Genomic DNA, 72,089 nt, shown 5'->3' with positions numbered 1-72,089 from the left:
TTTCCTGTCAGGACAAAACACTATTCATGGAACACTACAGCACTGACAAAGGCCTTCTGGGAAAGAAATGAACTAGTAAGTAACCATCATTTAGCAGTTATAAAAGAAAAGGAATGAAGGAAATCAGTGAATATAGTCTTCTTCTTCCCAGTGACAGAGAGAACCCACTGTGCCGGGGTTACATATATGGACATCAGCAAATGGAACACTTAGAAATGATGTCAATTAAACAACAAATGGGCCTAAGAGCCAAAATTCTTTGTCCAAACAATGTGACTCTTTTGGAGCCCTTATGATTTGTGTTTCCAACAGATTACTTTTATTTGATAGTCATAAAAATATAAAATTATTTGTTTTATAGGACTGGATTTTGTAGATTACAAAGCATGTGATCATCTTCCCCAAATATTAAGAAAAATTTAGGAATGTCTAAAAATTGTATAACAACATTGGGATCCCAAGGCCAAAGTGATTATTAGAGTATGTTAGCTCATCTGTTGTCTGTAAGGTTAGGTATATATCATCATAAATTTCCTTTCTCAGTATCCTGATGTTGGTTGTGCTATCAATGATTGGTATGTTGAATAAATGCCCCTATTAATTTTAGATTCTCCAGTGTTTTCCTTTTTTAATATAGATGATCAACTTTTGTTTTCTATTGCATAATTAGTTAACTTTATTCAGCAATTACCTGATTTTGGAGCAATAACACAGGTGGTAAGATGGCTTGAAAATGACATTTGTCTTAGTCTCTAATGGCAATCAGGGGCTATTTATTGTTTTACCTCAACAAGTAACTTTTTCCTGTGTAAGGAAGATCAGATCATCTCTGTATGGCAAGGAACTCCTGCTCTGAATCTAGTCAAGGCTGATCTAATTCCAATATGTGTCTACTGGTACAAGACCTGAAATTTTGGTTCCCTGCCTCAGATTTAAGGCTGACATAGTAACACACCTTGTATATACTGGCAAAGCACTTCATGTGTGATTACTGGATTGGCTCTATATGTCTTCTGTCTACAAACTTTTCTGCTCTGAGATATTGCTAGAAATATATTAGATCCCTCTTTTAATCCTATATTTTCTCTACTATAAATTATGTAACTCTTCCTTTTATCATCTTTTATTCATATATGTTAGACAACTGATATATATGAAGTAGTTTATACAACATTCATATATCTTCATTACATTTCCTTCTCTTTTGATTTCATTCTTAAATTTCATATATTTGTTCTCCATTTACATTATTTTTCTCTTTCATTTTCCCCTAACCTCTCCCACTTCCCCTGAACTCTCAAACTCATGACCCTTTTTCTTTAATTATTATTGTTACACCTATACATATTACATATATGTATCTAAACAAACTGATATAAATACAACTTTTAGAGTCCATTTAGCATCGATTTTGTGTGTATGTTCTTACAAATAACCATTTGGTATTGGATAGTGACTTAAGGGTCTCATCTCTGAAGAGTAGTCAGAGATGATTCTCCCTCTCTTGGCAGTTAATAAATGCCTGTAGCCTTCCTTTGTTAGTACACTTATTTAACTCCATCTTTTGAACACATATTTGGTGGAGTTATGTGCTATGCAGATGTCAGAGGACTAATTGGAGAGTTGTTTCTTGATGACCATCAGTGGTTCAGGGACTTGAACATTGGTCCTCACGATTGGCAGCAAGTACCTTCACCTAGTGAGCCAACTTACTTGTTGCTGTAAATCTCTCCAACCTAATTATGCCCCAGCAATGAAAACACAACACAGTTAATATGAATACATGCTGTGAACCAAGATTGGTTCTACTGCTACAGTACCATTTTCCACATCTATGAGACCCTTTAGATGTGGTACATTTACACAATGGAGTACTACTCAGCTATTAAAAACAATGGATTTATGAAATTCTTGGACAAATAGATGTATCTGGAGGATATCATCCTTAGTGAGGCAACCTAATCACAAAAGAAGTCATTAGATATGCACTCACTGATAAGTGGATATTAGCCCAGAAACATAGAACACCCAAGATACAATTTGCAAAACACAAGAAAATCAGGAAGAAGGAAGACCAATGGGTAGATACTTTATTCCTCCTTAGAATAGGGAACAAAATACCCATGAAAGGAGTTACAGAGACAAAGTTTGGAGCTAAGACAAAAGAATGGAGTATCCAGAGACTACCCAACCTGGGGATCCATCCCATAATCAGCCACCAAACACAGACACTATTGCATATGCCATCAAGATTTTGCTGAAAGGACCCTGATATAGCTGTCTCATATGAGGCTATGCCAGTGCCTGGCAAATACAGAAGTGGATGCTCAAAGTCATCTATAAGATGGAACACAGGATCCCCAATGGAGAAGCTAGAGAATCCACCCAAGGAGCTGAAGGGGTCTGCAACTCTATAGGTGGAACAACTATATGAACTAACCAGTAGCCCCAGAGCTCGTACCTCTAGCTGCATATGTAGCAGAAGATGACCTACTCGGCCATCACTGAGAAGAGAGGCCCCTAGGTCTTGCAAACTTTATATGTCCCAGTACAGGGGAAACACCAGGACCAAGAAGCGGGAGTGGGTGGGTAGGGGAGCAGGGCGGTGGGAGGGTACAGGGAACTTTGGGGATAGCATTTCAAATGTATATAAAGAAAATGTCTAATAAAAAAAAAAAAAAAAAAAAAAAAAAACAAAGAACTTGTGGTTTCTCCAGGCCATGTGCTTCTACTCTGCTTTTCTTCTTTTTCCTCCTCCTCTGTGTCCTCTCCCTCTTCTATTTTCTCCTTCTTTCTCCCAGCTTCCCATTCCACCTTCTCTTTTATCTGCCCAATCATTGGCTCTCCTTTATTTTACAAATTAAGGTGGGAAGCAGGTTTATAGGAAATCACCTGAGTGCTGACTCATTCCTTGTTTGTAGCCACTCACAGGAGAACAGAATAAACACCAAATATAATTAGCCCCAGTGCTGTCCACAACACTCACTGGTCCACATTCATTTCTTAATGGCAAGAACATTACTAAATGCCTCAAAGTAATGTGTTAAAAATACTTTACTTAATATTTACACATGTATATTATATGTTTTAATAAACTTCATCCACTATTATCTACTCATCAATTCCCCCCTCTTCCTATCACCTCCCTGTCTTAATTTGCATATACATATACACATACACATATACAAATATGTGTGCATGCACATCCGTGTGTGTGTGTGTGTGTGTATGTGTGTAAAATCAAGTGTGTCCATTAACTGGTGTCTATATGCGAATTAATATGGGACAATCTGACAATCTACAGGAGCATGCATAGCCACTTAGGGCCAGCATTCCTGAAAAAAACTCTTCTTCCTGTTTAACTATCAAATACCAACAGCTCCTCAGCCATGATAGGATGTTATGAACCTTCCTTTGCTATGTTTTGGGATTTTGGTTGGCTTTGTGTGATGCAAGTCTTATGTGTCAGTCTTAGTCACTGCTCAAAGTATAACTTTTAACTCTAGACCTAGAGAACTAATTTGAATGTGACTGTGTTGTTTTGAATTTGGGAATCACACGAGGGGGGATATTTTTTTTTCTGGAAGAGTATGCTTACATGGAAAATGAGTCAAGAGACCTCATTAGAAGCATGCTTCCAAATATTGAAGATTTGGTTGGAAACAACTACTCTTTTGTTTGTGTGTCAACCACAGAAGCAGAGCTCATAATATAAATTATTCAGCCATTGGAAGTATTTTTAAATATTGCATCCAGAAAGAGAAGCTCGTGAAAGAAAAAAAGATTAATACTAGGGTCTTAAAATTACTCAATAATAAATCTGCAAAGATTTCTTGTTTATTAGACAACGAGAATCCTTTCTGATTTAATATAAAATTGCCTACATTTAGAAAAGAATTATTACTAGTGTTTTCAATAGGAAAAATACCTCAATATATAACATTTTAAATAATTATTATTTTTCCACAGCATGAGGTTCTTTATTCATTTGTTTAAGTCCTTGACATCAAGTTCATGACACAAGCTGAGCACGTTGCCTGTCATAGCTGTGGGTGACAGGAAGGAGGCGCAACAGGAGTAGAAAGGGAAGGGGAAAATGGAACGGTCATTTTTTTCCCTCTTTCTTTCTCCCTCTTCATCACACTTTTGTTTAGGCCTCGGTGGCTAGAACTGAAATATCCAAATGATTCTAGATTACAGAGGAAATGAGTGAAATGGCCAAAAGACCTTGATGCGAATTCTTTCTTCTATGAATACAAAATAATTCTATCTATCTATCTATCTATCTATCTATCTATCTATCTATCTATCTACCTATCTACCTACCTATCTATCTATTTTAGAAATGATGGTAGAAGACTGAGAAAGTGAATCAAAAGGAGAAAGGCATCAAATGATCTTAAAATAAATAGGCCTGTTTGGGTTCATTGCTCCAACTTTTCAGTCCTGAGTAGCTGGAAGGTAAAGTAGAGCTGAGCTATACACTTCTGGGAGGCCATGAGAGAGGGAGGAGACATGAGGCAATAACGAGTATGTCCTTTAAATCCATACCTGGAAAGATCAATTTCTCCATCTAGGCTCTATCTCATCATTCATTATGTCATAAATTTATCAGTGGTTTGCATCCTCATGATCCAGCCAATCAGCTCAACTACTAGAGAACTGGCCTTCACCATCTACATATTCTGGGGAGAAGTCAGTGCAGATATCATATCAGAACTATAAACATCAAGCAGTAAAGTGAAGTGGAAGTTTCTGGTAATGTCATGTGATGCAGACTCACGTGGTGTTTTGCTGAGGTAAGACCCATGGGAGGACACATGATGTTTTGAGAGAGTATAAATAGGACTTAGTACAGTGACATTGGTCTTGTGTTTTCTCCTTTTCACTTCATTGATATAGGCATGGCAGAGAACTCCTCCTGGCGCTTGGGCTGATCCTAGTCTCTTCACTGACCCCTGCTGCTTTGTCAGAGACCTGGTGGTTTCTACCGGATTCTATCCTGACACTACTGAACTGGACTGCTAGTATCCTGACAAACAGAGATTGGAAGTGCCCCCAAAGAACTACTTCTAAACAGGTCCACCTTCCCTTGTCCTATTTACCATCTTCTCTGCCTTACCTTTGGACAGTGGGCTAGAAGCCACATCAGCATAAAGACCTGAGTTTGGACCCAACTACCCATATAAAAACTAAGCATAGTGGTGTGTGTCCATAATCCTAACAGTGAGGGAGTAGAGAAAGGAAGATCTTTGGAACTCTTCCAAAGCAATATGGCTAATTAGTGAGCTCTGGGTTCAGTGAGAGATCTCTTTCCAAATAATAAGATGAATGGAGATAAAGGAAGAAACTCAACTCTGACTTCCAGTCTCTCACACACACATTTTCATGTGCATATGTGCTTACACAGACACACACAGATACACAGACACAGAGTTACCTAACAAAGTACCAAAGTCACTGGACGATATTTCAGTATTGATTAATTGAGCATTGTAACCAGGCATCATTTGGGGAAGCCATTTGCTGTTCTACATGATAGCACTTAAAACACTCTTTGAGACAGGATAACACTGATATCTCAGGTCTGTACAGTGAGCAATCTGTGTGAATTGTATTGAGTGCCAAGGGAATTTGGTATTGTCCCTCTAATGGAAATGCATTTCCCTAAACCTTAGGAAGCAGGTAGTGGAAGTAGTACTGACTGAGAGGTGATACATTTAGCCAAAATATGAAAATGCTATCAGTCAGTTGAATGTTCAAGTGATTGGATAATAAAGATTCTGAACCTGTCTCCAAAGTGTACAGATGCAGAGGAAGATGCCCTCTCACAGCAGAGTTCCATGTGCTTCAGTTATTTGATTTGAAGCATAACTCGAGCTTGGTCTTCAGATTAATATTACAAATGATGGCATTTTATTAGAGTTAAGTGTATCATAAATATCTGTTTGAGTTTGTTTAGACACAATGGCAATATCTTGAGATGAAATGATTGAACCAAATAACATTTCAAGAATGGTTATGGCCTTATTTATTTCTCCTAATAGTGGTTATAATTTAGCAAATGCACTTTGAAAGTTATATAAATGTACTATTCCATTAGAGATGACAACTGACCACTTGAAAAAATTCATAAAGGTCTGCATTCTTGCTAGTTTTGAGGGTTGTTATTTTCACCAGCCTAGGGAAATTTCTTTGATGATTTCACTTGAAGTGATAGGTACACCAAACAGGTTAGGGGAATTAGACTTTCTGAAACATTTAAACAGTACCTTGAAGGGTCATGTATTTTGACAGATGCTATTATAATTTGTCTTTTCAGTGACACCAGCTGATTGAGATGGAAACATATTATGGAACTCTTGCATAAATCTCAATCAGTTACAACTTTCTTTTTTTTAATATTTTTTTAATTACGTATTTTCCTCAATTACATTTCCAATGCTATCCCAAAAGTCCCCCATACCCTCCCCCTCACCATTTCCCTACCCACCCATTCCCATTTTTTGGCCCTGGCGTTCCCCTGCAGTTACAACTTTCTTAGTTTACACTGTGTGTTATGAAACCTGCTTTGTGTCTGTTTCATTGTGCTTCAGTATACTGAGTGAGTATGATAATAAATAAAAGCTTTGAATAATTTATAGGAAGAATATTAGTGATTTTTCTTTCAAGTTTCATACCTCTAATGGACAATCAGATCAAGTGTATCAGTCTATGGAATATGAGTTTAAGTAGAGCTGAAGTAGCCATTTATAAAGAACTGACATTTCTACAATCAGTAAGGGCAAGGACATCTTCTGACTCCATTTAAAACATACATCGTTCAGCATTGAGCAATGAGAAAGTACAATGAAAAATCCAAGAATCTGATCCTCTAAGTATTGAATAATTTGTATCTGTGGGTTCTATTCCTTAAATACTACCAATGCATTAACTGTACTATAAGAATTAGACAGAGTTGACTTCACCCAAGGATGTTTCAGTAAAAGACCTGTCACAAAGGAATCTGAGTTTGATCCACTGAAACACAGGATCCCAAGTGTAGCTAGCAAAACCTTGAGGCTGGAAGTACCTGGTAGTGTGTACTTGGTAATCTGTGCTTGGTAATTGGTACTTGGTAGTCTGTACTTGGTAATTTGCCTTAGACAATGGAAAGGGAACTTGTGGGAAGACAACCTTTACACTTACTTTATATTTCACTCCTGTCTCTATGCCTTTATCAAAGCCTCAACATGTCAGTGCCATCCTCTCTGGAGCTTCACAATGATTTATAAGGTAAGTGATTGCCTATTATCAGGTATCTTCAAGTTTAATGTAACAGTGTACTTCCCAACTACAAAATTTAAAACAGCATCCCACCATTTAGGGTTTTCACATGTGCTCTGTTCATATTCTAATTATTTTTGTTGTCCTGGTAGTAGTGGAGCCTTCAGAAATATGTTTATGTTTATTCCTTCTTCTTTAAGACACACTTTAGTTCCTTATCCTCTTACAGAATTTTAATATTTTAGGTTAACAATTTCAAGCTTGTTTTAAAAACCACTTTTCCCCTTTTCACTCTTTTTTTTTTAAAGATTTATTTAGTATTATATATAAGTGCACTGTAGCTGTCTTCAGACACACCAGAAGAGGGAGTCAGATCTTATTACAAAGGGTTGTAAGCCATGTGGTTGCTGGGATTTGAACTCAGGCCTTTGGAAGAGCAGTCAGTGCTCTTAACTGCTGAGCAATCTCTCTAACACTTTCAAACTATTTTTTAAAGATTTATTTATTTATTATATGTAAGTACACTTTAGCTGTCCTCAGACACACCAGAAGAGGGCGTCGGATCACATTTCGGGTGGTTGTGAGCCACCATGTGGTTGCTGGGATTTGAACTCTGGACCTTCAGAAGAGCAGTCGGGTGCTCTTACCCACTGAGCCATCTCAAATTTGGCTGTCTTCTACATGTTTGGTAATTAACAGAAAACCAATGCTATGCTAAGTTGCATAGAAACTGTCTGAAGAATCAAAAGCTTTCCCTCATTAACCCTCATCTTATCAAAATTCCAAGTACAAAAGACAATTTTTTTAAATTCTATTATTCTATATGGGAAAAAGTTGAATCTATGTTTTATATTCAACCTAAAATATTTTATTGGATATCAAGCCCATCCATATTTCATTTATAATCATATTATGGTTTAAAAAAATGTATTCTTTACCAAGTGCACAGGATAAATGTGTGTGTGTGTGTGTGTGTGTGTGTGTGTGTGTGTGTGTGTGTGTGAGAGAGAGAGACAGAGACAGAGACAGAGACAGAGACAGAGACAGAGACAGAGACAGAGATAGAGACAGAGACAGAAAGAGAGAAAGAGAGAGGTGTCCTAGTGCAATATGCCTGTGCACACACATGTACACACACACACACAAACACACACACACACACAGACAGAGAGAGACAGACAGAGAGAGAGAGAGAGAGAGAGAGAGAGAGAGAGAGAGAGAGAGAGAGGCACGTCTAGACAGTGTTTCACTCTGTAGTGCTGGAACTTACTATATAGAACAGGCTGGCTTCAAAATCACAGAAATCCCTTTGTCTCTGTCTCCCTGATTTGGAGTTAGTCTTGCACCCTCTCACACAGTGCTTCAAGCTGCTCTCTTAAGCATAAGGAAAATGTAATTAGTGTTAAATTATTAGATCAGAGAATCAACTAGAGCTTGCAAGAATGAGAACAAAACAGACAGAAGCTAAACATTCACCAATTACTTTTCAAGACACTGTTGATCCATCAACATAGGCTTTATACTGCATTGCTAAAATAAAGAAACTTCCAACATGAGCCATGCCCATACACCTAATATTGTACTTGTATTAAAACTTGAGTAATCAGTCAAACCATCATCTTATCAGCCACAGGTCCACTCCTCTGTGAAAATGGAGCGGGAACTTTTATGTTTATTGTCTATAGATATTCTTCACTTCAAAGAATAAGATATTATGAGGCTGAAGTGGTTAAGAACAGTTACGCTTCTTGAAGAGGACCTAAGTTCAGTTTCCAACTCCCACACACAACTTATAATCATCCTTTAGCCCATTTGCAGGGAATCGGGAAGCCTCTGGAGGGCTCCAGGGGAGCCCACGGTGCACACACATACACCCAGAGAAAACACTTTTATATATCAAATAAAACTCATAACCAAATCCTAAAATTAAAAGAAAAAAATGTGAGACACCGTGATTATGTTGAGCTAGTTCTTGCTGTGAAGGAAACATATTTCAACTGTTTATATGTTTCTCTCGAAAATAAACACATGTTAGCGAGTGTTTTTCATATATTTTTATATGCCCCTGATATGTGGACATTGAGATTACAGGACAGAATCACACATTTATATACATCTGCAAATATATTTAGCTGTGTCTTCCAAGTTTCATCTCTAGCCCAGAATGGTATTTAACAATATTTTTCTGTACATCCTATTACATTCTTTCATCTCCACTTCAGTATTGAACAGGCTAACCCAACACATGGAAATTTGACTTACCACGGGATTCTGTGTCCCATAACTCATTCTTCACTGACTCCTCCCTGAAACTCCCTGTTGGTGGACTGATTACTGCCTACTCCAGAAAGTCACAGATAGTCTGTGTGATGAAAAAGCCCTTGATAGTTTTGCCCAAATGCTACAATGTTTTATCAGTTATTAATTTCCCTGTGGAATGAGGTCCAGTACATATTTTTGGAAAGGTTTGTCACAAGGAAAGTACCAGTCAGCTACTATTGCAGCTAAACATGAATAGATAGATTTCAAGATTGTCATGTGAGAAACAAATGGCACATATATTGTAAGAAATCTGTCTAGGAGGCAGGCCTGTTAGCTGCCTTCATCCTGGGAGCTGCCTCCCCTTGATATTTCATATCCCATGTGTTCCACCATCCTCTTCTGTCATATTTATACTTGGATTGAAAGGCTATTGCTTCAGCCTGAGTCAAATCCAACTGCCTAATTTAATTTTTCATCATTAAGTTTCTGCCAATAGTTTGGCCACTGTAGAAATACATATAGAAGTTCCTCATACAACTAAAAGTAAAACAGCCATATTATTTTACTATGCCATTTCTGGATTTATATCCCATAGAAGAGTCAAATTTCACTAAGCATACATGCATGTGTGTTTACTTCACAGCACTATAGAAACTGCCAGGTAATGAAATCAGCCCCTACATGTGTTTTAATTCCCTCTAGGTAGAGCAGATTGAGGTGCGGTATATTCACTTTCACTAATAACCATTTTTTATTTAAATTCCTAAAATAGTTATTTATAGGAAATTGTGAAAATAAAGTTCGAAAATGTGTGTATGTGTGTATATGAATGTATGAATGTGCAAATATATAATATGAGTATTATATGTATGAGAGACAGAGAGAAAGGGGGAGAGAGAGGCAGAGAAAGAGAGAGGAGGGGGAGGGAAAATAAAGTCAATTATATCCTAATGTTTTGACCCTTTATCTCATTTCCTATAATTAAGTTTCATTTGGGTTGTTTTGGTTCATTAGCCTAATTTTTAATGATTAAAACAAAGGACAAAGAAACAAAATAGTTTGTAAAGTTTCTGAATCTTTGTTACCTTCCCGTTACTGGTTAGAGTCCCCTAGAGGTTAAGAACTGCTTATTGATTTTTCCCCTTATTTTAGTGTTCTGAATTATTTTTAAAAATTATTAAGAATAAGTACACACATAAACACACATACATAATTTATTTCATTATATTCTTGTCAAAAAATTTAATTAAATGAATATCCAAAAACATTAAACAGACTTACCCATTTCCATCATTTGAGAGGAAAACAGGTAAGTCCAGATAGATCAATACTATGAGCTATAATGCATGGCATATAGCAGACACAGAGATAAGGCATTTTTTAAGCCTAAGAAGAGCTATCTAAATACTCTGGGGCACACATAGGGCATTACTGAATTAGTTCTCATCTTCCTTTCAAAATCAACAATTTGCAAGCAGACTTATTGTTCTTTATGGTCTTAGTTTCCGAAGTTCATACTAAAGCCAAACACATTTTTTCTTAAGTATTACTGAGTATAAAATTTAACTTTCATATGCTTATTTAAACTCTATATACTCTCTATTGACATTAAAATATTTCTGTGCATCATTATGGCAGCCTTAAAAACCTTTGCAACTTACTGTTGCAGACTATTTAAAATCTTTTGATTCTTTAAACCCAGGCTGATATTTGAAGTAGATTCAGCCAGTATTTTATTTCATAACTCATGAAAAGTAAAGCTAATGCTGCATGCTAAATGATGGGTAGATTTTCTTATTCTGAGAAATCAGTACCTTGAAGTCTTTTCATTTTATGTGGTCAACAAAGATTTCTGAAGGTGATTCAGGACATGTGCCTGAGGCAGAACTGATCTTGTTATAGGTGTGAGATTATCTTACTTTAAAACTCCAATCCTGCCATTAAATCATTGACAAGGCTTTCATTCGAAATCTAGCCTTGAAATGCACAGCACAACAGAGGGACAATTAAAGATAGTCATAGTCTATTATCACTGCCATTGGTTCCGTTAATGAGTTCTGTGACTTGTTTCAGAATCAAAACGCTACTCCTGAGAAAGCTTATCAACCTTAGTAAGTGAGTCATTATCACTTTGCCCTTAAATAGCTAGTGTTCTGCGCCTTTGAGTTTGGGGAGCAGTACTGAAAGAAAGTCTTTATAAGAGAGCCATTAGTCTTGTGCAGTCTTGGATTTGACAGTTTGTGAGGTGACACAGGCCATTACTCTACCAACATCATTTCCAATTCCTTAGGCTTAGGCATCTCCTCCAGTACCCCTGGGGAAATTGTTCAGCTTTTCTCTTTTCTTCCTCTTCCTCTTCCTCTTCCTCTTCCTCTTCCTCTTCCTCTTCCTCTTCCTCTTCCTCTTCCTCTTTCTCTTTCTCTTTCTCTTTCTCTTTCTCTTTCTCTTTCTCTTTCTCTTTCTCTTTCTCTTTCTCTTTCTCTTTCTCTTGCTCTTCCTCGTCCTCTTCCTCCACATCATTCTCTCTCTCTCTCTCTCTCTCTCTCTCTCTCTCTCTCTCTCTCTCTCTCTCTCTCTCTCTCTCTCTCTCTCTCTCTTTTCCCTGCTCTTCTTTCTTATTTAGTCCCTTCATTTTTCCCTTCTTCCTTTTGCTCGTTACAAATTTTAAAAATAAAATTATAACAGTCATCTGGATGTCTCATGCTACCTGCCTACTTTTATAGCCTATACCATAATACTCCCTGGGGCCTTCACTCTCTTGGGGGGTTAGGTGAATCTCTTCTGACTAAACCCAGAACTGGCAGTCCTGTGATGTTTATGTGTTGGAGGCCTCGCATCAGCTGGCTTTTGCTTCCCGGTTGGTGGTCCAGTGTTTGAGAGATCTCAGGGGTTCAGGTTAATTGAGACTGCTGGTCCTCCTACAGGGTGGCCCTTGTCCTCAGCTTCCTCCAGCTTTTCCCTAATTCACAACAGGAAGAGGGGTCTCTTCCAGAGACCCTGAGTTCAATTTCCAACAGCCACATGGTGGCTTACAGCCATCTGTAATGGGATTTGATGCCCTCTCCTGGCGTATCTAAAGAGAGCAATGGTGTATTCATATACATAAAATTAATAAATAAATCTTTAGGCTTGGAGAGATGGCTTAGAGGTTAAGAGCATCAACTTCTCATCCAGAGATTCTGAGTTCAATTCCCAGCAACCACATTGTGCCTCACAACAATTGTGATGGGATCCAATACCCTCTTTTGGTGTGTCTTCCAGCTACAGTATACTCTTATAAATAAAATAAATAAATCTTAAAAAAAAAACCTAAAACACCAAACAGTTATAAACGGGCTGGAGAGATGGCTCCCCGGTTAAGAGCACTGAGTGTTCTTCCAAAGGTCCTGAGTTCAAGTCCCAGCAAAAACATGGTGGCAAATTACCATCTGTAATATTTTCATTCTTTTTTTCGCTTTTCATGCCTAATATTCAATTCAAGTTATTTTTACAGACAATTTTAAGTACCCTTACAAGAGCCTTGTGGGAAAAAGTAATGGCTAATTCTTCTCAAGCTTCCCCTGAGTTTTGATGGTAATCAGTATGGGTTTATGGGTTAATGAGTGTTAATATGCCTCAAAAGTCAGGTATCCAGAACTCTACCCAACATAATTTCATGGTTAGAGATTTTAACTTTCTATGAGTCATTCAGAAACTTGAAAAAAGTGGTTCATGAACCAATGAAGGATCTTGGATATTTGAATTGCATTTGTATAGTTGGTATATATGATATTTGCGCAGTTTTCTCTTGGAAATTTTGCTGAATTTATTATTTGTCCTAAAAGCTCTCTATTTGGCTTTTATATCTTAGATTCTTGTCTTATGGCTCAAAAATTAGTGATTTTTTTTTCTCTAAGCCCTTCTGGTGATAATGAGACATATTTAAGTTCTAAGATGAAAACCAAAAGAAAAAAATGTCAGATCATCATTGGATATACAGTGGCCCAACACTGCACTCAAGTTTAAAAGTTATTTCTTTGTTGGGAAATGAAAGCCTTATCTCTAGATGAAGAGCAACAGGCAATTAGTTATTGGTGAGATTGGGAATCTCATACTTAGTTAAAGATAAGCCCTTTAATTTGCATTTCCCTGATGATTAAGGATGTTGAACATTTTTTCAGGTGCTTCTCTGCCATTCGGTATTCCTCAGGTGAGAATTCTTTGTTCAGTTCTGAGCCCCATTTTTTAATGGGGTTATTTGACTTTCTGGAGTCCACCTTATTGAGTTCTTTATACAACCCTGAGATTCCACCTCACACCAGTCAGAATGGCTAAGATCAAAAATTCAGGTGACAGCAGATGCTGGCGAGGATGTGGAGAAAGAGGAACACTTCTCCATTGTTGGTGGGATTGCAAGCTTGTACAACCACTCTGGAAATCAGTCTGGCGGTTCCTCAGAAAATTGGACATAGTACTACCGGAGGATCCAGCAATACCTCTTCTGGGCATATATCCAGAAGATGTCCCAACCGGTAAGAAGGACACATGCTCCACTATGTTCATAGCAGCCCTATTTATAATAGCCAGAAGCTGGAAAGAACCCAGATGTCCCTCAACAGAGGAATGGATACAGAAATTATGGTACATTTACACAATGGAGTACTACTCAGCTATTAAAAAGAATGAATTTATGAAATTCCTAGCCAAATGGATGGACCTGGAGGGCATCATCTTGAGTGAGGTAACACAATCACAAAGGAACTCACACAATATGTATTCACTGATAAGTGGATATTAGCCCAAAACTTAGGATACCCAAGATATAAGATACAATTTGCTAAACGCATGAAACTCAAGAAGAATGAAGACCAAAATGTGGACACTGTGCAACTTCTTAGAATTGGGAACAAAACACCCAGGGAAGGAGCTACAGAGACAAAGTTTGGAGCTGTGATGAAAGGATGGACCATCTAGAGACTGCCGTATCCAGGGATCCATCCAATAATCAGCTTCTAAACGCTGACACCATTGCATACACTAGCAAGATTTTGCTGAAAGGACCCAAAGATAGCTGTTTCTTGTGAGACTATGCAGGGGCCTAGCAAACACAGGAGTGGATGCTCACAGTCAGCTATTGGATGGATCACAGGGCTCCCAATGGAGAAGCTAGAGAAAGTACCCAAGGAGCTAAAGGGATCTGCAACCCTATAGTTGGAACAACATGATGAACTAACCAGTACCCCGGAGCTCTTGTCTCTAGCTGCATATGTATCGAAAGATGGCCTAGTCGGCCATCACTGGAAAGAGAGGCCCATTGGACTTGCAAACTTTATATGCCCCAATATAGGGGAATGCCAGGGCCAAAAGAATGGGAATGGGAGGGTAGGGAAGTGGGGGGCGGTATGGGGGACTTTTGGGATAGCATTGGAAATGTAATTGAGGAAAATATGTAATAAAAAAAACAGTGGGAAAAAAAAAGATAAGCCCTTTAAATGAGTTTTGAATACCATGTGGCCATATCTGAAATCATATGTGTATGCATGCAATACATAAAGAAAGAATTTGAGGTAACATTGCTTTTTAATTGTTTCTATTATACAAAAATAGAGGCAAGAGAGCTGAGCATAAGGAATATTTGGGTATGGTAGATATATGTATTTTCTTGATTGTCATGATCCTAGGCTCAGCCTTATATGGAAATTTATCAATTCTATAGATGATATGTGTTTTTTAATGTGAAGAGAAAAGTAGGAGAAAATGTTAATATATTATGATTTTCTGATTAATATTCATTATTTTATCACAAACAAATGAAGACCTTATAAATATCTCTCTTTTGTGAACTTACACCGAAATGAAAATACCTGGTAACTGAGTCAGAATGAACACTTTCTGGCCATCTTGAAATTCTTCCCTGCAAAGTGTGTTTAAGTACTTGTAATGTCTGCAATGTTATTATTTCTTGTTCAGTGTTTGTTAACTCTCTGAAGAGTATTTAGAAGAATTAAATCTGAGAGTTTAAATTTGGTACTTGTTACATACTTTTTTTTTTTTTTTTTTGCCTTGAATCCTTTAATTATGTCAGTTCAGTTGAATTAACTTGAGCCAGTGTGCCTGAGTTATCCTGGTCATCTGCAAGGCTGGAGGAGGAGGAACACAAGTTCAAGAGAGTGTTTAGAAAAACAAACAAACAAACAAACAAACAAACAAAATGTGGGCTCCCCTCTATTTTCTTCTATTACATTCAAATGGAATTTGCCAAAATGTTTTGTGTCCTTCTGCAAATACTGCTATTTGATGTAAACTGTTTTGAAACGTGATTCAGAATGTTTCAAATTAAATTGATTCTGATTTTATATTGGTTACATCAACATGAAATACATTGTTTGGGGAAAAAAGTTATCTATTTTATAATGTGTGAATATACTTTAAATTCATCAGATCTTATGGAACTTATTTTTTAAATTAAACTAATACTTCTCATCATATAAGTGGCCAATGCATTATTTTCCTTGGATTGTCTTTATTGTATCATTTTATCTTTGAACAAGGACACTACTAGGAATAATGACAACCAACTGAACTGAATTTTCTCTAAGCCCCCTTTCAAAGTTGAGCGCTATGGTTCAACAAGCTCCTAAAATAATCTGAATTGTTTCTCACAGTAAATTATGCTTTTTCATATTTTGGAAAGTTTTACTGTCATTTGAGAAAACACATATCATTTATTTGATGTTCAAAATAATCAAAGGAGCATCCTCAAAGATTTTTTTTGTAATGATTTAGAACTTGGTTGAACATGTTATCTGATGTTATCTATATAAGATATTCAATTTAGCATAAATTACAGTAGTCCATTCTTTAGCTAATGATTCATATTAGCCATTACACTTTACTTCTATTTCAAAGAGGAAAAAATCTTTAACCTATCACTATGTTAAATCATTTTTTAAACCTTATTTCTAAAAATCCTAACTTAAAAAAAAAAAAAAAAAAAAAAAAAAAAAAAAAAAACATTGACGCCTAGTGACTGGTAGCAGTATAATTTATAATACTGGTCTTTCTGTGAAATTCATTCCCAATTTGTCTGCTTCTGACTCTGCTCTTCAGGCCTGTGCAATAAATTATCGTTGATGTTCAGTACATCAATCAATTTGATGTTGTTACTGAGAAAATATAGTCGGGGAAAACTGATAAGACTCTAAGTTTTAATATATTGATAATAAAAGCCATTATAATCAGAAATTTTTGAGACATGCATTTGGGAATAAATATCTATTTTTTTTCTTGAGAAGCACAATTAAATTCATGGAAAATTTGATAACCCATTTACTGAAGCATTATATAAAATAGAAGTAATATTTTAATACTATAACTCGTATTTACATTTGAAGAAGACACAAAATACATAAAATATATTATATGAAGCTCTCTTAATTGAGTAATTTTTTCAACCTTATTTTCCATGCATACTATATTTTTTAGTTTTCCTTTTCCATGTGTAGTGTTTGTATGTGTGCATATGTGCTTGTGAATTTGCAAGTGTGTGTGTGTGTGTGTGTGTGTGCTAGCTCTTCTGTGTCTCTCTATATATGACATGATAGTTATGGTATATTTCAAATATCCTACATGATTTGATGTACAACTTGACTGATAATGTGTAAGAACAAACAGTATATATGTTAAATTTTAAGAAATATGTGATCTCTGTGGCTCTTTTTCAGTGGTGAAGACCTAATAAAAATGCATGTTAATGAAGCCTCTAGCCCTAAGTCTTTGAAGTAAAAATGAAAAGCTTTATCATTAGTATCAAAGAGCATTTAATGTGTTGTAGGGTGAATACATTATTGAGTTTTCATTATTATTAGGTGGTCATAATTAAGCCGGTTCTGGTTGTCTTGGTCACTGTTGCATTGCTGTGAAGAGGCACCATGACTAAGGCAACTCAAATAAATGAAAGCATTTGAACTAGAGAGCTTGCTTATACTTTCAGAGGCTTAGTCTATTCTTAAAACTAAACATTGACCTCTGTGTGGGGGGCACATTTGAAATCTCAAATTTTACCTCCAATGTCACACTTATTTCAACAAGGCCATACCTACTCAAACAAGGCCATAATTATATGACCTATGGGGGCATTCTTATTCAGACCACCATATTTCACTACCTGCAACCACTACAGGGTAGCTTTGTAGCCATATTACAATGCAAAATACATTTAGTAAAAGTTCTTATAATCTATAGCAGTGGCAATACTGTTTTTAAAAAGTCCAAAGTTCAGAGTCTATTCTGATTCTCATGTTAACCCCTTAATCTCAACATCTTGTAAAAATCAAAACAAAAAGCAGATCATATACTTCCAACATACAATGGCATGGAATATACATTACTATTCCAAAAATAGGAAAAGGGGCATAATGAAAAATATACTGAATGAAAGCAAATAAAAATGCAGCAAAAACCCCAAATCTGCATTTCTATGTCTGATGTCAATTCACTCTTCAGATCTCCAGCTCCTTTCAGCTTCATTGACAGCAATGTAGTTCTCTCTTTTGGGCTGGTTCCATACCTGGCCTGTAGTTCTCTTTGACAGGTATCCCACAGGTCTGGCATCTACCACATCTTAGGGTCTCCAACACAATCCAGGTTTCCCCCTCAGAGCTTCAGTCTTTCTGCGTATCCATGCAGGATCACCCTTGACACACACCTAACCTCAGAGGATTTCCTTAGTCACGGAGAGAGATTCCTCAACTCCTTTCTTCTATTCTTGACTCTAGAAAGCAGTTGTGCTTAACCTGTGGCTTTTGAACCCTTTTGAAGTTGCATATTTTATGGTTGTGGATCACCAGAACAAGAAGAACTATATTAGAGAATCACAGCATTAGGAAGGTTGAGAGCCTCTACAAAATGCTAGAACAGTGTGCCTGAAGCTGCCAACTTCTGCTATTTGAAGGGGCTGGAACTTGACCCCTTATTCACTTATATTTGTAAGAGCTTTTTGTTGTTGATGTTTTCTGTCAATATCTACGGTCTGTTTTTTCTCTAATATCGTTTCCACAAATTGAAGGCTGAGCTGGGTAGGACTTGCTCTAAGGTAGCCACGCCCTTTATTTCATCTGGCATCAGCCATTTGTTTAAACTTTTAGCTTCTTAAGCACCAGACTTGGTTCTATTTTGTTCCTGATGCTCCTTTTCACTACAAACTGTACATTTTGTATTTAGCTTTATATAGCTTTCTCTCCTCCACTATAGGTCTGTATAAGAATGTCTACTAAAAAAACCCATGACAATCACTACTAGGCTGTCTTACATCTCCTCTGCCAATGCCATCAATCAAAAACATGTCAATTTAGCCTCAGGCTGCCATTTAGGAAGAGGGCAAAAGTAGCCATGTTCTCTGTCTTGAGGCTACTTACTAATATTCTCCCCCCACCCGAAACCTCCTGAGCTGGGTACTGCTAGTTCATACCCAGAAACACTCTCTTCTGTGGTTCTACTAGTATGGTCCATTAAGCCCCATTTAAAGTGATAAACTACTTTCAAATTCCAGGGCCTCAAAGTTGATATTACAACAGCAGGTACTATGGCCACATCTGTCACAAGACTACTCCATTCCAGGTTTCAACTTCCGTTTTAATCGCTGACCTATTGATTTGAAGACACACAATGATCAAGACAACTCTTTTTTTTTTTTATTACATATTTTCCTCAATTACATTTCCAATGCTATCCCAAAAGTCCCCCATACCGCCCCCCACTTCCCTACCCTCCCATTCCCATTCTTTTGGCCCTGGCATTCCCCTATATTGGGGCATATAAAGTTTGCAAGTCCAATGGGCCTCTCTTTCCAGTGATGGCCGACTAGGCCATCTTTCGATACATATGCAGCTAGAGACAAGAGCTCCGGGGTACTGGTTAGTTCATCATGTTGTTCCAATTATAGGGCTGCAGATCCCTTTAGCTCCTTGGGTACTTTCTCTAGCTTCTCCATTGGGAGCCCTGTGATACATCCATTAGCTGACTGTGAGCATCCACTCCTGTGTTTGCTAGGCCCCTGCATAGTCTCACAAGAGACAGCTATCTTTGGGTCCTTTCAGCAAAATCTTGCTAGTGTATGCAATGGTGTCAGCGTTTAGAAGCTGATTATGGGATGGATCCCTGGATAAGGCAGTCTCTAGATGGTCCATCCTTTCATCACAGCTCCAAACTTTGTCTCTGTAACTCCTTCCCTGGGTGTTTTGTTCCCAATTCTAAGAAGGGGCACAGTGTCCACATTTTGGTCTTCATTCTTCTTGAGTTTCATGCGTTTAGCAAATTGTATCTTATATCTTGGGTATCCTAAGTTTTGGGCTAATATCCACTTATCAGTGAATACATATTGTGTGAGTTCCTTTGTGATTGTGTTACCTCACTCAAGATGATGCCCTCCAGGTCCATCCATTTGGCTAGGAATTTCATAAATTCATTCTTTTTAATAGCTGAGTAGTACTCCATTGTGTAAATGTACCATAATTTCTGTATCCATTCCTCTGTTGAGGGACATCTGGGTTCTTTCCAGCTTCTGGCTATTATAAATAGGGCTGCTATGAACATAGTGGAGCATGTGTCCTTCTTACCGGTTGGGACATCTTCTGGATATATGCCCAGAAGAGGTATTGCTGGATCCTCCGGTAGTACTATGTCCAGTTTTCTGAGGAACCGCCAGACTGATTTCCAGAGTGGTTGTACAAGCTTGCAATCCCACCAACAATGGAGGAGTGTTCCTCTTTCTCCACATCCCCGCCAGCATCTGCTGTCACCTGAATTTTTGATCTTAGCCATTCTGACTGGTGTGAGGTGGAATCTCAGGGTTGTTTTGACAACTCTTATAAAAGTACGATTCAACTGGGCTCTTTCTTACAACTTCGGAGGCTTAGTCCATTAACATCACGGCAGAAAACATGGTGCCAAAGCAATAGCAGAGAGCTACATCTGATCCTTATTCAGAAGGAGAGAGAGAGAGAGAGAGAGAGAGAGAGAGAGAGAGAGAGAGAGAGAGAGAGATCTTGGTAAGGGCCTTTAAAACTTCAAAGCCCAATGCCAATGAAACACTACTTCCAACAAAGCCTCACGTTAAAAGCTCAATGCCTATATGATACTATGGGGGCCTTTCTCATTCAAACCACATATATGTTTATGTATATGTGTGTGTGTGTGTGTGTGTGTGTGTGTGTGTGTATATGCATATTTATATAATATTATTTTTCATTTCAACAACAAAAACAATGCAGTAATCCTGCTATTTAAATTCTTCAACAAATAAAAATACCTAATACTTATAGACAACTAACCTGTACAATTTCCTCATTTGATCCCTAGTACTTCAAAAACAAATGTACGTGTGTGTGTTTGTATGAGAGTGTATGCGTATTTACGAGAGAGAGAGAGAGAGTGTGTGTGTGCACAAATGATTGTTGTGTAAATGTATTTGAGTGTGAATATGTATGTGTGTGTGTGTGTGTGTGAACTGTTATTTTTTTCTCTAACTCTTGTCTTGTATTTGTGTCATTATTAAATTAAATATTATCATATATATATATATATATATATATATATACATAAATGATTCTCATAACAGCTTATTGATTTTTCATTTATATCATATCCTACTTACCTGGTAATAAGGAGAACTTCTGAATTTTTTTGTAATTTGGTACACAAAAATGCTAAGTTGCTTTGTATAACAATTGTTTATAAATATATACATTCACTTCCTAGCTAAGAATAAAGTGCATTTCAAGTCTATTTATGTCTTGGAAGAAATGACTATAATATATCAATATGTGGTGAATCGAAGCTCTATGAAGATCAATCCTAAAAACTGACTTTGAAAAGAAATCTTGATATGTGAAGATAAATGATGTCTTTAAGATAAAGTACATGCTAAGTCCAAGGCAATGCACATAATGCATTATTAAATACTCCTTGAGTTCAGTTCTTCTACTTTGTCTTTGTGTTATTTGGTTTTTTGTTTCTAGAGAAAGAAATTAAAAAATGAGAGAGAGAAAGAAATTAACTTTGTAACTCCAACAAACTTGGAATTGTCAGTCTTGCTCCAGCTTCTACAATGGTAGAATTTAGGTGTATGTTTCTCCCTGACTCTAATTTATTATATGCCATATACTACATTGAGGTATAAACATTTTGTTAAACATGTATACACATGTGTGTGGTGCTGGGGGATGAAATGCATGGCATGCTTTGTAAATGAACTACATCCCAAGCCATATTGACCTTTATTATTTGAATTTACAGGCATCAATAATTAATTAAATCCTGTATTATTGGAAGCTTTAGAATTGATGTGAAATAGCACAAAGATGTAATGACTTCACCCAAATATTGAACATGTCAACTTATAAACTAATAATTTACAACCATGGAAACAATATCCTTAGTCACAGTAAAGCTGATTTATTTATATATAAAATGGATTTAATACCTATCCTCAAGTATAGCTTATATAAACACTTACATGAACACACACATAAATTTTAGGGAGGGAGATCATATAAATAAAATCAAAATACATTTTACATTTAAAAACTAATAAAAATGAGAAAACAAAAAAATCTACATACTTTGTATTGGATCATAATTGCAGATGCAATGCAAAGGGTTACTTTTTTTTTCTAAGAAATAAATGTATTTGAAATGTACTATAATTTGAGCTAGGAGGTGAATATTTATTCAAAAGCAATTGTCCTATAGAGACAACATTCAAAGCTTGGAATTCAATAAATAAATAATATTGAAGAATATTTTTGTCAAAATGTCATTAAATAATATAATATCAATTAAAAATGATATTAGGGTTTGTACATAGCCTTATTTTTGTTATGCTAGGTTCAGTTGATACCTCAGGAAGCCTGGTCTTTTCTGAAGGAAAAAATACGAGCAGTGGGTTGGGGGGTGAAGGGGGAGGCGGAGAGGAAGTTGAGGAGGAACTGTGAGGAGTAAATTAAGAAAGGGTGCAGTCGGGATTTATGGTATAAAAGAATGAATTAGAGATATGCATGATACAGGACATCAGTGAAGAGAAAAGCATAAGAGTTCACGCATACATACTCAAATACATACAACAGACATTCATTCTCACACTTGCCTACACATCCGTGATTCACTCATGTAAACACACTCTCTGCCCTCACCCCTTTTTGTTAGTACTTATTCTCAAGTACAGCATAAGCTCTTACCACAATTTCTCTGGTAAATAAGTTAATGTCTTTTGACAAAATGCTATAGTATTGTTTAATATTAACTCTTGTCTATAATGATATTTTCTTCCCAACCTGGGTTCTAGGAAATAAGATGTGACTACATATAAAACACTTAAAGGATAGAACTCAGAGAATGACATTACTAAGATACTAGATTTGAGAGAATGGCTAAGTGAACACTGGCAGAGACTGGCTGGAAGAAATGCTCAGGAGTTAAAAACCCCTTGTGCTCTTGAGGAGGCTCTGGGTTCAGCTGTCAGAACCAGGGTTGGCAGTGCACATCCATCTGTAGATAGCAGAATTATTAGATTCCAGGGCCCCTTCACTCCATGCACATCACCCAAACTCCCTGAGTGTATATATATGTAGTCAAAACTAAAGCCTTTAAAATGAATGGACTGGTAGGGAGTATTTCTTTGTTGTCGACTGATGTGAGCATCAAAGTTGGCACTTGAATACTTAAATAATGAAAACAAAGTCTATTATGCACAGCTAACTAATAGTAACAAAATAGCACTTTGGATGTGAACTTCTACACATAATTCTGTACAATTATTACTAACTGAGCTAATGTAGACTTAGAAATTTGTTGAATTAAAAAAAAAACCTGATAAAGATAACAAGAGTAGACAGCCAATATGGACAGGGGAAAGACCAAAAAATTCCTAACCCCACACAAAGAACTACAGATGACTAAGGAATACTGATAGCTGGAGAAATAGTCTTCCAGGAAAAGCACAACAATTAGCTATCCAATACCAAAAGATCAGCCCTGAAAGCATATATACAAGTAACACTATACACACTGAGCAAGTTGTATGAAGTATATACATATACTTGAATGCATCTAACTACAATTTTGGAAAAATGGAGACCATGGATTTGAAAAAGAGTTGGGAGTGGAGAGTAAAGAGAGAAGAATGGGAAGGAGAAAATGATGGTATTGAATTATTATATCAAAATTGTGTATAGTATATTATGTCAAAAATAAAAGAGATAATCAGAACAAGAAGCAAGACATGGGAATTGTTTGCATGTATTAAAAATTAAAGTCTGTTAGTAATTGCTGATATACTTAACTTTGAAATAATTTTGTTAGAACATATAATATGGACACACAGGCTGTATGTACCCAACTGGGGTTGAAAGTAGTAGGTCAGAAGCCTCCATTCCTTTCTATAACTTTCTCCTTTCTTCTCCACTCAGCCTGGCTCTTCAGTATTAATGTCAACAACTCTCTCCCTTCATGATTTCAATATGGCTGTTCTCAGCTTTTTCTGTTGTATTTGTCTAGATTAAAATAATGAGACATGATCAAGAAATTGAATGGGATCTGAGAGGGGATCGGATGTAAATACTTGCTGACTTACCACTAGGTTGAATAAGGGTCTGAATTCAACAATTAAATCTATCCCAAAAGTGGATGAAGGGTAAACTTACATTCTAAGTAGGGAACAGCCATTCTGGAATCAGAAAGTGGTGATAGGAATATTTTTCAGAGCACCATCTAGTAACAAGACCATCTCATGAAAACCACATTTCTAATGAAGTAATGCGAAACCTATAATGTCAGAAAAAAAAATGCAGCCTAATTCCCTGCTCAAAGTATTCAAAGGACTAGCCTTTCACTCTGTAAGAAATTGATCCATGGAGAGCCATACACAAGACACTGCCTTAAACATTTTATAATAGGTTTATATATAGATATAAGGCTTTTATAATTTTTATTCTAACTCTACTTAAAAATCTCATCTAATCAAGCAGTTTTTAAACAACCTTTTTTTCCCCCCATAGGAAGTTGAAAACAATGTCTTGGTTAGAAAGACTAGAAGCATGATGACCTCATGGTCATCTGAAGTGACAATAGCTACTTTTGAGAGTGACCTCTATTCGATTTTTATGAAACACCTACATAAATATCAATAGATATTAATCTATTTTTAAAAACATATGACAATAGCAAGATGCCCGAGCCTTTATGTAACTGCTATCCTGTCCTTACTTTGTTCAGCAGTTTTTTCAGTACCTCTCTTTATAACTGAAAAGGTCTCTAAAATGTCTCCTTTTTTTAATGGCAGAATACCAATTTCACGCTAAATGCATGAGAGCCCTCATTCCACGGGAGCACATATCTATTAATCTTTCCGGTTTTTCTTCTTTCTTTTTAAACAGTAGTTTCATTTCACGTTGGATTTTTCTTTAGCTGCTTCACCATTTTATTTAGTAATTATATAAGTGTTGGTTGTATTCATAATTATACTTGATAGGGTATTTCTCTGCCTGCTTAGTGAGACTGCTAACACAGCAACTTCCTAATCAAAGAAAGTGAAAATGGGGAGAAAATCTGCCTCCTAAAACCATTTCTTTGATAATGTTGCTGAGCTTGCGTATCTCTGCATCTTGTTCTAGTGATTGTCCTCTCGGTCTTCAGTCTGTACATGTCCACAAGCTGATGGTAACCTAAGAAAACTGGAAGATATACGTATGAAAATAATGATCTCTCTGTTGCTTTTTGAATTTCTCTTGCTCTAGCTGCATTTTCTCGATTCTGTTCTGCTCTGAACATACATACTTTCAGAGTTACCAATAGACAGGATAGTTAGAGCCTTAGTCCTTATTCAGCGAAATGAGATCCATGTAGCCTGTCCATCCTCCCATCTTTTCCCCATTTCCCTAGGAGCGCATTTCCATTGCATTCTTTACTCCTCTACAATTACTAATTTCTAGAAGCACCTTCTTCTTGCCTCTTTGATTGGGGAGAGAAATCACATGAAATTCCAAGAAACAATGTGGATTCTGCTAAGAAAGCCAGCACACAACTTTCCTAATCTCGTTTCTTTATCCATGGTTCCTTAGGGCAGTTACATGTATTTGCCTTTTAAACATATCTGAGCTACTGCTTCTACATAGGACTGAAGTATCCACTCTTTGGTCTTCCTTCCTCATGAGCTTCATGTGGTCTGTGAGTTTTATCATGAGTATTCCACGCTGAGCTACCAAGACCTTGAAAATGACAAAGAATTGTTAAAAGAAAAAAAAAACTGTATCATGGTTCATTTTTATGAATAAAGTTTCATTGGAGTAGAATCCAAACCGCTAGTAATGAGGGCTTTTATACAGTGTTTGAGTATTTGTGCCAGGAATCATACAGCCATTCAAACAAATGATATTTACTATGTAGCTTTTACAGAAACTCTTTCATAACTCAATTTCATCATTTGTGAGCATATTGAGTTTATTCACATATTTTACATTACATACTCAAATACGGTTATAACATATAAAAATTCTCTGAATTTTAAATGCAGATTCCATGGGTAAAATTTTATTATGTAGAATTAGAATAAAAATATGCGTTTTCTGTGACCTGTGAAATATAGGAAACATAGTAATATTTTAATGAACAAAGTCTTTCCATAAGTAGAAACTTTATGGACATTTATTACTGATGGTTAGCAACATTAAATATACAAATAATCACAGTAATAAAAGTAATTCAAAAACCAGCAGTAACATAGATTCAACAGGATGGGACAAAATGTCACTTTAGATTGAACTCATAACCAAATGAAAGGCTAGCTAACATTGCATTTAAAATTTAGTAAATTAATAAAATCTATATAAAAATATAAGTTAAATTATATTCATATTTTAATAAAAATACCTAACATCAGTGACTTTTATATTATTTATTTGTTTTGCTTTGAAAAAGGACTCTTTCTATAATCAAGATAGTCTAGAAATAATGTTAACCCCCCTGCCTCAACTTTCTGAGAATTGAGATTTTGGTAGTGAGCAACCACATAGCCTCAAGAAACTTTTACCAAAACAAAATATTTCATTCTGATCTTACAACAGGAAAATACATGTAAGAAAATCAGGACCATTTTCAATAACAGTTTATTAAATATTTTGACTGGCCTTTAAGTCTTGTAAACTCTCAGATGTATCCAAGAATACCCTCCAGTGCTACGTTGCAACACAGAATTTGAACAGAAGGATCGGAACATAGACTGAAGGGAATATGTTAATTTATCCTCACCTGAATACTTGAAAAACAGTAAGACAAATAGATTTGCATGCTTCCTTTGAATATTCCATTTATGTCAACTACATGGCTCTGTGCTAAACTTGTTTTCATTCTTCAATAAATTTTTAAAGTACAGATTTAACTCAAAAATTGTATTAAATAAGAACTGACAAAGTATTTATAAAAACTACGTTCTTAATATTGAATGAATATATTTTCACTCATCATAAAATTAATTATAACTAAGTATGAATATGCACATTTTCTTCTGGCTGTTTGTCTAAATATTTAATATCTATGCTTTTTTCTTTTTTCATTTCTTCCCCTTTTAATAAAAATAGATTCTTTTCCCATACACTTTATTCTAATTACAGTTTCCCCTCCCTGTAGTCCTTCCAGTTTCTCCACACTTTCCCTCCCATCCTGATCCACTCCTTTTCTGTCTTTCATTACAAAAGAACAGGATTCTAAGAGATAACAACAAAACATGACAAAAAAACACAGTAAAATACAAAGAACAATGGGCAATAAACTTAAAAACAGTTACTAAAAGCAAAATACATTTCTTATTCTACAATGCTAAGATCTAAAAGTATTTCTTCCATATCCCTCATGCTTCTCTATAATAATTCCTTTCTATGTATGTGTATGCCTATATAGGATAGGGTAAGGGGACAGACACACTTTAGGATGTCTGTAGATGCACCCCATACATGCAGTACACAAGGAGGCCAAGAGAGGACATTAAATGCCAGGCACTTCTTTACAGGCAGTTGTGGGCCAGTTGAACCAAATGCTGGGAACTAAAATCTGAGTCCTCTGTAAGAACAGAATGTTCTCAACTCCTAGCCATATCTGTAGCTTCTGGATATTCTTTGAAGGTGGGTCCCTGCCCTTTCCCAATTTCAATAACTTATCTTGATTTTTTTAGTTCAGAGTTTTCTCTAACTTTCAAAGGACATGTTCCAAAGAGTACTCTATTTTAGCATCTGCTCTAAGACTCTGATATTCAACCACTTTCTACTCTTGTATAAGAAATCTAGAAATTGCCGGGCGTGGTGGCGCACGCCTTTAGTCCCAGCACTCAGGAGGCAGAGGCAGGCAGATTTCTGAGTTTGAGGTCAGCCTGGTCTACAAAGTGAGTTCCAGGACAGCCAGGGCTATACAGAGAAACCCTGTCTCAAAAAAACCAAAAAAAAAAAAAAAAAAAAAAAAGAAAAGAAAAGAAATCTAGAAATTTTACTGAGCTTATCCAGATAATCTCAGTGCCACAGATAAGAGACTACCCACATTTGGAAACATTTGTTTTTCTCACACGGCAGTATTAATATGTCCCACATGGTGTGGTTATCCTTAAAGGAACATTATTTTCTTGGTTGGTGTGATTTCCAAGCTGTGGAAAAGAGAATGGATATTTTTCATCCACAACCTCCTTCTTCTTATCTTGATTAATTATGTGATACATGGCTATTTATGGTCACCTCATCCTCAGTAGGGGAGTAACTTGTCACCTGTACTTGTGCCTTCATTCTTTCTCAGGGAATAGAGGTTAAGATACCATTCCTAATTTTGAAAGATTTTTCCCTTCTATTTCTTTTGGAGGTTAGATGAGTTTAGAGACAGGGTTTCTCTGTGTAGACCTGGATGTCTTGAAGCTTGCTTTGTAGACAAGACTGGCCTAGATCTCACAGAGATCCACTTTTCTCTCCCAAGACAAGTGCCTCTTGAATGCCTCCATCTAATTCCTCCCGTCAGGACTCAGGGAGCCTTTGGGAAAAGAAGGTAGAACCAACGCAAGAGTCAGAAGGTAGGGAGAACAACAAGGACATAAGAACCTCTAAACCAACAGGATCAATACACACATAAAGCTAAAGATGCACAAAGCCAGTATGAGTCTCTACCAATGGGGGTCCCAGAGCTGTAAGAAAAAGTGGACACATGCCCATGATTGCTTGTGTTGGCTTGGATCTCCAAGCATCCGATGAATTCAAGGTGACTGCAACAATAATTGAAAGTAAAATGCCCTTCTACACATCTAACATGGAAGGAAAAATCTATTTTTCCTGTTTATTTCTTAGACCAGCTGAAGTACTGGCAATTGTAGTTGTCTTAAGGAAAATATAATTGGCTACCCTAATGTATAAGCCAGAAATTAGTAGGACTATTGAAATAATCTCACATTATTTTATGACCAGTTCATAAACGTGGTCATTTGTGTTCAATCAATGTTTCTCAAGGATCACAATACTGAACACTTGATCCAAGTATTTCCTTTCTCTGTGTATCATAAGTTATTTAACAGCATTTTGTGTCCTTACAACTTAGATATAGCCTGCCCCAGTATGACAAAATATGATGTCTCTAGACCTTGTTAAATATCTCCTAGAGGTTAAAACCAGTGCAGCTTGAGTGCCTCATGAGGCCTTGTCTTCTTGAATAAGTTATATAATTGAGGACAGAAGTGGGTTTGTTTGTATTTATTTATTTATTTATTTAGAAAAGGAGCAGAGTGTTTCTAAATAATCTTAGCTTATGGCTGCATTATAAATTTTAGTTGGATTTATCCTCTGATAGAAAGGACTTTTCTAGAAGTTGCATTTTTGTTTCTTGCCTGGTATATATATGGTATGCCTAATACATTTTTATTAAATTGACATATGAATTATGCATTGGGTAAGGGCTTCTGTTAGTGCTTTTTCACCTCTACCCAGTAAGCATTACAACATTGATTCAATGAGAATCCATGCTTTCAATGGAGAAAGGCTTTTAGGTTTATAACCAAAGATGTAGAAAACACATTTTCTAACTCTAGCAATGAGGGTAGAGCAATGAGGTGGAAGTGAGGGGTGAAGGAGAGGTGAAGTTACTATTTGTAGAGATGGAAATCTTGTTTAAGTGCAGAAAGCCTGGAACCACCACGATGCATGCATAAATAAAAGGAAGCACCTGTCCAGACCACTCATTTGCTAGCTGCTCTTGACCAGAAAGCAAAAGTCAGTTCGGGTTTTGACTCACGAGCTTACTTTAGATTTCCCATCTGAAGAAGAAAACATTTGTCTTCAGGGAAGTCTAGCATTTGAATATTTGCTTTGCTATAAGGATTGCTGCTACATTGTCAAGCCGCTTCTCATATGGGATGTCATATGACCTTCTCCTCCCCTCCCCCGCCCTGTTTGGCTTCTCCATTAAAAGGCATACTTGGTTTCCCAATCTTCAAGTTGTGAAAGTAGAATAAAAAGTTAGTTCCTACTAAGACAACTTAGCATTTTGGAATGTGTGTATCTAGGATGTTGTGTACCTACCTGGTCATTTGTGTTTAGCTGCAAGTCCATGTGTACACATGCAGAGGCCAGAGCCTCATGTCACGGGCTTTCTCTAAAGATCTCCAATTTATTTCCCGAGATAAGGTGTGTTGTTCTGCAGCTCACCAGTTCAGTCAGCCTCAGTGCCACTCAGGCTTTGTGCTTGTGTTGCAAGGACCGTACCAGCCCTCAGGAAACACATTTTTTTTATAATTATTGAAGCTTATGTTATGAATCAATTATATAACTTATGTTATAAATTCAAGCTATATGGAAATCTTGAGAGGACTGAATCATATTAAGGACTCACAGAATTGCAGATAAACTAATAGGATATTAATACTTCAACTCATATTTGAATTTACTGTGTATCTTTTTTAATTTCACAAAATAATGTTATTTCCTTATTTTATGTAACTTCTTCTACTGAAATGTGAACGGATGAGATCAGGTTTTCATCTAGGTATCTCTCTCTGAATCATTACTTAGGTGCCAAGCAATTTGTCACAGCCTGGGTTTCTGCTTTCATTTAATAAATGAAACCTAAACGTTATGATCCAAAACCACTGGTCTGCTGCGCAGTGATCCATGGGAGAAGAGCGAACTTATGTCTCCGTAAATTTGTTAGTCATCTGTGAGGAAAAGCAACGCTGACCTCCTAATGTCAAATCCCATTTAGAGCTGGCGAATAACTTGGATGAGGCTCTTGATGCCTTTTGAGATGTATTAGGGAACAAACTTCGGTGTGGGAGTCTGGAAGCCCTGCTAAATTAATGTGGAAATTGTGGCCTATTCCAATAATTTATCTCTAAATCCTATCTTCCAGAAGAAAAGAATGCAGTTAGTAAAGGTTACAACTGGAGTGAACGTTCTCAGGCAACACATGCTTTTAAGTAAGTAGTTGAAGTGCTAACTCTGACCTTCAACCTAAGTCTCTCACCTTGATTTCTTTCCCAAAATCTTATTAGGAACTGTGTATGGCTTTTGCTACAAGCTCAATGAAATGGCAAACACCGGATCTTAAAATTATTTCGTAGACCTAGTTTGAAGAACAAGGTTACAGGGGTATTTTTCCAGCAGCTTTTGGGCTTCTGTTAGTTGTTGTTTAGCCTTCCATAAGTAAAAACCAGACTTTTTATAAAAAAAGAAAGGAAAAAAACCCCTAATTTTCAGGTATTTTAATGCCATGGCAGAATAAAATAAGATTTTATTCATCTGTCTTAACTAAGTGCCATGTCTCCTCCTGTAGTTTATGGACACAAGCATCTCTTTTGCCATAGGATTGACATGATTCCAGTCATTTCAGAGGACTAAATAAGGCATGGGCATCATTTGGTGATGATCGCATAATATGTAACTGTCCGTAAGCTAATCAGTTGGTCAAGTGTCTATACTGAAACGCCACTAAAGACGCCTGCTTCCATTGACCTGAGAAATCACACTTTCTTCCTCTGACATTTGCAGTGATTTTTTTCTCTCTTTTTTTCTTTAATGCATCATTCGAGTTTTACATGTTTCGTTTTCAGATTTATTATTTCCATTGAGTGACTCAGATAATGTCTATGTAGCTTTAGTTGACCTTCAAATGCTGCTCATGAGAAACTCAGCCCTTCCTGATTTTAAGTACTGCTCTGTCTTCCCATCTGTCTTTAGACCAACCTGGAATACATTCATGTTCCACATTTAGCCGGCACTCTCCCGCCTCTGGGCTTTCACTTGCCCTCTTCCAGTGGCTCAGATGCAATCCCCTTAGCTCTTGTTTCTTTCTAATAGTTAGATCAAGTGTCTCCAAACACCCTCTCTGGGCCTATGCACATTTCTTGTGATGTAATATATTGTGAGGATTGATTTTGTGTTCTCTCCAGCCCATTAGTCAGTGAGCTCCTTCAGGGCCCTGCCCATGCAAAATAAATGGCTGGTAAGTGCTAAGTGAATGCAGGAAGAAATGAGAGAAAGGGTTGTTCTTACCCCTTCTATACTTTCTTTCTTTCATCCTTCTGCAATCATCTATTTAGTGGGAAGCTTCCACACCATTCTGAGGAGGTTATGAATTGTTAGATCAGAAATGTTTGTCTTAATGTTGCTTTTTAATTGCCACCTAGACACTTTAAAATAACAGATGTTTTGAGGAAAGTCTGATTTCTCGATGCCGAACAATAGACTAGAAGGGGAGTACAGAAGGCAATAGAATACATTATCTTCAGGTCTCTGGATAACAGTATATAGGCAATCAAGTTTGGATCTTCATTAGGCATATGAGAAAAAAAATGAGGTGTAAATAAATAGGAAGGACTTAGAACTGAGACTGGTGAATGACTAGATTGGAAAACTTTAGGGGTCAGGGAGGAAGGCACAGAAAATAGGCAACCTTAAGATATAAATATGTGTTGGAATTGAATTCAGACATATCACTAATCATGGAGGAGACTTTATACCAAATAAAAGGAACCAGTCATCTGAGACCCAAAAATACGAGTAATGTTCATGGTCCTATTGATAAAAACTTGGATCATTGGCAAAGCTTCTCAGATAAAGAAGAGGTTAGTGAAAGCAACTACTAAGGCAGTTGTGGTGACAATACGGGTGGTTGTTACCATGGAATAACACATGGTAAGGATTGTACAACTCTTTCCATGGTAAAACTATGACTTACATATATTCCGTGGATGCACTCCACTATGGGAGAATTGTATTTAAGTAAATGCCTTTGAAGGCAATACCCACTTTTCATATCTCTTCCTTGTTCCTTAATGGAGCTCTCTCAGCTTCTTCTTCTCAAAGCACACGTCTTGGGAGCACTGACAAGAGGACATTTAGCATTTCCTTTGAAAGTGAATTGGGCTGTTGCTTGCAATAACATATAACATTAAGAAACAGAAATGACCATCCCCCTGTGTAAAGTTGCCAGCACTTGACAGCCCCTAATTCCTACTTGCTATTTATCTGAGATAAGAACACAGAATAAATACAAAGGAGATAATTTATGTTGCTGGGTGTCACGTGGTTTCTTCCTGATTTCCATCATTGACCTAGTTTTTAAAGATTGTATGTAGCGACTGCAGAAGAAATTTTTTTTAAATGTTTGTGAGTTTAAAATGTTTAGAGGCTCTTGGGAATGCTGGGCTCAGTGATTTTTCATGGGGGGGAAAACAGGCTCAGCAATGTGATACCAAGATGAAGACTGGAGCAAATGCGTTTATACCCTGTTTATCTCAAACACAGACCCAATCTGGAACTCTAATTCCTTGAGAAGATGATAAATGTTTTCTGTCAATCTTTCCAACTGAACAGACTCAGTTTGATCGGTATTAATCACTTCTGGCAGGCAGTACTCAAACTTGCTAGCTGCAATCCAGGTGAGAATCCTGTCATCAGTATCATATAATGTAGTGAGAGTGTTAGACAAAGAAAAGTACTATTTCCATTTACCTAGCCATCAGGGGAGTTGTCAAGTTTAATAAGATATGAACCATATATTTTCAAATGAACAGTATAAAATGCCAATCTTTAATCAAATTATATTTGTCTTTCCTGGATGTTTTATGAAGAAGTGGACATTGATCCAAATAATACTACATCTTGTTTATACTCCAGGGATTTAATTCATCCCAAATTCTCTGGCATGGCCACAGAAAATGCTTTTGAAAACTAAATTTCACCATGCATAAGCCGGCACATAGAATTAAGCTGTGAACCAAGATGCCCTTAGCCTGCTGGCATAAGCAAGAAGAGTCTCAGCCATGTAAGGCTCAGCTGTCGTAAAAGTGTATCCTACTCAGAAAGGCTCCTTATCAGATTTGAATTTCTTATTTTCTGCTTTTCAATGTCGTATCTCCAAAAAAGCTCACCAGATTAAAATCTTCCCTTGCAAAAAGCAAAACAGATCTGGGTGTACAATGCTATATAGTTAGTCACTTCTTAGGAGGGCTCTCCCCAGTTGTAGCATCCCCATATCTAATTAGAATTAACTCAATTTGAAAGAATGATTTTCCAAGAACAAATCATGAAAAGATATTGTGGTGTTCTGCTTGATAAACCTTGTTGTTTTTCCCTTTCTCTGTGAGAGTCGACATACATTATTCTTTGAGTTAATGATCACTTTAAATTATCTGCTAAAGGTGATTTAAATTTACTCACTTACACTGGTCTTTTGAGAGAGAGGGATGGAATGTTCCTTTAAAAGGAAGAAGTTAATAGGTGGTTTATGGATATCTCCATTACTACAATGATTAATTAATGATGTCAATTCCAGAGTTGCATGCAGAATCTGTCACTCACGTTTGCAGGTTAACTCAATCCATTCCTACTGAAGTCAAACATTTTGAAGTGAATGAGAAACCTAGGTAAGCTATCTAATGGGGAGGATAAAACACTCCATTTCTGAAAATAGCCTAGTGAATGGAACAGATACATATAAGCAACTTGGAGAAGACAGCACTAGCCCAATCCTTAAAGCACAAATGAATTTTAAAATAATTTGTATCTGAAAATTTAAATAGCATGTTAGGATTTATTTTTTTCAGTCCAAGAAATGAAACTTCCCTTTCATAGATGAAAAGGTGTATTAAGCTTTCAATTACTCAACTGCTGCTCCCAGCTAGTCTGGTGCATCTGTACAATAGAACCTCTATCGTATGTTTTCAGAATGCTTTTCGACCTGTTTGTTTTTCTTCAACTAGAATTTCAAAAATTGGGACATGGCTGTCCAATAGTTCCTACAAATATTCTAGCTTAAGAAGCATTTAATTGGAACTTCAATATTTAATTTAACTGTTTAATGATAGGTCAAATTGAGGTGTATGCTTTCTAAAATCAGTAGAAATTTGCTATTAATTTTAAAGTTCATTCACTTTGAAGAATTTCTTTTAAAGACATCAACTTAGAGGAATAGGAAACATCTTCTTTGGGACTTCTTATGGTCTTTGACTCTCATCCCGTGGGACACCTTCTATCCATCACTGAAATTGCTGAAGATTCATTTTTTTTTTCCTATACAACCGATGGAACGACAGTTCCCAGTTTTAAATCCTCAGTCTTTACAGATCTTTACTCCTGAATTGCTTTATGCTGTGAAGAAATTTAATTCATATTATAATATTTTGTATTCACTTGATTTGGCTACAATGAAAAATACCTATCTGGATTGATCTATGCAACCCCAAATCTGACAGGTGCATAGACTTGGCTTTGTAGTGTACCTTACACCAACACAAAACTTGGAGGGTGTATAGGCAACAGTACATTGTTAGCAGGAAATGTGACAGAATGCACCTACAAGGGAAACGATCCAAGAGTAGGAAAAAGATGGTGTTATACTGCTTAAACACATCCCAAAATATTTTATCAGTCTGTTAGAGGGCAAGATGGAAGAAATAATCACTGCAGGTATAGAATACAGAGAGCAAAGTCCACACCACATCAAGAGTTATTCTTAAAATCTTTAGCTTCTGAGCTTGAAAAGGGGAGCAGAAGCAAATCCATAAATTAAAGAGGCCCTTTCATTGTTCAGCTAATCTGCTCTGTAATCAAAATAACAGAGTCTAGATTGTTAATGAGGTATGATGAGAAAAGAACACGATGAGGCAGAGCGTTTCAACCACTGGACATTGCTGAAAAATATCATGTTCAAGGATTATCATGTTTTCTTCCACGGAGTACACATTTCTAGGTACAGTAACCACTCTCCAGTCACTTGAAAAATCTTTAAATTGCATTTATACACACTCTTCTAAATCTCTGTATATGAATTTTACAAATATGTTTATCATCTTTCACATGTGTATTCTCTCAAAGTTACATGGAGAATACAATTTTATAGGTGCTACAAAAAACCCTAAGTGAAGTTACTGCCATTCTATATACTTGTTAAATGATACGCTATTCAAAATATGTAAGAGTAAGCAGAATAAAAAAGATTGTTGCAAATTAGGAACCAACATTCCTGTTGACACTTTTCATTTGTCCATGTCACTTTCTTTAAATGTTCTTCAGGTGTTAGTGTTTACAGAATACGTTTTTATTAGCAACAGCTTTATATTAGTGTTTACATTTTTGCTTAAACGCTACCCATTTTCATTTTGTCATGATATTCATCCATTATGGGTTCTCCTACCAAAGGAGCCTTGTTATTCTCTGTATCTTCAGGCCACTTACAATTCTTGTTATATGGTTGTGAATCCTGTTAAATACTGATCTGAAGGATTGGACAGATGGTATGTAGAACCTGAACAGTTGCACCGAAATGTCCTCACATCTAAGAAAGGGAAGAGTCAGGATGATTCTCACCTCTCCTTAGGCTGTGACTAGAGTCCCAGTTCCAGGCAGTAGAGCTTATTATGCTCTTCTGAATTAATAGTATGCTCCACAAATTTTCTTAATGGCTACACGAGCTACTTAGGATCAAACAAGTCATGAATCTTATTTCTCTGAGAAGTGATTTTATATGTACAATAAACGTATGATGAATCTATTAATTGATTTTCAAGTATGGTAATGAAAGTTGCTGCATGGCCTTGTGCTATTTTATTAAACACTTTTATACCTTACAAAATAGATTAAAATATGAAATATAGCTTAAATGTTAACAAATACAATAACATGATTAAAAATAATTTTCTATTTTATTTGTGTATCAGGGAAAACATGTTGCAGCACACATGTGGAGGTCAGAGGAAAACTTTCAGGGTTCTGTTACTCCTATTGTTTTGTTGATTCTGGGGGGATCAAAGTCAGGTTCTCAAGTTTGACTTGAAGTACCTTCACCCCTGAAACATAAAACTTAACTCAGTGCTAATCCCTTATTCTTCAACTGTTTTCTAATCTTGTTCTTTGTTATATTTGAGAATTTAAGTACTACAGTGTCTCCACCTGGAAAGTGTTTCATTATTATTTTAATAATGTTTGAATTATGATATAATTATGTTATATACAAAGTTTTCACTTAAAGAATAAGCTGATGCTAGATACTGAAAAAGTGGAAAGTCAATGCCAGACAATTCTGATGACAACTGCCAATGTACCACCTGCCCTTGCTTTCTTTAAAATTCATGACCTCTTTTGATTTAATTGGTGTGTGTGTGTGTGTGTAGTGATTCCTAAATATGTAAATGTAAGCTGCTCAAATTTCTCTATTGGAGTAAACACTGTTCTTTTCAACCTACCTTTATCATGTACAATGAAATAATCTGACTTTCCTGACATATATGTCCAGAATATTCCATGCTATGGATACTTACAATTGATTGAAGATAATGACAAAAAAATAAGCAAAGTGAGTTTAAGGCACCACAGATAGAGTTGTTTACTTCTGGTAAAGGTAATAGCAAAAGTAAACCTTGATGATTATAAACGTGTCACCCAGTTGGTTGTGAGGGCACTGATCTTGAGCTCCTGACAATGATGCTTGCTGAATTGTTGTATTTACAGTGGAAAAGGCTTATTTTCTCATTAGTCCTGTTTGACAACAGTATTTTAATGTTCTTCGTGGAATATTAGCTGGGAAACTGAGAACAAAAAGCTGGACTTCTTAGCAGCGCTTAGAACTTACCCATATACTATTAATATGTTGTGGTACTACTTCATCTCTCTACTGAACTTTTCAAGTTCATTCCTTTCTCCACTTTTGCTCACAATCAGATCTTGTCTTTCTTTGTTATCTTCAGAATGGTCTCCTCCCACTGATATTCCCTGTTTTCACTATTTAACATTAGCTTATTCCCTTATTCCCTAAATACAAAAATTAGCCTTACGTTTTTTCATATTGTTGTTATAATGGTAGCATAATTTTCTTCAATTATTTTCTTCTTGCAGTACCTGGTTATTAACAAAGCCATCCACAGTTGGTCAAAGAACAGAGAATTAAAGAATTTGGTTTGACTGGGTACCTTAAAAGAACATCTATGTCACACTTCAAATTCTCAGAAGCCACTGCCTAAGAAGGGACATAAGAAAATTAAGAGCCAGAAGTTAGGGATGACTACAAAGAAACAGTATCTTCTAGACACTCCAGAGAATCTGCACATGTAAACTTACAGCAGCTGCAATAGAGTCCACAAGATCTGTGCAAGATCAGGCCAGACTACATCACAAGATGAAGCTGTGAAGCAGGCATGAAGAATTACAATAGCAGAAGAGCTATGGGCAATTACTAGCTGCTGGGGGAGGGAGAGCCAGTTTCTTTAAGAGTTTTGCCACACTCCTTTACATGTCCACACATTCAAAAAAAAAAAAAAAAAAACACTTGGACAGCACAGATTAGACCAGATTGATGAAAGGAAAAATAAATAAATTAAATAATAGAACACACGGTTGGGTAAGAAGGAAAGAGGAGTAAATTTGCAGGAGCTAGGGTGGGGATAAATAAGACAGAAACACATTGTATAAAACTGTCAAAGAACTAAAAGTGTGAAAATATGAAATTATACGGAGCTCGTGTCTCTAGCTGCATATGTAGCAGAAGATGGCCTAGTCGGCCATCATTGGAGAGGCCCATTGGCCTTGCAAACTTTATATGCCTCAGTACAGGGGAATGCCAGGGCCAAGAAGTGGGAGTGGGAGGGTAGTGGGGAGGGTATGGGGTACTTTTGGGATAGCATTTGAAATGTAAATGAAGAAAATACCTAATATATATATATGTATATGAAATTGTATGTTAATAAATACAATTAGAAAAGAGTATACTGACTGACTGAGGGTACCCAGTTCCTGTAATACAAGCACTACATGTTCTCAACCATGTGTGCCTCCTATCATTGAATCTTTAGAATTTTATTATTATTTGATGAAGAATATTTGTAGACTCCAGGAACTAGAAAAGGATTATTGGTGTGAAAGGGAAAGTATGTTTCAGGGAGAAGATATGAAAGAGAAATTATAATAATGACTGGGAGGGTGGTTAAATGAAAAGGCATGGAAGGGTAGGGAAAGGGAGGAGGCAAAATAATGAACACTAAGAATTACAAAACGGCATATGAAAATCTGCTTTTTAAAATGCTTGATTTTATTATCATTACTATGTGTAATGTGTAGTGTGCATTCATTACAAGTAGATGCAGTGTCAGCAGAGACTAGAAAAGGACAGGGAGTCCCTGAATCTAAAATTGCAGGAGGTTTTGAGTTGCCTGACCTGATTGCTCAGAGTTGATATTGGTACTGGGAATTGTACATGGGTCCTATGCAATAGCAGTGAATGATCTTAACTGACAAAACACTCCACTCTATAAATCTATATTATAATGCATAAATACATATAGATAGAAAATTGGTGATGACAATGATATATAAATGATTATGATGATGATGATAGATAGATGGATAGATAGATAGATAGATAGATGAAAGATAGATGGAAGATAGATGATAGGTAGAATAGAATAGACACAAATGTATTCCAATCAAAGATTTGAATGGGAGTTCTGCTACATAGGGAACTCCCTATGTACTTCCAGAAGCCATAGGTTGCTAAATAAAAATCCTAGTGTCTGTGATACCTGCCACTGAGGTTTTGGTCAGGAGGTTCCTGCAGACTGTCAAACAATACTGGCTACTGCCATTGTCCTTGCTTTGTCTCCCACAGCTTGATGGTAAAACTTTCCTGGTAAAGACATTGCATACTTTGATGACAAGAGATGGAGAAATCTAGGTGGTACTGACCAGAAAACTTCCTTTCTACTAGCTAGATTTAAAAAGTAACTGAGACTTGAGGGAAATAAAACCTTCAGTGGTCTTGACAATCTATGAGCCCTGGTCTTGACAATTTATGAACCCCATGAGGAAGAAAATTTACCAGAGTAGCAAAATGTGCACACATATACAATAGTGCTGATTATGCTACAGAAAGGAAAGACTGCTTCCATCTGGACTTAAGACCCAGTGTGCAGGGAGGTAACACATTCCTCTCGTGTGTTTATGCATGTGTTTATGTTAGAGAAGAACGTGGGTTCTGTTACTTTTAAATTGAATGCATGATTTTATTTCACAGCTATTTAGTAGTTTTATTTGATGCCAATCCCTCAACATAGACTTTTATTTATATGTGATGGACAATTTTCAAAAACCATATATCAATAAGTCTTCAATGATTATGCACATTTAAAACAGCATGGCTTAATACTCTGTTTCTAAAGCTTGAAAAATAGCACAGAAGATTGGATTCATAAAGTCTTCTCTGAAATTGCTTTTCAGATTCTAAAGTGATGGAGAATAAATGTTTCAATTTGTATTATGAAACTCCACTTATGATTTAAAAATTATATGTGAAATAAATGATTAAACTGTTAAAACATATATTAGGAAATATAGTGATATTCTATATGGCAATGTGTTCAGCTAGCTCTTTTATTACTGCAGAATGTAGTCAGGAATATAAATGGATTCTGTTGGAGCCCTGTAGTCCAGTATTTACAACTTATCAGTATTTTTTTAAATCAAACTAAGAAGATATTAGGGCTCTTTTCCTTCAGGGAGCCTCAGAAGAGGATTCTCTTCCGATTATAAGCCACCACACATCTTAGTATTACCAGTATTCTAAAGACAAACCAGCTCCAAAGTCTGCATGCCAGATGACAAGATACTCATTTTTACTTGGGGAGGAAGAAGGCAAAAGTTGGTACTCACTTTGTGTCCACCTGGTGTAGGATGAAAATAAGCAACTTGTTTCTGAAGCCCTGGGAGCAGCCCATAATTGTGCTAACAAATACATTATAAAGAGTTGTGGTAAACATGGCTTTCATACACAACAGAGACTCCACCCATCCCACATCAACAAGATGTTGTCATGTGCCTGGGATGCCATGCTCCGTACTGCTGTACTGCTATGTGTGGTGCCTTTAGGAAGCCAAAGGGCACAGAGACCAGAGTTCATATTAGTTCACATTAGGTCATTATATATGTTCAAGCAAAGCTGCAGAAGAAGGACATGACAGGCTCTAGGTAGAACCAAGTTCAATTTCCTCAAATGCCAGAAAATCCATATTTCAAAGTAGTATTTTATCAGTGTTAATGCAGGTACATTTAAAGATATGGTAGCTAAAAGATGGCTCATCCCTGACAGCTGTGGCATAGACATATCCCCATTCTTGGTCATTTGGCCAAGTGGCTTTGCAATAATAAGAGCCTCTACTGTGCCAGCCCATATCCCACTAAACGATGTTCAGTAGTAAATCTCACAGCTAGTATCAAAAAGTGAAGAGGAGGTGTTGTAGTCAGTATTTCTATTCTTGCCCCAAACATCATGACCAAGAAGCAAGGTGGGGAGGAAAGGGTTTATTCAGCTTAATTTCCACATTGCTGTTCATCACCAAAGGAAGTCAGGAATGGAACTCATACAGGGCAGGAACCTGGAGGCAGGAGCTGATGCAGAGACAATGGAGGGTGCTGTTTACTAGACTGCTTCCTCTGGCTTGCTCAGCTTGCTCTCTTATAGAAGCCAGGACTACTCACTACACACAATGGGCTGGGCCCTCCGCACCTTGATCACTAATTGAGAAAATGCCTTACAGCTGGATCTCATGGACGCATTTCCTCAAGGGAGGCTTTTTTCATTGTGATAATAGATCCAGCTCGTGTCAAGTTGACACACAAAGCCAGCAAGTACAGGAGGAGAGGAAGAGGATTGTTAAGGCAGGAGAAATAACTTTAGTGGTTAAGAGCAAGTGCTGCTCAAGGTGACTGTCCGAAATCCTAGTTCTAGGGATCTAATGACCTCTTCTTTCCTCTGCAGGTACCAGGCATGAACATCTATTTATACAGATATTCAGGATAAAAGTTCATAAACATAAAATCAAAGTAAATTTTTAAAAGGTTAAGAGCATATCTCCATGTGATATACAGAGATGTGTGCCTGTAGGTTCTTGCTATTTTGTTAGGCAAAGATTCTTAGATGTAAAGATTTCTTGGATCCAAGAGTTAAAAAATTTTTCTGATAAACAACAAAAAACCAATCACACATACACAAATAGGATTGCTGCATATCTGCTTGCAGTTATGATTTGTCATTCAAAATGAGAATATTATTACTGAAAAAGAAATTAAATTAGCTATTGCGGGTAATACCAACCTACTTTAAGCATAAAGGAATAATTTTATGGTTTTAGCTAGCAAGTGTTATGGTTTCAGTCTTTTTATTATTATTATTATTATTTAAGTATAGAGTAGAGTTTATTTAGGGTGTGGGGAGGGGAGTTAGGAGAGTCATAGAGGCAGAGAAAGGCAGAGAGTAGAGAAGTGGAGGACGACCATGACCACGTGGAGAGAGAGAAGAGAATGGGGAGAGAGGAGAAGCAAGGGGGCAAGAGGCAAGAAAGGGGTGAGAATGTAGGAGAGCAAGAGCATGGTTTCAGTTTTTAACCTCTCCTCCAAACTCATATTTTGAAAGCTGCTCTGTGCTACAACCATGTCGAAAGGTTAACTTAAATCACTAACGGTGGTGCCTCAATAGTAGACTCAACATTTGTGGTTTCACAGCTTGAAAACTTGAGGAGAGAGGCTGTATAACTGAAGTACAGTGTCTCCTTTCTCTCCAGGTTACCATGGAATGGAAAATTCCCCTCTGTTCTTCCCCAGTGTCCTGTTATGCTAATGCATTAGAAACAGTTGAGCAAGCTATGTATTAAGATCTGAAACACCTAACATACTTTAATAAATACTTGAAAATTTGAAAGTTCCATGAGTGCCCTGTATTCACGTCATGTCTAGTACTCCTTCTCCTGTCCCCCAATACTTCCCATGGGGCACACAATCTTTTTCTTTCTGTCGTTATACTAAATGGTGTTTATAGGGTTTATTTACCGATGCTTGTATGGACATTTGTTTAGCGCTGACCACTTGGCTATAGTAACTAACCAGAGAATCCCCTTGATGTGTGCAAAGGCCAGACACACTCTCCTCTATTACATTTCATCTGTTTCTTTGAGGCTGTATGTTTCACTGTGAACCTGGTTCAAAGATTTTCTCAGCCAGACTGGAATTTTGAAGGTCCCAGAAATTCTCCTACCTCTTCTGCAACCCTCACTCTTGGGGATAAGGTGACAGTCACAAAGGGTACATCTAGGATTTTTTAATGGGTATTGGGATCTGAACTTCAGTCCTCATGGTTGAGTGTTAGTTGCTTGTAACCCCTGAGCCATCTCTCCAATACCCACATAAATTTCCCATTAAGTTATTTTCTGGTCTTTTACTTGTAATTCAACTCTTACCCCACTACATCTGTACTGTTTAGTATTCCTTGCCAATTTTCTTTTAAATAATCAGAATCTTCCATATCATAGGGGATGTTTCTCCATTTTTTTTTCATGGTTGGTCTTCTTCTAAAGAAGAGCAGAATCATGAAGGTTATCTTTAGAGCATAGAAAAGGCCTTGGCACCAAGTAAGAAATCAATTAATATTTATTAGCTCATTGTGATTATAATTGTGAGAGTGAGTTAAACTTTGCACCACCACAGAGCCATTTAAGTTCAAAGTTTTAGTTTTTTTTTATTATTATTATTTTTAACACAAGCTATAAGCAGATATGGGATATGGAACTGTCAGGGGTGGACGGGGCTGTGGGAAGAATGAAATCTGAAGTGTACAATTAATTAATTAATTAATTAAAATAGGTTTTAGATACAATCATTCTTCATTTTTAGGACAACTACGTTTTTTAGATTTCTGGAATTACAGAAACACAAATGCGTATGAGGCTGAGTACTAGCGTTGTATGTCTTAGAGCAGGTTTCCCAGTGACTATTTTACATTTCTCCTTTCTCCATTCCTATTTAAAATCTGAGAACCCAGTCTCTAAATCATCCACTTCATTAAGCAGAAATGTAGCTCCTTCTCCTCTGTCTTGCAATGTTTGCTTGAATTGTCTTTGTGTTGTACTGCTTTTTGTCTCCACTTCCTTTCCTAATCTACTTTGCAGAGAAATCTAATTTCTTTTCTAAATTGGAGTGGTGTGCTGCCAGTTCTGATATTTCACTATCCACATTCTCATCAGGGTTATCATCTCTAAACTTGTGAGTCAAAGGCATAGCATAGAATTGCTTTGAAATATATGTCTGTGTTGGAGTACTGTCTTATTTAAACATATCAAAATTAATTGTGTTTCTCATACAAATTCTGTGTGTCTTTGCAAATGAAATTACATCTTAGGGGATAGCAGAATTAAACATTGTCTGCTTCCGTGATCATGAAATCAACATGAACTTTCAGAGTTTTCTTTCTTACCTACACTACTATGGTATACTTTAGTTTTTAATTCACACTTTAATGAGCTCCCCATTAAGGAAAATATGGCCTCTTCTGGTTTTAAAAAATAGTTTGCTATTGATTACCTGTCAAAGAATTTAAAGAAGATGATAAAATATACATTAAAAAAATACATACTATTTATGATCACCTTAACTTGTTCCCTTTAAAGATATGCATGCATTTAAATGAATTATAATTCATTCATAAATTTAATTATCATATTGATTACCTTGTGAAGACTATCACGTGCATGTGCCCCATCTCATCACATTTGCAAGTTTGGGTTTTAAAATTACACTGTGTGTGATATGGTATCTATCGTAAACTTGTAATGTGTGCCAAGTAATCTACAGCATCATCTGAAGTATCAGCTGAAGATTATGTTCATCAGAATATCAATTTGTCATGCTGTCGAGTATATTTATGAGAAGCCTTAATTTCCTTTTATTTTATTATTGATGGTTCTTTAAAGAAATCTCATCTTGAAAGCATCTTAGAGCCATTAATCCTCATGACGAGTATGAAAGCAGTTAAGAATTTTTATCCATACTTGGAAAATGGAAATATTTCTTAAATATTAAGAGAAAGGGTTCATAAAGAAGCCATGAACAAGCATAGGTAAACTGAATGTGTTTTATTCTCTGGTGTAAAATATTTTACAACTAATAGAGTAGGGAAATTCCCAGGGAAAGAATTAGAACCTCTTCTTTTGTTCTGGGTTAGCAAGTACTTAATGGCATCTTTTTTTTTTTTTCCATGACTATTGCTAGAATGAGAACTAAAAAATATTTTTATTCATAAAATGAGGGATGTATCAAAGAGTGTCAGTTTTAGAATTCTGCTATAAACATTAGTAGAGCTTCCTGATATAGACATAATATCAAACTTCTAGCCATTATTAGATTTGTAATATTTCATCAGTGTTTTAATTGAACATAGCATACATCATTATGTATATGGTTCAAATACATTATTTTTCAGTGCTTAAAAATAATTTCATAAAGAAAGCTAGAAAAAAATCCTTCACTGCTAATATCTGCATTCTAAAATATAAAAATGCAGAGAAATTTTAGTAGGTTAAAAATTGGAGAAGCTCCTTCAGTCCTTCCCCTAACTTCTCCATTGGGGTCTCTGTGCTTAATCTGATGGTTGGCTGCAAACATGCACATCTGTATTGGTCAGGCTCTGGCACAACCTCTCATGGGACAGCTACACCAGCTCCTGTCAGCAAGTGCTTCTTGGTATCGGCAATAGTGCCTGGGTTTGGTTTCTGCAGATGGAATGGATCCTCAGGTGGGTCAGTCTCTGGATAGCCTTTTCCTCACTCTCTGCTCCACTCTTTGTCCCTGCATTTGGTTTTGACAGGAGCAATTCTGGATTACCAATCAAAGAGTATACCTGGAGGAACCCGTGTCTCCAGCTGCATATGTAGCAGAAGGTGGCCTTATCTAGCATCAAGGGGAGGGGAGACCCTTGACCCTGTGGAGGATGGATGACATGATGCAGCTTAGGGAAATGCTATGGCACTGATGTGGAAGGGGTGGGAGGGTGGAGGACCAGCTTCATAAGAAGCTGGGGGGGGGAATGGAGGGAGGGGATAAGGTGTTTACCTGGGAAGGGTAACCAAAAAAATTAAAATAAAAAAAAGGAAACTTAAAAAAATTGGAGATGTTAATATTTCTGGAACAGGATACTATAGGAAATAAGAGCTGTCAGCTATTCCAATAAAGTAGGATAAAACACACTACAGTTCTGTACCATCTATCTGCACATTGACAAGATACAGTTCTCTTTGTTAGTGGCTCATCGACTGCAATGAGATGATGCTCTTTTGATGAGGATTGAGAAATTCACTAATCTGTGGGGATAATAATTAGTCTTTGGGAGACATTTTATTTAACACAATGTTTGTTTAGCATAGACAGTAGTATTAGGTTCAGCCCTAGGGTCTATGATTGGTCTATGATGATATATTCTGTTGGTTTCATTTACAGAGTCAGGAATGAATTCCACCTTAGCACGCCTCAGATGCAATCAGAGAGTTTTTAGTCACTCCTGTACCATTTCTGTCATTATTACACCAGTGTACAAATCCTGTCAGGCAAATCATATATTAAGTTTCAGATTTACAGCTGGTTAAAATCGATGATGAATTTCCTCCATTACTGTGGGTATCATCCTTCAACAGTGACAAAGCTAGCCATCAGAGATGAAGTTTCCAAGTGATTACTGGCTTGATTTCTCCATGCTCTTTGTGTCTAGCATAGGGTTCTTTGCCATGGGGGTTTTCATAGAGGAATTTTAATCCAGCAACGTGGATCTTCTGGCAAGAGATCATATCCAAGGACATTCTGTGTGATCTGGCTGGAATGCAGACACATCCCACACCCTAAATGTCTCTGGCAGGAATAAAGGTATGACTTTAGTATACACCTTTTGCCCCCCCCCCAAAAAAATACCAAGCAAACAAACAAACAAACAATGTAGGTAAGCTTATTGTGTAGAAGGAATCAGCCATGTTTGAAAGTGACATATAATTGAGGGACAGACAAAGTGATGAATCAGTGAATGATTTGACAGAATGATTCAGAGATAGGAAATGCCCAACTCTCATAAGAACAGGCAGAAAAGAGAGGCGACAACAGTGCAGATTGGGAGGAGCAGGTTATCTATCTATCTATCTATCTATCTATCTATCTATCTATCTATTATTTATTTTATATTAGATATTTTCTTTCTTTACGTTTCAAATGTTATCCCCTTTTCTGGTTTCCCCTCTGAAACCCCCTGCCCCCTCCCCCTGCTCACTAACCCACCCACTTTCAATCCCTGGGCCTGGCATTCCCCTACACTGGGGCATAAAGCCTTCACAGGACCAAGGGCCTCTCCTCCCACTGATGATCAACTAGGCCATCTTCTGCTACATATGTAGCTGGAGTCATGAGTTCCACCATGTGTGCTCTTTAGTTGGTGGTTTAGTCCCTGGGAGCCCTGGGGCTATTGGTTAGTTCATAGTGTTGTTTCTTCTATGGGGCTGCAAACCCCTTCCTGGACAGTTTTACAGAGACAGGCTACAGGTAAAGACAGAATGATCTAGAGAAGGAGAAGGAGCCAGGGGGTTAGAATAGAGTGCTAGAGGTAGATTGAGGTCAAGCAGAGAAATTACATGAAATACTGAGAGAAACAGTTTGAGTCAATCAGCTTGGAGATGAGTATGAACCAGAACACTTCAGCTGAACCAGCCAGCCAAAGTTCAGAAAGAGCTAGAAAGCTGAGCTTATTCAGCAGCAAGTCTCAGGGTCTGAAAAATTAAATAGTATGGAGGCTAGAAGTATCCAGGCCTAGGCCTAGGAATAGTTACATAGAAACAATATGTGCTCCGCCCAAGCCATGTACTCATAAAACTTGAATACAGCTTCAACTGATTAAGTTAAGTTCTGGAGAGAAACCAAAATTATTGTAGGTAGCCTGTAATGTCTTTCTAGAGTGATGTTTATTGTGGGGTTTCATTGATTGTTTTTTATATAGTTCATTAACAATGCTCTATACAAAATTTGTTTAGCTTATTTATACATATATTTATTGTTACCATATCTGCTGCATACTAAATATTTTTGAACATTGGCATTGAACTTCACATAAATCAAAAGACAATAAGAAATAAATATGCTATGTGCATATTTTCTTCATGAATGTCTACAATTTTAACAAATATTTCAAGGATAATACAAAAAGAAAAAAATCTGTTCTTCAGGAAATTAACATTTATGGTATCTACCTTGTATGACTATTGTGAAAATAGGCATTTGATTGATTATATTCAACATTGTTATAGGAAATGTTCCTAATCTTTCGGAATGAATATTTTTAAATCTCCACTCCAATAAAATTGGGTGGTTTAATTTTAGCAGAATATGAGATCATTACTAAATTTCTTAGATTGACAGTACTTGTACTTTTGAGTTCCTTGTTAGTGACTTGGCTGCCATAAATCATCTCTGTAGCTTAAAGTACTGTGTGCCTGTACCATAATGCAGAGTTTGGACAAGATGACTGCATCCAGATTGATCATAGAAAATTTCCACATTGTATTAGAGAAGTATTCCACTCAGCTTCAATGAGTTCCTGATATACTTCCACTGTGTAGACTCTGATTATGGTGCAATGGTTAGTATTTCTCTCTCTGATTTCAGCTTTAGTGTAATATTGAAGGATAGATTGAATTACAAACATAGCATAAGATCATTGATTCTTTTTTCATATTTATATTTATGTGTGTATAACATGTACTTATATGGTATGTGTTTGTGTGCATGTATATGCATATGCATGTATGTATGTGTGGTGTGTATATGTGAATGAGAATACTTGTTTATAGAAATTGGAAAGAAATATTGGGTATATTCACCTTCCACTTATTTTGAGACATTTTGTCTTGCTGGGTGCTAATAATGCCAGAATAGCTACTTCTTAGGCTTCTGGGTATTCATCTGTATCCATCTCCCATCCTATAATCAGAATGTTGGAAGACAATCACAAGCTACAAAATCTGTCTTTATGTTTGTTCTAAAGATCTCAACTCATGTCCTCATGTTCGTTCAGTACAAATGAAGCTTCTCTAGGGTTCCACCAAATATTTCGCTGTTCTCAACATTTCAAGCTAAACCATATCATGGATATATCATTATAGTATCAAACACCATTTATTTATCTATTTGTTTATTTGTTTATTTGTTTATTTATTTATTTATTTATAGAATAAATCTGTCTGCTGGGAGACTAGCTAGAAGTTCAGGATTGCCATGGGCCAGTTTTAGTAGCTTTCTCAAGTCTACTTTATCTTCACTCATCTCAGTCCTTAAAGTTTCTGTGCTGTTGTTAGGCAAATAGATGGCTGTGTGCCAAGGAAGATCATATGATAGTGACCATCCCATCATCCAGGTAGACTGGTGCAGGCAGCAATTGGTAGTGTCAGCAATTGTGGGAGCAAAAGGTGCTTACTATTTGTACATTCTCTCTTCCTTAAACTCTTCTTCAACTATTCTAAGATGAAAAGCACCTGGTTTCTGGTAACTAGTTTCTGCTATTAGCAGCAGAGGATTAAGAGAAAAGAAAGAGTTAATTTCTAGGGCTCTTTTCTCTCAGACTCAAGGACCCCTCTCTGGCCAGGTGAGAGGCTTAGGGTTTGTTAACTCTTTGTGAATCAGAGAGAAAAGAGGAGAGAAAGTCATTTACATAGACAACGCAAACCTACAGGATAAAGCTGAAATAACTAGACCAAATCTTTCTTATTTTTGTCATATTTTTATAGCTTTTAGATATAAAGGTCTCTGTGTAAGAATGAAAAACTGCATGGTACTGGTATAGTGACAGACAAATAGACCAATGGAATAGAATTGAAGACCCAGAAATGAACCCACACACCTACGGTCACTTGATCTTCGACAAGGGAGCTAAAAACATCCAGTGGAAGAAAGACAGCATTTTCAACAAATGGTGCTGGCACAACTGGTTGTTATCATGTAGAAGAATGCGAATCGATCCATTCCTATCTCCTTGTACTAAGGTCAAGTCTAAGTGGATCAAGGAACTTCACATAAAACCAGAGACACTGAAACTTATAGAGGAGAAAGTGGGGAAAAGCCTTGAAGATATGGGCACAGGGGAAAAATTCCTGAATAGAACAGTAATGGCTTGTGCTGTAAGATCGAGAATTGACAAGTGGGACCTCATGAAACTACAAAGCTTCTGCAAGGCTAAAGACACCATCAATAAGACAAAAAAACCACCAACAGATTGGGAAAGGATCTTCACCTATCCTAAATCAGATAAGGGACTAATATCCAATATATATAAAGAACTCAAGAAGGTGGACTCCAGAAAGTCAAATAACCCCATTAAAAAATGGGGCTCAGAACTGAACAAAGAATTCTCACCTGAGGAATACCGAATGGCAGAGAAACACCTGAAAAAATGTTCAACATCCTTAATCATCAGGGAAATGCAAATCAAAACAACCCTGAGATTCCACCTCACACCAGTCAGAATGGCTAAGATCAAAAATTCAGGTGACAGCAGTTGCTGGCGAGGATGTGGAGAAAGAGGAACACTCCTCCATTGTTGGTGGGATTGCAAGCTTGTACAACCACTCTGGAAATCAGTCTGGCGGTTCCTCAGAAAATTGGACATAGTACTACCGGAGGATCCAGCAATACCTCTCCTGGGCATATATCCAGAAGATGTCCCAACCGGTAAAAAGGACACATGTTCCACTATGTTCATAGCAGCCCTATTTATAATAGCCAGAAGCTGGAAAGAACCCAGATGTCCCTCAACAGAGGAATGGATACAGAAATTATGGTACATTTACACAATGGAGTACTACTCAGCTATTAAAAAGAATGAATTTATGAAATTCCTAGCCAAATGGATGGACCTGGAGGGCATCATCTTGAGTGAAATAACACAATCACAAAAGAACTCACACAATATGTATTCACTGATAAGTGGATATTAGCCCAAAACTTAGGATACCCAAGATTTAAGATACAATTTGCTAAACGCATGAAACTCAAGAAGAATGAAGACCAAAGTGTGGACACTGTGCACCTTCTTAGAATTGGGAACAAAACACCCAGGGAAGGAGTTACAGAGACAAAGTTCGTAGCGGTGATGAAAGGATGGACCATTTAGAGACTGCCGTATCCAGGGATCCATCCCATAATCAACTTCTAAACGCTGACACCATTGCATACACTAGCAAGATTTTGCTGAAAGGACCCAAATATAGCTGTCTCTTGTGAGACGATGCTGGGGCCTAGCAAACACAGGAGTGGATGTTCACAGTCAGCTATTGGATGTATCACAGGGCTCCCAATGGAGAAGCTAGAGAAAGTACCCAAGGAGCTAAAGGGATCTGCAACCCTATTGTTGGAACAACATGATGTACTAACCAGAACCCAGGAGCTCTTGTCTCTAGCTGCATATGTATCGAAAGATGGCCTAGTCAGCCATCAATGGAAAGAGAGGCCCATTGGACTTGCAAACTTTATATGCCCCAATATAGGGGAATGCCAGGGCCAAAAGAATGGGAATGGGTGGGTAGGGAAGTGGGGGGCGCTATGGGGGACTTTTGGGATAGCATTGGAAACGTAATTGAGGAAAATATGTAATAAAAATATTAAAAAAATAAATAAATAAAAAAAAGTTTAAAAAAAAAAAAAGAATGAATTACCTCATACATAAAAGGGAGGTTACACAAGGATGCCAATAACAAGTTCAAACCAGTGTTTCATACTACAAGCTCATTATAAGTTCAAAGCAACAGTTTTATATGACATTACTTTATCAACCTGCAAACCTGTGGTTTCATCTTTAGAGCTACCCTAGAATGAATGCTTTTCCTTGATTATAAATTTATTCCAAGCCTGCTTAGTTTTATCCTAGTGTGATTATCCCACAACATATGAAGGTTTACAGAGATCTATTTGCTGCGTTATTCTATAAGAGAGTTGGGATTATTTGTCTGAATTTAAGAGTTCAATAAAAGCATTATCAGAAATTGTGAAGCCATCAATTCATTTATACAGCATTACTGTACGAGAGTACATCTTCATGTTGATCTGCAGAAAACTTGCTAACTAGGGTGGGCTGATGCCCAGGAATCATTAGGCTATGCAAGAATGACAAAAAAAGGCATAGAAGCCATCCTGGGTTACCTCACTCAAGATTTTTTTTCTAATATCCCTTTGCCAGCAGCAAGAAGCAATTCTGGAATGAAGTCTCTGATGACCTTCCATCTCAGAGCTCACTCATTATAGCCATGCAAAATAGTGAGCCATCTTTAGCATTCACTTGCTAGCCTCATCCTCTCTTAAACGACTTTTGTCAATCATATACTGATCAACATTCCTCTTGTGTGGTGTTAAGTTTAGGAAAATGACAAAGTGACTGAGGTAGTGCCATCACTGACCTCAGCATGTTAGATCTTAGAAATGTCCACTAAACACTTTGCTACATAACTATGCTATTTTCAAGCATTTCACATTTGGGATTTGTTGCTAGGATTTCTCACTTTGTCTGGGTATATCACAATAAGCTTGTCCATGCCATTAAATGTAGGGATGGTTTTGACAGTCATGGCAATACCTAGAAGACACTAAGTTTACTGATAAAGTGAAAAAAAATCTTAGATCTTCTTGGTCTCTATTTTTAACAGGAAATCCTATGTGGATATCATATTGGAAACTTGTTTAGGAACAATCTAATTATCTGTTTTATTCATCTAGGATACCTGAAATTCAATACTGTGATGATTCATTTTATTCTATTAGCAATTTACTCTTACAGATGTGGTTTGTAAACACTCTACTTTATAAAACATGTCCCTAATTTTGTTTTCTGTTGTGCTTTTTTTTTCCTCTTCCTGGTAATTTCTGTTGATCTCTGTATGCAGAGTCTGCTCTGTTATCTCCATTTTGCTAGGTCTCAAGCAAAAATCATGTAGATTTTTCATTGTATAATTTTCTTTTCTTCTTTTTTTATAGTTCATGTTTTCTGGTGAACTTTCTAATTTTATACTTAATATGAGCAACTGCTTCTTGACTCTCTTCAGCAAACATAAATAATTAATATCTTATGCTGTATGTCCAGATTGCCAAATGTAAATTGTCTTTAAACATTTTCCTAGTTATTTAAATAGTGAATAATCTTGTATTACAGGCTAAATACTACAACTCTTACAGTATGTTTTATTATACTATTCAGGCACCCACAGGCATACTACTTCTATTCTTTCTTATAGAATTGAGCCTAGATTAATTGTCATTAGATAGCCTTCACCCAGTATCTCATAGGAGTAGATGCAGAGATCCAAAGACACATGCACAGGCAATCCTGTGGAAGATGGGTAGGAGGGACTGTAGGAGACAGAAGAGTCAACGATACCGCAAATAGAGCTTTAAAAGTGAGAAAAATAGTACTAATTTACCCAATATAATTTTCAGCTGAAAAAAATATTGAGTCCTTCCTTGTTACTTAGCCTTTCTGGCTCTGTGTGTTATAGTATGACTATCCTTCACCTTACAGATAATATCCATTTATAAGAGAGTATTGTCTTCCTAGGTCTGGCTTACTTTACTCAAGATTATTTTTTCTGGTTCTATCCATTTGCCAGTAAGTTACATGACATCATTGGTTTTTTTTGTTTGTTTGTTTGTTTTGTTTCTTTTTTTTCTCTGTGGTTTTTTTCCCAATTTTTTAAATTAGGTATTTAGCTAATTTACATTTCCAATGCTATACCAAAAGCCCCCATATCCACACCCCCACTCCCCTGCACCCCCCCCACTCCCCCTTTTTGGCCCTGGCATTCCTCTGTACTGGAGCCATATAAAGTTTGCAAGTCCAATGGGCCTCTCTTTCAAGTGATGGCCTATTAGGCCATCTTTTGATACATACGCAGCTAGAGACAAGAGCTCCGAGGTACTGGTTAGTTCATATTGTTGTTCCACCTATAGGGTTGCAGTTCAATTTAGTTCCTTGGGTGCTTTCCCTAGCTCCTCCATTGGGGGCCCTGTGATCCATTCAATAGCTGACGACTGTGAGCATCCACTTCTGTGTTTGCTAGGCTCCAGCATAGTCTCACAAGAGACAGCTATATCTGGGTCCTTTCAGCAAAATCTTGCTAGTGTATGCAATGGTGTCAGCATTTGGAAGCTTATCATGGGATGGATCTCTGGATATGGCAATCACTAGATGCTCCATCCTTTCTTCACAGCTCCAAATTTTGTCTCTGTAACTCCTTCCAAGGGTGTTTTGTTCCCAATTCTAAGAAGGGGCAAAGTGTCCACACTTTGGTCTTCGTTCTCTTGAGTTTAATGGGTTTAGCAAATTGTATCTTATATGTTGGGTATCCTAAGTTTCTGGGCAAATATCCACTTATCAGTGAGTACATATTGTGAGAGTTCCTTTGTTATTGGGTTACCTAACTCAGGATGATGCCCTCCAGGTCCATCCATTTGCCTAGGAATTTCATAAATTCATTCTTTTTAATAGCTGAGTATTACTCCATTGTGTAAATGTACCAGATTTTCTGTATCCATTCCTCTGTTGAGGGGCATCTGGGTTCTTTCCAGCTTCTGGCTATTATAAATAAGGCTGCTATGAACATAGTGGAGCATGAGTCCTTCTTACCAGTTGGGACATCTTCTGGATACATGCCCAGGAGAGGTATTGCTGGATCCTCCGGTAGTACTATGTCCAATTTTCTGAGGAACCACCAGACTGATTTCCAGAGTGGTTGTATAAGCTTGCAATCCCACCAACAATGGAGGAGTGTTCCTCTTTCTCCACATCCTCGCCAGCATCTGCTGTCACCTGAAGTTTTGATCTTAGCCATTCTGACTAGTGGGAGGTAGAATCTCAGGGTTGTTTTGATTTGCATTTCCCTGATGATTAAGGATGTTGAACATTTTTTCAGGTGCTTCTCTGCCATTGGGTATTCCTCGGGTGAGAACTCTTTGTTCAGTTCTGAGCCCCATTTTTTAATGGGGTTATTTGATTTTATGGAGTCCACCTTCTTGAATTCTTTATATATATTAGATATTAGTCCCCTATCTGATTTGGGATAGGTAAAGGTCCTTTCCCAATCTGTTGGTGGTTTTTTTGTCTTATTGATGGTGTCTTTTGCCTTGCAGAAGCTTTGCAATTTTATGAGGTCCCATTTATCGATTCTCAATCTTACAGCACAAGCCATTGCTGTTCTATTCAGAAAAATTTCCCCAGTACCCATATATTCGAGGCTTTTCCCTACTTTCTGCTCTATAAGTTTCAGTGTCTCTGGTTTTATGTGGAGTTCCTTGATCCACTTAGATTTGACCTTAGTACAAGGAGATAGAAATGGATCAATTCACAATCTTCTACATGATAACAGCTAGTAGTGCCAGCACAATTTGTTGAAAATGCTGTCTTTTTTACACTGGATGGTTTTAGCTCCCTTGTCAAAGATCAAGTGACCATAGGTGTGTGGGTTCATCTCTGGGTCTTCAATTCTGTTCCATTGGTCTACTTGTCTGTCACTATACCAGTACCATGCAGTTTTTATCACAATTACTCTGTAGTACAGCATTAGGTCGGGCAATGTGATTCCACCCAAGCTTCTTTTATCCTTGAGAAGAATTTTTGCTATCCTAGGTTTTTTGTTATTCCAGATGAATCTGCCGATTGCCCTTTCTAATTCTTTGAAGAATTGAGTTGAAATTTTGATGGGGATTGCATTGAATCTGTAGATTGCTTTTGGCAAGACAGCCATTTTTACTATGTTGATCCTGCCAATCTATGAGCATGGGAGATCTTTTATCTTCTGAGATCTTTAATTTCTTTCTTCAGAGACATGAAGTTCTTGTCATACAGATCTTTCACTTCCTTAGTTAGAGTCATGCCTAGGTATTTTATATTATTTGTGACTATTGAGAAGGGTGTTGTTTCCCTAATTTCTTTCTCAGCCTCTTTGTTCTTTGTGTAGAGAAAGGCCATTGACTTTTTTGAGTTAATTTTATATCCAGCTACTTCACTGAAGCTGTTTATCAGGTTTAGGAGTTCTCTGGTGGAATTTTTAGGGTCAAGTATATATACTATCATATCATCTGCAAAAAGTGATATTTTGACTTCTTCCTTTCCAATTTGTATCCCCTTGATCTCCTTTTGTTGTCTAATTGCTCTGGCTAAGACTTCAAGTACAATGTTGAATAGTTATGGGGAGAGTGGACAGCCTTGTCTAGTCCCTGATTTTAGTGGGATTGCTTCAAGCTTCTTACCATTGACTTTGATGCTGGCTACTGGTTTGCTGTAGATTGCTTTTATCATGTTTAGGTATGGGCCTTGAATTCCTGATCTTCCCAAGCCTTTTATCATGAATGGGTGTTGGATTTTGTCAAATGCTTTCTCAGCATCTAAGGAGATGATCATGTGGTTTTTGTCTTTGAGTTTGTTTATGTACTGGATTATGTTGATGTATTTCCATATATTGAACCATCCCTGCATCCATGGGATGAAACGTACTTAGTCAGGATGGATGATTGTTTTGATGTGTTCTTGGATTCGGTTAGCAAGAACTTTATTGAGGATTTTTGCATAAATATTTATAAGGGATATTGGTATGAAGTCCTCTATCTTTTTGGGGTCTTTTTGTGTTTTAGTTATCAGAGTAATTGTGGCTTCATAGAATGAGTTGGGTAGAGTACCTTCTGTTTCTATTTTGTGGAATAGTTTGTGAAGAACTGGGATTAGATCTTCTTTGAAAGTCTGATAGAACTCTGCACTAAACCCATCTGGTCCTGGGCTTTTTTTGGTTGGGAGACTATTAATGAGTGCTTCTATTTCTTTGGGGGATATAGGGCTGTTTAGATCATTAAACTGAACTTGATTTAGCTTTGGTACCTGGTATCTGTCTAGAAACTTCTCCATTTCATCCAGGTTCTCCAGTTTTGTTGAGTATAGCCTTTTGTAGAAGGATCTTATGGTGTTTTGGATTTCTTCAGGATCTCTTGTTATGTCTCACTTTTCATTTCTGATTTCGTTAATTAGAAAGCTTTCCCTGTGCTCTCTAATGAGTCTGGCTAAGGGTTTGTCTATCTTGTTGATTTTCTCAAAGAACCAGCTCCTCAATTGGTTGATTCTTTGAATAGTTCTTCTTGTTACCACTTGGTTGATTTCTCCCCTGAGTTTGATTATTTCCTGCCCTCTACTCCTCTTGGGTGAATTTCCTTCCTTTTGTTCTAGAGATTTTAGGTGTGTTGTCAAGCTGCTAATGTGTGCTCTCTCTAGTTTCTTTTTGGAGGCACTCAGAGCTATGAGCTTTCCTCTTAGAAATGATTTCATTGTGTCCCATAAGTTTGGGTATGTTGTGGCTTCATTTTCATTGAACTCTAAGAAGTCCTTAATTTCTTTATTCCTTCCTTGACCAAGGTATCATTGAGAAGAGTGTTGTTCAGTTTCCATGTATGTATTGGCTTTCTATTATTTATTTTTTGTTATTGAAGTTCAGACTTAGTCCATGGTGGTCTGATAGGATGCATGGGACAATTTCAATATTTTTGTATATGTTGAGGCTTGTTTTGTGATCTATTATGTGGTCAATTTTGGAGAAGGTACAATGAGGTGCTGAGAAGAAGGTATATCCTTTTGTTTTAGGATAAAATGTTCTGTAGATATCTGTCAGATCCATTTGTTTCATAACTTCTGTTAGTTTCACTGTGTCCCTGTTTAGTTTCTGTTTCCATGATCTGTCCATTGGTGAAAGTGGTGTGTTGAAGTCTCCCACTATTATTGTGTGAGGTGCAATGTGTGCTTTGAGCTTTACTAAAGTTTCTTTAATGAATGTGGCTGCCCTTGTATTTGGAGCATAGCTATTCAGAATTGATAGTTCTTCTTGGAGGATTTTACCTTTGATGTGTATGAAGTGCCCCTCCTTGACTTTTTTGATAACTTTGGGTTGGAAGTCAATCTTATCAGATATTAGAATGGCTACTCCAGCTTGTTTCTTCATACCATTTGCTTGGAAAATTGTTTTCCAGCCTTTCATTCTGAGGTAGTATCTATCTTTTTCTCTGAGATGAATTTTCTGTAAGCAGCAAAATGTTGGGTTTTGTTTGTGTAGCCAGTTTGTTAGTCTATGTCTTTTTTACTGGGGAGTTGAGTCCATTGATATTAAGAGATATTAAGGAAAAGTAATTTTTGGTTCCTGTTATCTTTGTTGTTAAAGGTAGTATTCTGTTCTTGTGGCTGTCTTCTTTTAGGTTTCTTGAGGGATTACCTTCTTGTTTTTTCTAGGGCATGGTTCCCGTCCTTGTATTGTTTTTTTCTGTTATTATCCTTTGAAGGGCTGGATTCGTGGAGAGATAATGGGTAAATTTGGTTTTGTCGTGGAATACTTTGGTTTCTCCATCTATGGTAATTGAGAGTTTGGCTGGGTACAGTAGCCTGGGCTGGAATTTGTGTTCTCTTAGTGTCTGTATAACATCTGTCCAGGCTCTTCTGGCTTTCATAGTCTCTGGTGAAAAATCTGGTGTAATTCTGATAGGCTTGCCTTTATATGTTACTTGACCTTTTTCTGTTACTGCTTTTAGTATTCTATCTTTATTTAGTGCATTTGTTGTTCTGATTATTATGTGTTGGAAGGAATTTCTTTTCTGGTCCAGTCTATTTGGAGCTCTGTAGGCTTCTTGTATCTTCATGGGCATCTCTTTCTTTAGATTTGGGAAGTTTTCTTCTATTATTTTGTTGAAGATGTTTGCTGGTTCTTTGAGTTGAAAATCTTCATTCTCATCCACTCCTATTATCTGTAGGTTTGGTCTTCTCATTGTGTCCTGGATTTCCTGGATGTTTTGAGCTAGGATCTTTTTGCATTTTCCATTCTCTTTGATTGTTGTGCTGATGTTCTCTCTGGAATCTTCTGCACCTGAGATTCTCTCTTCCATCTCTTGTATTCTGTTGCTGATGCTCACATCTATGGTTCCAGATTTCTTTCCTAGGGTTTCTATCTCCAGCTTTGCCTCACTTTGCGTTTTCTTTATTGTGTCTACTTCCCTTTTTAGGTCTAGTATGGTTTTGTTCATTTCCATCACCTGTTTGGATGTGTTTTCCTGTTTTTCTTTAAGGACTTCTACCTGTTTGGTTGTGTTTTCTTGTTTTTCTTTAAGGACTTGTAACTCTTTAGCAGTGTTTTCCTGTATTTCTTTAAGTGAGTTATTAAAGTCCTTCTTGATGTCCTCTACCATCATCATGAGATATGCTTTTAAATCCGGGTCTAGCTTTTCAGGTGTGTTGGGATGCCCTGGACTGCGCGAAGTGGAAATTCTGGGTTCTGATGATGGTGAGTGGTCTTGGTTCCTGGTAGTAAGATTCTTATGTTTACCTTTTGCCATCTGGTAATCTCTGGAGTTAGTTGTTATAGTTGACTCTATTTAGAGATTGTTTTTTCTGGTGATTCTGTTACTGTCTATCAGCAGACCTGGGAGACATGCTCTCTCCTCTGAGTTTCAGTGGTCAGAGCACTCTATGCTGGCAAGCTCTCCTCTTACAGGGAAGGTGCACAGATATCTTACGTTTGGACCTCCTCCTGGCCAAAGAAGAAGGCCCAAAATAGGACCTTTCCCAGAAGCTGTGTTGCTTTGGCAGGTCACAGAAGCTGTCATCTTCTGTGGTGCACACTCTCACCTGTGCAGACTAAGTTCCTAAGTTCAGCTGAGTCCCGGAACCAAGATGGCGCCTGCTGCTCCTGAGGCAGAGGTCTTCTGAGCCAGGAGGACACCTGTCCTCTGGCTGGGAGGGTGGCCAAATGTCTGTGGCCTGAAAAGGGTGCTGCCTCAGAGGCTCTGTGGCTCCTGCCTGTCCCAGAAGCTGTCACCTTCTGTGGTGCACACTCTTACCCGTGCAGACTAAGTTCCTAAGTTCGGCTGAATCCGACATCATTGTTTTTAGCAGTGGAGTAATATACCACTGTTGTGGCCCGCCCGCGGTCCACAACACGAACGGTTCACTGAGAATGGCAGTTCAGGCTGAAAAGAGAGGAAACTAGTCGGGGCGGAAGAAACAATGGAGTCAAGACAACATTCTGATCAAGACTCCGTTTAATATTTCCAGACACTCAGTTTATAAAGGAAGGGGGAGGGAACCCAATTTCCTGCCAAGTAACTCAGGGTCCAGTAGCAGGACGAACACGTGTGTGACTCCAGGCAGCAGAGGCAGGTTCCAGCAGTGGGCGTGGCAGGACGAATGAGCCGGTAGCTCTACCCTTGAGCAGGCAGGTTCCAGGCTGGGGGGAAGGGAGGCCACATACCACTGTGTAAATATCCCACATTTTCTTTATGTATTCTTCTGTTGAGGAACATTTACGTTGTTTACAGTTTCTGGCTATTATTAATAAAGCTGCTATGAACCTCATTCAGAAAGCAACGTTTAGGTATATGTCCAGAAGTGGTATAGCTGGTTCTTGAGGTAGACCAATTCCCAAATTTTGAGAGACAGCCATATTGATTTTCAAAGTGCAAGTTTGCACTCCAACCAGCAATGGAGAAGTGTTCTCCTTCTTCAACATTCTTGCTAGCATGAGCTATCATTTTGTATTGTTGAACTTAGTAATTCTGAGAGTTGTAAGATAAAATCTCAGAGTTATTTTGATTTGTTTAATCCTGTTGGCTAAGGTTGCTGAATATTTTCTTAAGTTTTTCTCTGCTATTCAGGAGACAATGATTTTTTTTAAATGACTTGGTTAGAGCCACTATGAACCAAGTCAAGTGTGTAACCCTTGCTTCAATAAATTTCAGTGTTGTCTCCTATCTTGCCAATAGAGCAAGGCTCAATCAAAAAACAGAGATTAGATTACCTAGATGGAAATGTTAATGGCATCTCCACAATAGATTGATAGCAATGTCCAAATGATTATTTGACAAATACAGTTATGTGTGATAGCAAATCAAGTTGACACATAAAATTTAATGTTAAAAATTTCATCTAGAGTCACGATGCTTTGGACAAAAGAACTTTCTTAACATTATTCTTTGAGTAACATCTGTCAGTGTCAGATTTTCTAGATTTTACTTCAAATAATAGTTTATTTGGATTTAATATTTAAAGTTTTTTTTTTCTTAACAAATTCAGTTCTCCTTGCCAGGTACCTTTGAGAAAATATAAACATTGCATTGAGTGCTCTAACAGATGCACTTTCACACAATGATGTACAGCACACACATCGTACACTCAGGCATGCATAGTCATACAACTGTGCATACAAACTAATGCGCATGTTTTTGGCTTTTAATTAAGATGTATACTGTACTTCAAATATCCATGCAGATGCTGTATTTTATATATAGCATTTCTGTAGTCATTTTCCTGATGCCTTTGACTTCTTAGTTACACATTTAGACCTTGAGAAATTTTGACTTCACTTATAAAAGCACTTGAAAATAGTGTTTTGGAGGGGGAGGGTAGGCTTGGATAACTCATATAAATTTTAAACACTAATCTGCCTTAAAATTTTCAAGGCACATTATTTTTAACAATGGACAAATTAATTATTCCATAAAGTTTGATTAATTAAAGAGATTTGAAAGAAATCTTCTTTGTGAAGTTTAATACAGATTTACATTGAATCCAAAAACTGTCACCATCATTAGATAATTATTTTGGTGGGTGTATGAAATATAATATACTGGTTTTATTTAAATCCCATTCTAATCCTTCTTTATGAGAATTAAAGTAATTCAAAAGAATTAATTCCAGGTAGGTGATTGATTTATAGAGTTCTATTTCTGAGTATCACCTTTATTGCAGAATAAATGTATTTCTGCTAGGTCTCGCCTTTTAATGAGTTGGAAATTAAAATGAACCTTAATTTTAAACTTAGTATTCAAAGGAAGAAGATAATTGTCCTTATTGACTCCTTATAATCATCTGTAAACCAGGTTATTATGCAATTTTCTTTTTAATTATGAAAAATGCAATACTTCAAAAATTTCATCTCATCATTTACCACTTCCCATGTGAACCACTTTGGGAGGTTTCTGAAATAAGTGTAAGTAATGTGTGAATATGATGCTTGTAAGCTTAATGGAAGGTTCAAAAACACTTCTTTTTCTAACAAAACAAATTGCTTTGATTTAGTAGTTTCCAAACTTTCAATCAATAACTAATAATATTTATTTTGCCTTCCGGATATTTTAAAAGATTGAGAAATTAGTGTTATTAGCAGACATTAAGTAAGCCCCTCTCAGAGTACAATAGGATTGTACTACTGTAAATACCTTAATATAACTAAAGACTTTGATGTCTATTTAATGAGCCCAATATACTTTGGAACTTACAACTTTAAAAGACTATGAATAATTTTTTTCCTCTTATGTAACTTATATCACAGTACAAGAACAACGTTAAGTTTCAAACTACAAAAACTATAAACTTTTTTCTAATACACAATAAAATGTAGATTCTAGGTCAAAGTGTCGATATATTCTTAATATAATGCTAGTAAGTACAAAATCAGGGTAAGATAAATAACACCTAGAAGGAATCATGAGACAATCTTTTTTCTATTTAAAAATAATCATTCAGCTATCCTAGAATCATAATATTCAAAACTAAACTCATAACTACTATTTTTTATTCACTGACCTTAAAGCCCCCAAATTTACATTATTCAGAGAAGAGATGTGATACAATGTTATTATCTCATGACAAGGACACACAATGTATTTCGTGATTAATTATGATATAATTCCTATGCGACATAATGTCATTACCAATGGATACATTCTTCTTTAGATTAAATCATAGACTTAAGCAATCATTAGTAAGAAAAGGTCTGATAACTTTTCAGTAATCTTACCTTCTTTAACTCTTTATCTAAAACTAGAAAACCAATAATCTTTCAAATTATGTCTATGTAGATACATATATATGCACACATTTTCTTAAACATTATTATTAATAAGGTAATACTATAAATGGCATTAATTTCTGACTTCTTTTATTTGTACATTTTCATTAGTCATTTATATTATGGTAGCTACCTTGGCCTGTTTCTCTTTTCATTGTCAAATAGTACTCTATTGTGTGATTTTTCCAACACATTTAAAAAAAATAAACATCAGTTGATGAATACTAGATGTGTCACCATTCTTTGTTTTCTATGAATATCATGACTTTGAATATTTGCATACATTAATATGCACATGTGTATATATATATATATGTACAATTTAATTTTTTTACAATATAATTCCATTACAAGAAATTAAGATGCCTGTAATTTGAAAAAGTTAGTTGGCCTCAAACCCTCAGTTAGTCAGTCTTTGACAGACATGGCTACAAGAACCTATTTTAAAATCAAAACATTTATAGTTAAATTCAACTAATTTTTTTAGCAAGGGTTATAGTTGCCTCAGGTAAAATGTAATTTTACACTTAGAGTTATGCACTCAAAATTTCCAAAGCTATAATCCAGTACAATTAGTTTGAGTAACTCAAGAAGGTATCCTTGGTCTCAAAATCTCCACTGCATATGTTAGAAATATATTTAAAAAAAAAACACTCTCTACAAATGATTTTACAAAAATAGACACTATGATTGTGTTCATTTAACTCAGAGTTCTAACTCTAACAAAGGGGATATAAATGTAGCCGCTGAACAAAATATTGAAGAGATATAAATAAGAGGGTGCTCTGATTCTGAAACTCATATGAAGAATGGGATTAAGCTGTTAATATTTCCAGTTTACGTGTGGCCATTTGTGCTTTTATATCCTAACTTCAAAGTGTTATTCTGACACACTTCATGTGATGAAGAAGGTGCCCTGTCCTTCAATATGGACACCCTTATTCTGGGTCTCATTCAGTATTGTATAAATATAGCACATCAACTACTAAACTAGCTTAGTTTCTAACGTGCTCCTTCATAAAGACAAGAGCACACAACTTGTACAAATGAGTCTAAAATAATTGAGAACTCTTCTTCAAGCTCCCAAATTTAATAATTTGCAGTATCTTTTTGATCCTTGTGTCCTAGAAGTTAAAAATCATGTCCTATAATTCTAATCTCTATGAAAAGTTAATGTTCTATGTACCACTTAGGCACTTGGAGGTCTTGGTTGTTAAATCTGATTACATTTGGAAGCAAGGAAGAGACACCAGTCATGCCTCTAAGGGATTTTCATGATTGTATCAGCTGAAATGGGAAGACTCATCCTGAATTTAAGTGGTAGCATCCAGAGGCCCAGATATAAAGTGTTTAAGAAAGTTTTACCTTTGCTTGTTTGTCATCTGTTTTTCTGGAAAGTTCATCTAATTCAGGGCTACAACTGGCATTTCTGTCAGCTTCCCAATGGGGCCAAAAGAGTAGAAACTCTCCCAGGAATCCTTTCCACCTTATGGCCTTTGGGCTTCAGTGTTAGCCTGGGAAATCAGAGGGATGTAGCCTTGTGAATCAGCAGCTATTTGTTCTCAGCCCCTCTAGTGTAAAGATAATTCCTATTGGACTAACCAGACAATATTGTGAAAGCCAATATAATAAATCTTTCGGCATATTCATTCTGTCAACTCAGTTCCTCCTGGGGATTCTGGATGATTCTGATTGTATTTTTAAAATTATACTCACAGTTAATAGTTTCTTAACTTCTTCTCTTCATATAACTAGTTTTATTTTTGTCACAGCAAAGAAGCCATTCTTTAGTGATTGGGAAGTGAATGATCACATTATTGGTGTTTAGTTCCATTCTGAATCTTTAACACTGAAAGTGGAACATCAGGAATTCTTGAAGTTCTAACTGAAATAAATTCATTTACAATCCATTTATCTGCAGTGCTTTTCAGTTACATAAGCGATGAGACCTCAGAGATCTGAGATGCAGACCAAGTTTACTGCAGTGTACCAGAAACCAAGTGTTACACTCACATCTTTACTTTCTCAGCTCAATGAATCTCAGCAAAACTTTAGTGACACTATGATTATTATAAAACATGGATGGAAAATAGAGTTAATAACAACTGTAGCTGAAAACTAAGCATCATTTTCCTTGTACTGTCCCAAAGTGGGGGATATCCACTGATCTGCAATTCTTTCATGTGCACATTCCAAACACAATTTTTGAAAAACTGAGCATCTAACCCAAATGAAAATGTTTCCTTACAGATAAAGCTCAGTACCTCAACTCTTTGGATCCTTGTTAGCTGTTGTTGCCAAAGAAAGCTGCTTCCATTGGCCACAAGTTCTGGAATTCTGTGATTCAGTCTATGGCTCCTCTGTAACACAGTGTCTATTATCATGAATAGTATAGGTCAGCATGTACAAAGTATAACATGGACGTATGATGTTTTTACTGGTAAGCTATTTTTTAGTATTCTTATCAAAGGAATGTCCCCTTGTCTTAGTGAGAATACATATGGAAACGATAAATGCATTTATTATATGTGAAATCATCTCAGAAAATATTCTTTTAACTATTTTTATAGCTTTATTAAACTATTAGGCACATTCTGACATTTTCAACTGCTATTGGAGAGTGTGGTAGTTTCCAAACTTGGTTTAACCATATAACCATATAATCTAGACATATAGAGTTGCTCATGTTATCAACAATAACTCAGAATCTCAAAAAGCACATGATTTTCTTCATCTTCCTTCAACTATTACCACTTTATAATGTAGCAAAGAAACTTCAACTAATCCCATTGTAGGGGTCACCAGAACTCAGGCACTTTTTCACAGCGGTTGATTTTTTTTCTGAAATAAATATTGTGTCAGAGATAAAGTTGGAAATTATAAATTGTTGATTCATGAAAGGTATTGTTTATGGTGAATTCATTATGTTTCCAATAGTATATCCTCACATTACAAAATTTCTTGTTCAGAAGAGAAAATAAATCCAGGTATGAGAGTCAAAAAAATTAAGGAAATGATAAATAATCATTGCTTATCAAACTTGTAGAACAAAGCCAGTTTATAGAAGTAAAGAATATAAGTTGAAGAAGTTAAATTACTTTAGAAAAAAAACTCTACAGCACTGTTCAACCTGTATATCCTTGGGCAATGTCTATGAAAATATTTCTTAGAATTGCAGTCATTTAGTAGAATGACTACATATTAAAGGAGAATACATGCCTATGCCTTTTGGTAATGATGGAGTAGTCTTTTTGATTTGGTAAAAAATCATGAAAATTCCAAAATGCCATAACTGCTCCTGGTTAATCAGGCAAGAAGATTTTGCTTAATTGAGTGATAAATGTGATTTGACCCAAGATGCTATCAGAATTTAACATTATCTTAGGTACCTATCATTATCTTCCTAGCTCCTAAATAAAGAGCAGCAATGAAATGGTGCCAGTTGGCAACATAAAGCTTCCAATGTTGACTCTTTGACCAGTGGCACAAAATCATATCAAAGAACTGAAAGGCTGACTCTTGGATGTCAGTATAGGTGATGCAATAAAGATGTAAGCCCTTTCTAGGGTACTGTTCATATCATCATTCCTTGGTGTCTGTGGAGGATTGCATCCAATTCTCCTTGGCATCCTGTAGGTACCAAATGCTTCAGGTACTCAAATGCCTAATATAACCTATGGGCTCCTGGTATACACTTTAAACCATTGCTTGAATGACTATAGTACCTAATATAGCATACTTGCTATGCAAATAGATGATATCCTATAATGCTTAGAGAGTAATAAGAATGAAGGTATTCTGACACCTTTATTGTGAGTATTTTAAAGAAGGTATGGGTTAAATCTTCCAATGTACTTTGACATACAGGCCCACCAAGCTTATTATGGTCATCAGTGTCTTGAAATATGGACCATCACTTCTACCAAAATACTGTTTGACTTTGTTTCTCTGTTTGTACAGAGGGTTAGCAAATCTTGAAAATTCAAGTATCTAAAAGAGTGGAGCCTCCATTTCTCATGCTGTTTTAAGTATTAATTGATAGTTTCACAATGAATTGATATCCCTGGACATTTGGCTATACCTATATTAAATTAAGGACTGGCTATCCATGTTACATATCAATGAATACACAGTAACCTTAATAGTTTTGCTAGTTTGCACATATTATAGCACAAACCCTTTGCTAGAATTTATAAAAAGTAAGTATTACTTTACATTTCTAAGTCAAATATAGGTAGAGTGAACAGTGATATATAACCCTCAATAATATTTTGGGTCTATTACCTTAGAGATGTTCCTGAGTTAATAAACGGAAGCAGCATTCTGAAAGACAATTGATTCCCTTTGTACAGCGACTGCCAGAAAGAGATGACATGCTGAGCAGCCTGCTTGTATAAGGAGCATCCTGCACTCCACTGAACTCTGCTACTCTACACCATTTACCAAGTAACCTCTCACTCAGCCACTTTCCCGATGGAAACAAAGCAAGAGGTGGCTCAACAGTAATTATAGGCTGTGGTGAAAGTACTCTTCTTCTTTGACTTGTAATTACAAGATCCAACTGCACATAATGTGACAGTGGCAAATAGAGCTTCCTCATAGAACCTCTGTCATAGGACAAACAAAATATCCCAATGAAATCTTGCGTAATTTTGAGAAATAATTGTTTTCTCCTGGGATAACCTATGTTCTCCTTTGTGGGAAAGCTTCTTGCTTTCAACTCCATCCTAGAATATAGCAAACTAGTGATAGAATACATGACAGTTAATGCTGATTTTTGCCTAATATGATAAATTATATATTCTGGGTCTATGCTGCAGCAATGAACCATCAAGAACACATTTCAGAGGAAGACTCAAATGTCGGTTGGGTAGATGGCTCGTTATATGAAGCACCTGTTGAGCAATCTTGGAAACTAACAATAAGAATAAAAATCTACAAATGCCTCAAAACCAAGGAGGTGAGAAATTAAGGAAGACATTGGAAGTTGACGTCTAAAATATTCACATGCTCACACATGCAAAATAAAAGAACAATTGAGAAAGCTTTAGCTGCATGAGTCTAGAAAGCATGTATAATTTGAATGTGGTATATCTCAAATTTCTTTGGCACATGTTTCTATTGCATTGAATTTTTGGATTTTTTTTTAGCCATTTTATATTTATATCACTTTGGCATATTTTCCATGTTCAGATGAGTAAGGATTAAACATTTCTGCTCTTTTTTTTCATTTACATATTCTTACAAGTTGGGTTGACTTTCTAGAAGATTTCAAGAAACAAGTCTAATACTTAATATATCTAATGTTGTATCTGATCCATTACTTTCCTTAGAATGATTATCAAATGAATAAGTCTACATTGATCTGTGGCAAGTTATTAATTATTTGTGTCTAAAATTAGAAACTTTTATAAATTTTTGGACTAGGAAATATGTAACAATTAGGCTTGACAAGGAAATGAGTTTGTATGGATGTATTAGAAGAGACATGGGGCCCAAAACAGTACAGAATAACCAGGAACAATCCACAGAACTCAAGAAGATTAACAAGTCGAAGGGCCCAACTGAGGATGCCTCAATCCCCCTTGAGAAGGATAAGAAAGCAATCAGAGGAGGGAGAGGGAGAGAACAGGGTAGGAAAGGTGACAAGGAGGGGAAGAGGGGAAGATGATCATGTATTGGTGGTGGTGGGGGGACAGAATTGAAGCCCTGAGGGTCAGAAGAATGAATCAAAACTGCAAACACAGGAGGAAGGAGATGGGGAACCCTCTAGAATGTACCAGAGACCTGGGAGGTGAGAGACTCTCAGGACTTAAAGGGAAGGCATTAGATGGAATGCCCTACAATAGGGAGAGGGAAATTGTAGAGTCCACCTGCAGTAGAAAGACAGAGCATCAAGTGGAGGAATGGGGTTGCCATCCCACAGTAAAGAACTCTGACACAGATTATTCCTGTCTGAAAGAACTTCCGAGGACAAAAATGGAGAAGAGCCTGAGGAAAAGGAGGTTCAGTGACAGGCCCAAATTGGGATCCAGCTCAGGGGTGACCCAAAGGCCAGCCACTATTACTGATGCTATGGTGTGCTTACAAACAGGGCTCTATCATGACTGCCCTCCCAAAGGCCCAACAAGGAGCTGAAAGTGTAATATGCAGATGTTTACACCCAACCAATGGACAGAAGCTTCTGATCTTTGTGATTCAATTAGGGAAAAGCTGGAAGAAGCTGAGGAAGAGGGCAACCCTGTAGAAGGATCAGCTATCTCAATTACCCTGGAACTCTAGGATCTCTCCGAAACTGACTCACCAAACAGGCAGCATACATCAGCTGATATGAAGCCCCCAGCTCATATACAGCAGAGGACTGCCAGGTCTGGATTCAGAGAAGATGGGCCTAGCCCTTGAGAAACTTGGAGCCGCAGATAGTGGCAAGGTCTGGTGTGGTGGGTGTGGAAGTTGGGGCATCCTCTTGGAGACCGGGGGTGGGAGAGTGGGGGAGGAGGTGTGGGGTGTGGAACATTTGGAGGGTAGACGTAGAGGGAGATAATGACTGGACTGTAAGAAAAAAAGATTAAAGAATAAATTAAAAAGTACGTTATTTAACAAAGAGTGGGGGGGGCAGAAGAAAAGAAAATTACTACATTTTTTAATTGGATGCTTTACCAAACATCATTTAATGTACAAAAAATACAAAACGACCCATTCTGTGGTTTTCATTCATTTTATCATAAGGTCACCCAAATCTTGGTCCATATAACAATATTAACTTTAATGGCTTGACTAGAGACTATCAACAGAACTCATTCAGGTGTATGCCCTTGAGCAAGGGAAAACTGATAAATAGCTTCTCATTTTTATTTAGATCCCTACCATCCAGGTAAACAAGAGACACTGGTAAAATCAAACAGCCTCATAGTGAAAGGATTATTGCATTGGAACTTTCATTCCCATGATGGAGAAGTGGTTTCACTTAAATAGAAATATATTTGGGTAAGGATTGGTCTTCGTTACCTTAAATACATCTGTTTCCAATGCCAGCCATGGACATGGGCAAATGTGATGCTGGATTCATATTGTGGATGTTGCATAACATTGGTTTCAGAGAATTAATTATTATACAGTAAAGGGGAGGAAACAAATAGGAAAGATCGCTCATTCTTGAGAATTACTGCTGTCATGAGAACTGTGTTTTCACTTCTGACAGAAATGCCCTTTTAAGGCCCCATTTCAGTCTCACAGTCTTTTAGTGAAAAGGAAACATTTTAAATGACAGTTTTCCTTATTTTGTGCAACATACCTTTAATTATTGCTCAACATATGTCTATCTTAAAAAGCTGAAATGAGACTGGCTTCTCTCAGCATAGAATACGTTCAAGATTAAAATACTTTCCTTCAATTCCCTTAACTATTATCTCTCTTGTATTGAAGATCTATTTTGAAAGGAAGGATGTTTGCACATAGAGAACAACCTTGGTACATATTAGAATTTGATACTGTGTGGTTCTTTATTGTATTGTATGCCATTGACCTAGAAAGCAAAGAGCTTTCATGCTTACTGTAGTGGTTAATTCATGTTCCCCCTTCTATCCTCCTTGAAATGTCGGCTGATGGTGAAAAGTAGGATCTGAGAACACTATGTATTGGAACTCGAGAATTTACTGGGATGCATAATAGGACTTCTATGCTTTATAGTATAATTAAAATATATAGAGAACTTATAAAAATAGTAACTGTAAAAATGTAATATGAGAAGCCAGCTGTTGGTCATCCAATAACCTTTCTTCTAACTTAGATACAGGCAATCAACTATTTTTGTGAGTTCTTAAATAACATACATTCTGGTACAAGGACCTCTCACTTGGGAATTTAAGCAGATATTGGTGGCCACAGATCCTATTTCCCAGTCTCTTTTCTGCCCCTTGGAGATCTTGGCTGCATGTGAAACCACTCTAAATTTAAGAAAAGTGTAAGAATGACTCTTTCTTCTTCCACAGGTACACTAATTTCCACTCTTCAGATCCAGTGGTCTGGACTCTGATGCTGGGATCTAAACTCTCCTCAGAGCCCTCATCATGTTGCTCGCCTATCATAACACAAACAGCCTTTCTTATATTCCTCATGCCCAAGTAATCTCGGAGTGACTTTGGAACAACTATCTGTAGCTTAACAGAAACCAATGTAGACTTTTCAATATTGAAGTTTCATGTATACTAGGCTGAGTGAGAACTGTAACTTAATCAGTTGAGACCAAAGAAAGAATGGGAAGAATTTTGGAAAAGGGAGAAATTACAAATAATCCATGGACCTATGTCTTAAGCACAAAGAAAAGAGGTAATATATAGAGTAATATTAAAATATTATAAATAGAAGTTGTGATTTTAAGGTCAGTTTATATGTGAATATATTTAAACTTGTCTAATTTTCCATACCATGCAAATTTTGTAGAAAATTAAATTTGCTAGTCAGTTATGAAAATTATTATTCAGGAATTAGAATTTATAATGCATAGAATATGTATATGTTGTGATTGAACTTTAGAATGAAGTATATAAATGTGAGGTGCATAATAGATGAGTATTCCAGAGTCTTACAAAATGAAGTTTGAAATATTACACTCTTACATGACAAATACAAAGATATTATGTTTGATCCAAACTCATCTTTGATCACTCCTTTATCTACTCTGAATATTAGGCATTTTAGGAAACATGGCTTCCCATTAGCCATGGTGACAGTGAGCATTAGAGGCAGAGTTGATAGGTAAGGGAAATAAAAGGACTTCTTGGCTGGCTTGGTCCCTATCTACCTGGCTCTGTGAATAAGACACCAGCAATGCTTCACACTAGTGCAGGCTATGTCCTTTATGTTGAAGATGCATTCACTTAAAGTACAGTATTCTGGCCATTGTTCTGAATGAAAATATACAACGGTCTTACTAGGTATATTGACTTATTTTATTCTGTGAGAGTAAAAAGATATAACCCCTGGGTGTGAGAGTAAAGTTCTCTTTTAGTGGAGTCTACAATAATTTGTAGATGTCCTTAGTTATTGGATTTCAATCATGGAGTTGCTTATTACACTTGTATCTTGCTTTTCTTCTAAAAACAGAGAGTGCTCTGCCTACACTTTGAAAACAACAGTTTAGTAAAATGAAGTTGGGAAAACACAAAAATAAAAATGAAAAGGTGGTGTGTAGGAGGGAGGGTAAGGAAGAAACAGTAGGGGATCTAGGTAACAGCATAGCTGCAAAATTCTCAGCCAACAGCATGTATGCCAAGCCTCAAAATACAGAAGAAATACTAGGCTGTGAGTCCACACAGTAAATAATAAT

Source organism: Mus caroli, unplaced genomic scaffold (genome assembly GCF_978045245.1).
Source record: "Mus caroli unplaced genomic scaffold, Mus_caroli_1 scaffold_17, whole genome shotgun sequence".
Classification (NCBI taxonomy): domain Eukaryota; kingdom Metazoa; phylum Chordata; class Mammalia; order Rodentia; family Muridae; genus Mus; species Mus caroli.
Note: the sequence above shows the minus strand (reverse complement) of the source record.